This window comes from Euphorbia lathyris, chromosome 5 (assembly GCF_963576675.1).
Source record: "Euphorbia lathyris chromosome 5, ddEupLath1.1, whole genome shotgun sequence".
Classification (NCBI taxonomy): domain Eukaryota; kingdom Viridiplantae; phylum Streptophyta; class Magnoliopsida; order Malpighiales; family Euphorbiaceae; genus Euphorbia; species Euphorbia lathyris.
The window spans coordinates 84926937-84988108 of record NC_088914.1 but is presented as its reverse complement, the minus strand read 5'-3'; the positions used below and the strand labels follow the sequence as shown (position 1 = coordinate 84988108).

The following is a 61172-nucleotide window of genomic DNA, read 5'->3' as shown; positions in this document are numbered from 1 at the left end:
TAACATGAATCACATGTGTAGATTAAAAATCATTACTGAAAAGAAAGTTTGATGAATTATTTCTTAAATTAATCAAACTTGTGAATGTTATAAACAAACAATACTCTTTTCTATCCACATTAAAGATAAAATTACATCATTATCCCTATTGTGGATAAAATTACTCTTAACCGTAAACATTATTATTATGTCTAGTAAATGGCATTAATTAATTAATGATAATTAGTCTAGTAAACAAAGCAATAATGTGGTAATAGTGTTTTATTGATGTTCATTTGATTCACTTGTCCAACACTTAACCAACTAACACACTAACACCAAACAAATTTCCCTTTTATTTAGTTTTCTTTATACTTTTTAAAGACTGTCCTTCCCCTTTAAGAAACAGAAATCCATTCCCCAATCATTTCAAAATTGGACCAAAATAAATTAAAATTTAAAATAAAGTTGGGTGGTCTAATTTATTAAATTTGTCACCTTATTAAATACCCCCTTTCCCTACCCTCCATACCCTATTCTTTCAAATTCAAAAAATTCTGCCTCCAACTTTACCCTTCAAATCTTCCATTTTCTTCAAGTTTCTTATGCTGTGAAAGTATGTGAAAATGAGCACAGCTAGATTTATCAAGTGTGTCACTGTTGGTGATGGTGCTGTTGGCAAAACTTGCATGCTCATTTCCTACACCAGCAATACTTTTCCTAACGTATACTCTCTTTTTTTGGGTTCTTATCAATTGCGGAGCCAGAAATTCAGTACAAAACCAAAACAACAACGTTGTTTTGGTCTTGGACTAGGATCTTCCCCAATAGATGGATGGGGACTTGGAACCACTCATTTTATCTGGGTGGTTCCTAGCATCTTGTACCAGTTGCTTCCGCTATTAAATATAATCTATGTTTTTAGAAAATTGTGTTTTTGGCATTTTATTTCTTTTTATCCACCAAAATATTTAACATGAGAGAAATAAGAATTTATGTAGTTGATTTTGATAATGTTGTTTGCTTTTAAGAATTGGAAAAATTGATGGTTTTTAATTGTAATTTTTTTTTTTGGACAGGATTATGTTCCTACAGTGTTTGATAATTTCAGTGCTAATGTTGTGGTAGATGGCAGCACTGTCAACCTTGGCTTATGGGATACTGCAGGTAAATTTGTCTTCCTTTTTCAAATAAAAAAATTGTACAATTTTAACCTGAAAATTTCTTTTTTACTCTTGATGATTATGTTCCTGCATCCGATACATTAAAAAAAATGGTTAATTCCCTTAGTTTCGCGGATTTGTAGATGAATATTTTTTTCATATATAATTCTGTTGTGTGGCAAACGCAATCTTGTGGTTTTGATTTACTTTGTCAGAATTTGACCAATAATAACTTTGAAATGGCAATTTTCAAGAGTTAGATAACATTTTAAGTAACTTTAATATTTTAGATTTTAGGTCATTTAGGTATTTTTTATAAGAGAGAAAGTTAATGTTTAAAGGATAAAACTCTAAAAATGATGATTTTGAAAAATTAAAAACATGATTATATAGTAAATATGATACTAAATAACTTTAATTCTTGAAAATTTTCATTTTGAGGTCGTTGTCGGCCAAATTTGACAAAGTAAGAAAATGCATTGCAACCACAGGGTTGTGTTTGCAAAAAAAAAAAAAACACAGATACCAATCTATAAATACGCAAAACCATGAGACATTAATACGTAATTAACCCAAAAATATATGCATACCATTTTATAGAAAATGACACATTTGGTAAAAAGCTTTTTGGATAAAATTAGAGGTTTTGACCAGTCAAACCTTTAATAGTATTGTTTGGTGAAAGAAATGTTTGAAATAGCTTATTGAGTCTAAAAAGCTAATTTTGAACAAAACGGTTTTATAAACTTTTTTAATTAGCTTATTGCTCAATCTGTTTTGAATGGAATTTTTATTCCTAACTATTCCCCTTTATATCCAAATAAAGATTTTACCATGCATTTATTTGTCATTTTATTTTACGCAAACAGCTATTGGCAATCCGCTAAGTTTTCCAAACAAATTTACATAGGTAATCAACTATCAGCTAGCCAATCATCGATGTTAAGAAATAAATATTTATGACAAAAAAAAAAAGAATTAAATATTTATAAATATTATCAATCAAATTGAATGTATTATTCAGGGAATATTGTAGAATTCTCTTACCAATAATATGGATTGAATTTCAGGGCAAGAGGATTATAACAGATTAAGGCCTCTAAGTTACAGAGGTGCAGATGTGTTCTTGTTGGCCTTTTCCCTCATCAGCAAAGCTAGCTATGAAAATATTTCCAAGAAGGTTTGTCCCTTTTTTTTTCTCTTAATAGCAATTCGAGTCTCGTACCATAATCATATCATGTTATGTATATATATACAGGATTGGTGCTGACAATGCAAAGGTCATAGGCAAAATAAGTAATAAGGATCCTTTAATAATAAAAAAGTTGTACATAACAAAATAGGTCTTTTAATGTTTTTATATGAGATTTCGGAAAAAAATATGTCTTATATATATAAAGGTTAAAAAAATTTTGGACCCCTCCAGTTCTGGGTCCTAGGCCGGCACACATTGGGCCTATGCCCAAAGCCGGCCCTACATATATACCACGCAATTATAAATGAACCTAAAATGATGTCAAAGGAGCCACATCAGTCGGATTATCCCTGTAAATTATATTATTGTGTCAGAAATTAGCGCTCGTATTTCTCAATAATATTTGATTTTTAACTACAAATTTTGATTTTGATTTTCAATTTTTTTTTTTCACCAGTGGGTTCTAGAGCTGAGACATTATGCCCCAACAGTGCCAATTGTGCTGGTTGGAACCAAACTTGGTAAATATCAATTCTCCCCTTTTCTAGCTACTCAATATTATTTTAACAAATTATTCAAAAAAAAAAAAAAAAAAAAAACTAAAATTTGGAATTTTCTCAAATTAGTTTCCAAACTTAAAAAAAAGTTTTCCATATATTAGATATTTAATTATCAAATTAACTGCAGATTTACGAGACGATAAGCAGTATTTGACCGACCATCCTAATGCTATACCAATCACAACAACACAGGTATATGAATCATAAATAAATAAAGAAAATATTTACCAAATTCTTAATTAGCTAATTAATTAATTTTTTGAAAATATTTTTGGGCAGGGGGAGGAATTGAAGAAAATGATTGGTGCTGCTGTTTATCTCGAATGCAGTTCAAAAACTCAGCAGGTTCAATTTTGATGTATTTGATTTTTTAATTTGATATATTAAGTTTTCGATGAATTAAACTCCGGAAATTAGTATTTAATTATGAATATTAAATTCGGTTAAAACGGATGTGGTATAATTTGTGCAGAATGTGAAGACGGTGTTTGATGCTGCAATTAAGGTTGTTTTGCAGCCTCCGAAACTAAAGAAAAGAATAAGGAAGCCGAGAGCATGTCTCTTTCTTTAAATCATCAAATTTCTACATATTTTTATCCAAATTAATATTTGGTCTCTTGTAATTCAATGTTTTTTTTTTCAATTTGATTCGTATATATTTTTGTATTGAATATTCAAGTTTTAATATTGATTTCTTTGATTATTATGTGATAGATATTTGAGAATTGAAATTGAAATAGCAATTAATTTGAGAGCTTTTGTATATTTAATAATTGGCAAGGAGTCAAGAGAAAGGAGATCTGGAGACTGTTTGTTGGGCCCACGAGTTCACCAATAACTCCACCATTAGTATGATATTGTCCACTTTGGGCTAAGTCCGCACGGATTTACTTTTGGGCTCCTTCTCAAAAGGCCTCATAATAATGTAGTTGGTGAACTTCTTTATAAACTATGCAACTCCCTTGTATCTTTTCAATGTGGAACTTGGGATGTATACCCAACACTGTTTATTAGTGGTGCAATCCATCTATTTATTTATAGAGGTTGAGTAATGTAGGGGTGAACAGAACCGAACCGAAAATCTAAAGACTGAAAACATCAGAGCAAACCGAACCGAATTATATTTTGGTTTGCTTCCGTCCTAATTTTTAAGCTAGTTTCGTTTTCAGTTCGGTTTGGTCCAAAACCAAACAAACCAGAACCGAAATACAATATATACTACTTTTAGTTTTAGATTTTAAATTAATTAACTAAGTATATATAGGAAAAAAAACTAATAGTATTATTATTGTCCTTATATAATTGTTTAGTTAGTGAAGGCACAAGTAGTAGTAGGTCTCTAATACTTTATTTGGTCCAAACATTAACCAAACTGGATCAGATCGAAATAATTTGGTTTGATTTGATCTTAAAAAATACAGATAATTTGGTTCGTTTTTTGAACCAAACTTAGTCATATTCATCCATAGAGTAATGCGTTTAAAGCGTAACGTGTCCTTGTACATGTGGTCAAGTGAGCCTCATCTATGTTTGGCTTGCCTTATTGGATGGTAATGAAGGTGCACTTTTTTGGCACCATAGTTCTGCAGGTCCATCTTCCTCATCACTTGATAATTCATTAATAGTATAATTGACTTTTTATACACGTGGTTAAGTTTTAATCACGTGTACGGTTAAAATTAAAATGGATCTTATTAATTTCCTAGTATATAAAACTATCGGTTTCCCGTATTTTTAATTTAAACTTTCTAGACAATATCATAGTTATAATATTGTGCACGGTTATACAACAAAATACAAAAAAAAAAAACACTATATTTATATTCGAGATAAATAGATATACATCACCATGCACAATTATGTAATAATTATATATATATTAAATCAGAAACACGTAAATACTTCTTAATGCAAACTTATATTATTTTCGAAGAAAGAACAAGAAGGAAACACATAATAGTACCAATTTATCGAATGGAGTAGAGTGAAACTATATCTTTTCCTACACGTTACCAGAATTTGAACTCAAATCTTTGCACAAACTAACCTTTATCCAAATTACCCTAAAAGGGTCGACCATTAGACAAATTTAGTGCACAATTGCACCGCTAATTCGATTGGTGGAGACTCAAGTTCGAAGATGGACATGCCTCTCAAGAGAGGCTCACCCTGAACAATGAGGAAAACAATAAAGAGAGCCCTTCGAGCGCTCCTCGTGCCCCACAGACTTAAGGTGCGACATGTTACATGAACTATTTGCAAGTATGAATGAGACGAGATAAACAATATGTTCCTTACATGCGAGAGATATGTAAAAAATATTAAGGTCGGATATTAGTAGCATGTAACTTGAATGACTAAATTGAGATTACCTATTAATAAGGGCTAAATTTTAACAGAGTTGAGAATCGAACTTCAAACCTAACAAACAGATATTCAACTTCTTACCACGTGAACCAACCTTTTGGGTTTTTGTTGTGTTAATCTTAAGTTAGTATTAAAATGAGTCAACCCTAATTCAACCCAAAAAAAATCATGTCATCCTCTAAAAAACCCGTGTCATAATCGTGTTAACCTAATTGAGTTAGTGTTGATTTCTTGTCGTGTTTCGAGGACATATATAATTTTACTATGTATGTATATTAGTTATGATTTTTAAAATATAAGAGAATATAGTACCATTTTTCAATATTTTATATTATTTTTGGAATAATATAACACTAATCATCCAAAAGTCTGTTTAAAAAAAAACAATCATTCAAAAGTTTGATAATATCATATTAGGACATGTAATGTGTTTATAACAATCTGAAAAAGTTCAAGTTGTATTTGTAAGTAATATTTATAATTTTATTATTTTTATTAAAAAAGTGACATGTATAAACATGACAAAATATATCATAGCAGTATGTGTCATTTTTGGATTAGCATGTCAATCCCAATCCAACTAAAAAAAATTCGTGTCAATTCAAATATGTTATATTACCTACTACCATGTTCTTTTTGACTGAAATTAAATTAAATTAGCTGAACTGAAATTAAATTAATTGAACTAAATAATACTGAACTTAACTTAATTTAACTGAACTGATACATTAAATAATTTAATTATAATAAATAATAATATAATGATAAATTATATATATAAATAATTATAATTATAATAAATAATGATAAATTATATATATAATATAAATGATATATTATATATAAATAATTATAATTATAATAAAAAATGATAAATTATATATCAGTTTTTTTCTAAATCTATTATAAATTATAAATTATAAATAATTAGACATTTGAGTGAGGTGAATGTTTGTTCTATTTGCCACAAGGATCTTGAGTCTATTATTCATGTGCTCAGGGACTGTCCTATGAGTGTTCTTATTTGGCGGGGGCTTCTTCCACCGAGTTCGTGGGGGGTGGTTCTTTGAGATGGCTAAAAAATCTTAGCTTATTGACTGCATGGTGGGTTCTGATAAAATGTTTGAGATTCGGAACTGGATGAGTCTTTTTGCCGTGACAGTTCATAAACTTTGGACTTGGAGGAACTTAGAGATATTTTGTAATGGTGATGGTGTCCCGGGTGATCGAATTGCTTCAATCCATAGAACTTTGGATGGTGTTACTGTGGCTTTGGAGGTCTGGTCGAAGTTGACTATAGGGGGAGGCAGCGAAAATTGCTTCAGTGGCAAAAACCGGATAGGGACTGGTTTAAACTCGATGTGGATGGCTCCTCTAATATTCCGACGGGTCAGATTGCTTCAGGTGGCGTAATTAGGGATAGTTCGGGGAACTGGTGTAAGGGGTTTACTCAAAATGTCGATCAGGATGATATTTTAACTGCTGAACTGTGGGGGATACATGCTAGTCTTAAGTTAGCGTTGGATTCTAATTGTCGGAGGTTGATTGCGGGGTCTGACTGTCTTCAGGCGGTTAGTTTGGTTAATTCATATACACCTCTTCATCACCCGACTTGTGCTTTAATTCGGGGTATTAAATCCCTTATGTCTCAGTTTGAGAATATTGCGGTGTGTCACATCTACAGGGAGTGTCATAAGTGTGCGAATTTTCTTGCTCGTTCTGCTATCGGTCTGGCGCCAGGTATTACGGTGTTACAGACAGCTCCTACCTTGTTATCTCATCTTCTTTATGGAGATCGTGCATGCAAACTTGTTTGAGGCTTCTAGCTTCTTGTTTTTTTTTGTTGCTGTTTGTTCTTGTTTTGTCTGTTATCTATATATCAGTAATTATATATAAGTAATTATAATTATAATAAATAATGATGAATAATATATAAATAAATAAATAATATTAAATTATAAATTATAATAAATAAATTATAAATTATAAACTATATATAAATAATAATAATTATAATCCTAAATTATAATAAATCATAACAAATTATATATAAATTGTTATAATTATAATAAATAATGATGAATTATATATAAATAATACCAAATTATAAATAATCATAAATTATATATAAATAATTATAATTATAATAAATTATACAACTTAAAGTAAATTAATTGAAGTGAACTTAACTAAAATGAATTGAACCAAACTTATATTGAAATTAAGTAAAAAAGAACAGGATTCAAGATCCTGTTTTTTGTCACTTAGAGGGTGTTTGTTTCAGCTTTTCGGAGGAGAGTTTAGCGTTTCACTCCAAACCGCAGGAAATATAGCGTTTGGTTAGGTTCATATAACCGTAGCGTTTAGCATTTTCTCTGAAAACTGCAGCGTTTCACGAAAAGCTCCTATTTGGAGCTTTTCATAACAGCTGTTTGTGGTTAATTGTTATTGACAGAATTATCCTTCTTATTTCCACAAAATATGTTTATTCTTTAACATTATTTATATTTCTACAACATAATTATCAGAAGAACAAAGTTTTATTGCGTTTAATAAAATTTTTATTTTTTATATAGAGTATTTTTTTATTAATTTGTGTATCACATTTTTTATTTTATAACAAGATAAAGTGCAAAATTACCTCCAATATTTTTTGCTAGGAGCAATTTTACTCTTAACGTCTAAAATGATGCAATTATATCCTTAATTTTGGCATCCAAAAGCAATTTTATCCATAACATTGTCAAGTTGGGTTAATTTGAGAAATAATTTATCAAACTGTCTTCTTGGTCATGAATATTGTCATCTACACTTCACATGTGCACGATTTTATCATCGTTAGTAACAGATCACAAAAATATGATTAGACATGAAGTTTTTTTAAGAAAATAAAAAAAATATATTGTCTTTTGTACGAGTTGGACAAAAAAATTTCCAATATTTCATCGAAATAAAATTGCTCTTAGCTGCTAGCATTATGAGTAAAATTGCACCATTCTAGATATTAAGAGTAAAATTATTCATATTTGTAAACATTATGGGCATTTTTTTCACATTTTTCCTTTTATAATTTAATCGTTGATTAATTTAAAACATGTCCATTTTAGACATTTTAAATCCGAACAGCAGCAACAGTTCAATATAATTTTATCAAATACTAGTAATTAAACAACTAATAACAAGCAGCTAACAGTTTACTGTAACTGCAAATAGCTATTAGCAATCAGCTATTAGCTAACAGCTGAACCAAACAAGTCCTTAATTTCAATATCAGTAATTTCAGTTTAATAAAATTCAGTTCAGTTTAGTTCAATAATTTATCATTACTTATTATAAATATTTATTATTAGAACTATTATTATTTTTATAAACTTTTTATCTTAATTATTTTTATTTTTAAAAAATTAAGTCAAATACAACACAATAGCCTAAGTCAAATCCAAACACAATACTAAAACTGTGTTTCGGGTTGTGTATACTTCGACGCCTACATACAAAACAAAACTACTTAAGCCTTGGATTTACAAGTTCCGCAACTAAAAAACGTTGGCAATAGAATTTTTTTAATTATTTTTCGCAATTTTCTCTAATTTTTCTTTTTCTTTTTCGCAATTCACTCCTTGTCTAGTTTGAACACTACTGTTGTTTATCCTCCATTATTACAGTCTTAAACCCTACAACATCAAAACCCCCAAAATCTGAGAACTAAATCGAAGTAATAAACAGCCACAGCACAGAGTACCAATCTGCCATTTCAAAGAAATGGCGGGTCCTCTGCTCCGAACCCTCTGGTCTTCTACCAGAAAGTCCCTTTCTTCATCATCATCTTCTTTCCTGTCTACTAAGCCTTATCTTTCCTCTGGTGTGGCCCCCTTTCTTCCTCGTTCCTCTGCCATCGCTCGATCCTTCTCCGCGGCACCTGCCTCCGCCGTAGAACCAAATTATTGCTTGGACCCCACCCGCCTACGGAATGTTGCGGTGATAGCTCACGTTGATCATGGGAAGACGACTCTCATGGACCGTCTTCTCAGGCAGTGCGGCGCTGACATCCCTCACGAGCGCGCCATGGATTCCATTAGCCTTGAGAGAGAGCGCGGTATCACTATAGCTTCCAAGGTATCTGAAATCATGATTTATGTTATAATCAATTTTGGAATTGGAATACTGAAGAAACGTAGGAAAAGAATTTTAGTTCAAATTATTGTTTTTATGTTATTACCCGTTACTGGCTGTTGTAATGATATCTATAATGTAAAAGAGTTATGACGTGTAACGGGTACCTGGGGGTATTTCCATACCCGTCCCATTACCCTAACGGGTAATGATTTTGATCCCATACTCGTCCCATATCCTTTTATACAGGATGCAGATAGTCCTATTAGGGTCGGGTAGTGCCGGGTACCCGTGGGTACAGTGCCCGTTGCCATCCCTAGTTGTGTTGTGATTCAGTGAAATTTAAAATTTTAATTATGTTATTAATTAGGTTTATTGTTTTATCTGTGTTAGTTTCTTGTTTGTCAGTGAATTTTGAATGTGACGCGGAGCTTATTGTATGCAGGTTACATCGATTTCATGGAAAGAAAATGAGCTAAACATGGTTGACACACCTGGACATGCTGATTTTGGCGGTGAGGTATGCTCTCCCTTGGATTCTTTTAGAATATTCACGAGCTATAGCCTATAATACCAATTATAATGCTTTATATTTCAAACAGAGATTTGAGAGATTAGATAGACATTTGTTAACTAATGCTATCTCAGCTATAGTAAGACCTTGTTGGTCCTACTATGCTTTTGTCAAGGCATTGTCTTACTTGGGAGAAATCACAATTATTTATCGATAATTTGGAAGTTCAAATCTTTGTAGATGTCGTTAATTTATTGTGGGGGTTAGAAGGTTAGCTTTACTTCAAATTTAGATTGTAGCTTCCTGCTTTGAAAATTACCTGTATGGGATTTACAGCACTACACTTAATTCAATGATCATAGGTTGAACGTGTCGTTGGGATGGTTGAAGGAGCTGTTTTAGTTGTGGATGCTGGTGAAGGTCCACTTGCACAGACAAAGTTTGTTCTTGCTAAAGCATTAAAATATGGCCTGCGTCCTCTGTTACTTCTAAACAAAGTAGATCGGCCTGCAGGTGTGATTACATTACCAACTCATTCTTCTTGTTCTTTGTTTGTGAAAAGTATATTATAATCCAATGACATGCTCTACTTTAGGGATGCAAAAGATTAAGCAAAAATAGAGAAAGATAAATGAAATGTTAAGCTTTTTTTTTTCTTTTTTTTTTGTATATGTGTACGTGCATAGTTGTTAAAGGCACACTAAGGCGCTAAGGGGTCCTGGAGCCTAGCCGCAAGGCACAAGGCTCAGGCGCATGTCTGGTGGACAGAAGGCGCATGCAATGAAAAAAAAACTAGATACAAAATGTAATTATCCATGTTTGATACCAATGTCACTAAATACTATATTAGTAGCTAAGGCACAAGTTATGATGAACTAAAACACACAATTGTAACCACACAAACAAGACAAAACCACATAAACATAGTATTAAGCATAAAAAACACCAAGTTAAGTGTTAATAACAGAGACTAAGATACTAGAACTGTAGTAGACCTCTGTTGGTCTCTTGTGTCGCACCGCAAAAGGAGCTCCTCTCCTTTACGTCTCTTACTCTTCTTCCCTCCCTTCTATTTCTACGTCTCTTCTTATTCTTTTTTTTAAATCTATATAACGGTTTAGATTTAATTCTAATAATAGGATAAGTGGTTGAGATTAATCAACCTTTTATTTTGATGAGAGAAGTAAAAAAAATAAAAAATTAATCATTAATCAAAATGCAGAAGAGGCACTCCTGAGGAGAGCCTATGAAGCCTAGGCAAGGCGCACAAGGCGAGAGCCTTTTAAACAGAGCCTCGCCTAGGACTTATGACCTTGGGTAGCGCTTGCGGTGTGCTTTTGACAACTATGCGTTTGTGGGTTCCTTGCTCTACTTAACGTTTACTATGTCTTATTTGCCATTGTTGTGCGGATTTAGCGAAAGATAAATAAATGAGAATCGAAACACAGATTTTTCGTGGTTCACCAACGTTGTGTTGGCTAGTCCACGGGCAGCGATACCCCGTTGCTTCCTGTCGTAGTGTGTTATACTGATTCAAGGCATTACGACAGCCATACTCACTGTAATTTAACTGCTACTTTCTCTTCTGCATCATATTCTCTTTCATCTATTTTCTGACTTCAGATTTGTACTTCTTTAGTTGTTGGATATTAGAAGTAGTTATTGACAGTTCTCACATTTAGGAAACACTTGGTAAAGGAAAGTACCTTTAAATGTTGCAATGTATGACCTTTTAGTTAATTGCTTTTATATGATTTCCTTGTGTCAATTGCATTTGTATAAAATATTAGAGTTTGCTGCGTTGAAATTTGTGATACTACCAATTTTATAATATTTGAAATGGTCTGTGTTTGTCTTCATTATCTATGCAGTATCTGAGGAGAGGTGTAATGAAGTTGAGAGCCTTGTTTTTGATCTATTTGCAAATCTTGGTGCTACGGGTAAGAAATTAAATTTTCCTCTGGTCTCATGTACTTCAGTGGTTTTCTAAGTGTTTTACTAGTCAAATGGGTAGAAGACTGAGGTCCATAACTTATATTGTTCTTGTTTTAGAGGAGCAGCTGGATTTTCCCGTTCTATATGCTTCTGCAAAAGAAGGGTGGGCCTCCTCCACCTTCACTAAAGATCCTCCTGCTGATGCAAGGAATATGTCCCAGTTGCTTGATGCTATCATAAGACATGTTCAGCCGCCAAAAGCAAACCTTGATGCATCTTTTCAGATGTTGGTTAGTGTTCCACGTTGTTGGTTCCAGTAGAATTGTAGTCACATTTGTCTATTTGAATATCAACTAAAGGTCTTTGCATGATCACATGCGAATATATTTCCAAGTGTTCATTGCATATTTGAACTTGGTCATGATGATTGTGTTGTCTTGATCTGTATGTGAATGCCTGTTTATTGGTCCCTTTTATTGACTAGTCTTTTCCCTTTTGTCTTTTTAGTGAGATTCTTATTCCTGGAAACTAGAATTCTATGCTACAAGAATAAAAAAATTGTTTTTAATTTGCTTTCTTGTGTTATGAATTCATGCAAGGAGAAATTTAGATTGTGGTTCTGAAATTTGAACGAAGGTTAGACATGCATAGTCCATGATACCAAAAATCTGATGTTTGATATCCTTGACCTAGATATGAAGCATTGATGGAGAGATAGCTTTCATAAATATCCGATGAAAATAATATTCTTCTTGGTGCTACGCAGTGGATTTTCTGCATTTAATGTCAAATGTCTCAGGATTGAAAAATGTAGATTTGAACAATCAACAGCTCATGTTTGGATGATTCACTGGGCATGTTGTTAGAAAAAAAATGATATATATAGGTGAGTTAAAAGTTATTAAGGTGGAAAGTACAGACAAGCATCAGAACGATTCACCGGAATTGGGAATTATTAGGAACTTCTGTAAAGTATATATAAACTAGTATCATTCTATACATGGTGATTAGAGAAGCTTACGTAATGCATAGCGCCAGTAGTTTCGTTCCACAAAAAGCACATGCACATCTGAATTGTCTTGCTCAAGTAATTGTGTTACAAATCCTGGTTCCTTCTGGAGTACTTTCTTATAATAGCTGAAGTATATTGCTGAAGTAGTGAGAAAGTATAATGTTTACAAAGATTGGTTCTTCTGAAGGACTTTCATATTGAGTAACCAAAACTAGTAGCTTGACTTGAAGTAAAACCTTACAGAAAGCTTACGAGTACAAGCATCTTTTGTGTCTTAAGTTCTCTATGGATGAAGGATTTATAGAAAGTTTCTTGATGCTGCCTGCTATGCATCTCAATTTACTGATTGAATGTTTCCTGCATGGACCCACTCCCACATATATACGAAAACAAATTCCCATTTTTTTAGTTATTTGAATTGTGTTTTTGGAGTCTGTCGTGTTGATAGTATCTGGTATTTTGTATGCATTAACAAGGTGTTCACACTGCAATTCTTATTGAAGTACAAGACATTGTCCAAGTTCAGTACTGCATTATTTTTTCTTTAGTTTTTGTACTGATGTGTTATTTCCCTGTTAATGTGGGAGAAGATTTGCAGGCACTATCCTTTCTTTTTCTGTTACCAACTTCAACATGTCTAGCTCGAATAAGGATTGCTATATTGTTTTGTCAACAGTGGCTTCATGTACCAAAATCTTCTGTTTTTATTGTTATTGCCATCTTGTCGTTCTTTCCCTCTGCTTTAATTTTTCAGTAAATTTCAGAAAGAAACTGATTTTTACCTTTTAGGTTTCCATGATGGAACGAGATTTTTATCTTGGGCGGATCTTAACTGGGCGTGTCACTTCTGGAGTCATTCGTGTTGGGGACAGGGTGCATGGCCTACGAAAAACTGATTCTGGTGTTGAGAAAATTGAAGAAGGAAAGGTAATCTCTTTTTGAAATCATTTAATCAATGCCTTGAAGGTCATTCTAAGAATATTCGCACTGAAATTGAAAGGCAACTCGTGTGAATAATTAGTGTCACAGCTTGCTGTTTGGTTCTGACTAAAACTTTTTCTGCCAACCTCAATTTCTAACAGTTGAATGATTACCTTTCCTTAGTTTTATTGATACTTCTTCATTCCACATATTTGTGATATTGCCATAAGTTTCAAATTTATGCCACTTCTGTTTTAGCTTTATGCTTAAAGGTGAAATGGGTTCATAAACTGTCTTTCTCTATAAATTGCCAATGAGAACTAATATTTTTCTGAATTTTCATTGTGATGTATTATGTTTTAGCTTGAAGAGTAATCTTTATTGAGCATTTTCTGCAACAGTTTAGCCTGCAGCTTATTTATTGTGCTGAAAGGATCAGCTTAGAATTGTTAATTTGGTTACAACATACAAACATGAAAGCATTTGCAGTGAATGCTTAATTTCAAAAATATATATGGGATGCAACCTTTTCATGGTTGACATTCACTGACCTTCTGTCACAACAAGTGCAATGGATATATTTTTTTAACTCTTTCATCTTTGTAGGTTCTCAAGTTAATGAAGAAGAAGGGTACAGGCGTGATTCTCATTGACAGTGCCGGAGCTGGTGATATAGTGTCTATGGCTGGGATGACAAGTCCATCGATAGGCCATACTGTAACAAGCGTGGATGTAAGTGACTAAGTTGCTCAAGTCAATGCAATGTTTTTGCATGTCTATGAATACTACTGTCCTTTATTTGGGTAGATATATGTGATCTCTGAAGTATGGAGTTATTTTCTTTAGTTGTGCATGCATTATTTCCTTTTTTTCAGTGTATAATTATATTCCTGATGAATTTGTGATATAAAAATAGGCTTATAACTTAGATCATGCTAATGAATCTTATCTTTATGTTTATGATGTCCAAGACAATTTACTCAACAATAATTTATCATAAACTGACTAGTAGTAGCTTTTCCAATTAATGGATCTTAACTTGTTTTGCCTATAAATCTGAAGCTGTTCAGGTTTTTTTGGGTCTGACAAATATAAGTGGACGTATCAAGAATTTCTAATGAGGATCTGAAGTAGAATCCTCTATAATGCTACCCGCACACTTGGTGCTTTATTTGAGAACTGGAAATATGAGGAATAGCCTTGCCCCTGCGGTGATAGAAATTGACATGAGTAGTGCAGAAGTTTTGACATTGATTTATAGATGAAACCTTTCTGAACCATCACGTATACTTTGCTTCAGCTTTATCTTTGTGGCTTCTTGGATCTTCTCTTTATAGTATTAATTTTTTCAAGGTTTTATTCTAATTATGGTATACATTCTAGATCATGGAAGCATTGCCGACTGTAGAGTTGGATCCTCCAACGATTTCCATGACCTTTGGTGTTAACGACTCCCCATTAGCTGGCCGAGATGGTACTCATGTAAGTCTTGAACTTTTCATTATTGTCCATGCATGAATTCACTTGTGCTTGTGTGACGGCTCATCCACATTTATGCTGTTATATGCAATGATGTTGGACGTAATCTTTTGGTATGCTATTTTGTTACATAGAGTCTATACAATTGTTCTCAGGTTTTAAGAAATTGAAGATCGTTTCCATTAGTTTAAAGAAAAGGGACGTTCTTTCAGGTTACTGGCAAAAAATAAAAATAATAAAATAGCTGTCAAACACTAAAAAATGGATCAGATTGGAGATGGCCAAGAGTTCACCTGTGACTCCAATTTCATATTTCGCCTCTCATTACAACGATACTTTCCTGCATCGGTTATTGTTTCGGCAACGTATATGACATTGTTGTGTTCTTCTGGTTACCCATAGTTGACTGGAGGGAAAATTGGTGACCGGTTAATGGCTGAAGCTGAAACTAATCTTGCCATTAATGTGATACCTGGCTTGTCAGAATCATTTGAGGTCCAAGGGAGAGGAGAACTTCAACTGGGTTAGTTCATTATAACTTCTTTCGTGGTTTCCGATGATTTGTCATGTGAAGTATAAATTTATTTAATGTTTCTATCTCCTACAACTGAATCTCTTGACATCATTCAACTGGCAGATCTGCTGAATGTAGCTTTGACTCAATAATTTCAGGTATTTTGATTGAGAACATGAGGCGAGAAGGATTTGAGTTGTCCGTGTCACCACCTAAAGTCATGTGAGTTCATTGGGATGCTTGGGCAAGCCAGGCTCATTCTTCTTTCTAGTGGTAATTTATAGGAATGTAAATATATGAATAGTTTTTTATAATCAGGTGTCTGGTATTTTTGGGATGTACATTCTGTTTGATTTAATATGAGAAATGCATAAAACCATAAAATGGTAAAGTGGGTTTATTTATGAATTTCAGGATTGGACTTTTAGATACATGATTAGCAATGTGATTCTTAATCTTAAATAATACTTGAAGAATGGTAAAGTCGAGTTGAATAATATTAGAGGCCATTATGTACTTCAAATTTTGCAATGATAATGTTATGAGAGGAGGTTTCAGCATTAGCACCGAGTGTGAAACTTCCTATACTAAATTCTCTCTAGTACCTTCAGTCTGCGTGTTTTTTGCAGCTTGAACAGTTTGCCTTTGTTGAATCAGGTATAAAATTGAGAAGGGTCAAAAGCTCGAACCAATTGAAGAAGTGACAATTGAGGTAAGAATTGCAAAATTATAAAAGCACTGATTCTTGCAATTGTGATATTTACATAGTATGATTTTATCACAGGTAAATGAAGAGCACGTGGGTTTAGTTATGGAGGCTCTTTCTCATAGACGAGGTGAAGTTGTTGATATGGGTCCTGTGCCTGGACATGTTGGCAGGACTAGATTATCTTTGACTTGTCCATCAAGGTTAGCTCATGCATTTTTTTATGCGGCATACATGTGAACTCTATATGTTTTATCTTATTTATTGCATTTTGGTAATGAGGGCGAGCCTTGGCGCAACGGTAAAACGTTGTTGCCGTGTGACCTGAGGTCACGGGTTCGAGTCTTAGGAGCGGCCTCTTGCCAATTAAATTGGCAAGGGAAGGCTTGCCCCCAATACACCCTTGTGGTGGGACCCCTCCCCGGACCCTCGCTCAGCGGGGACGCGTAATGCGACCGGGCCGCCCTATTGCATTTTGGTAATCCTAGTTCATCTTACAGATCTTTTGTGTGTATATGCCTGAAATTTACTTATTCAACTTGTTATATTCTGGAAAACAATTTCACTGTAGAAAAAAATCTGGCTCTTCTCCATGTTTGATTTGATGATTTAGGGCTTTTAATGTAATGTAACATAAAATTGTTGGGAACATTATTCTTCATGAAATATGTATTATAGTAACTTTCTTCCGTTGATATCAAATTTTCCTGTAATTTTAACTGGTCCTATTTATTATATATACACCAGGGGCCTGGTTGGTTATAGGAGTGTGTTCAGCAGTGATACCCGTGGAACTGGATTTATGCATCGTGCCTTCCTGAGTATGTGTGCTTTACTCAAGATGCTTCTGGTTTTAATTTTCTGTACTTGATAATTTTGTCCTCTAAATTTCTTACGGGTAGGGGATTAGGTCATCAACAAAAGAGAAATTTCATTACCAACTGCCTGTGGATAACCTGTTCCGCCTATCTTGGTGCAAATATAAATTCCAAAGAGACTGTTCTAAAACCCTAAACGTTAAGCTAAAGTGCCTGTAAAGACACAGATTTGTGTAGCTGTTTACCGCTACTAGACTGATTATAGGAAGAGTGATTTTGGCCAAGAGGACAGAGTTCCTTCTCTTCAGGACAGTAAGCGGTCACGATTCGGGCTAACGGCATTGGATTTGGGGTTCATTATTTAAATTGGGGTTGATGTTAAGTTAATTTGATCCATAGTATGGAGAAGGTTGAAGTTTTTGTGCAATTAAGTGGTGCATCTTCCATGATCCTCCATGTGTATGGTGAAATTCTATGAGAAATTTCTAAGCAGTCAATGTAGATGTCTTAATTAATCTACAATTTTTTTTTTTTTTAGTTTTTTCCTTCCTTTTAATTTATTTACACATTTTCTACTCTCAAATACTATCTCGCTCATACAAGTTATTATGCTGTTTGCAGACTATTCAAAACATCGGGGTCAACTTGGAAATGTTAGGAAGGGAGTATTGGTATGTTTGACCTCATATTTTTTTGTCTCCTTGTGATTGAACTATAATAAGTGATTCTTTTCTTTTCCCCATTTCAAAGGAGGGTATTATGGTTTTACTTTGGGTGTCAAAATGGGTTATGGTATCATAATCATGTCATGTGGCATATATTGGACATGATGATATAAGATAAAAATCATACAAAAATGATAATCGTGTCAAATGGGTTGTGTCAAGTGAGTTGTCTCTGTAAATCGTGTTGTCATGTCATGTCAGAAATTGACAGCCCTAGTTATACTCAAATATCACAATATATTGGTTCCAATTCAGTGAGCTTATAATTCCTTTATTATATTATGTTGTTAAAAAATTGTGGTAAGCTTCTCTTCTCTTCTTACTTTTGCTTAAACAGACGAGAAAAAGGGGATATTTTTCATGTTTGTATGAAGTTGCTTAGATGGATATTTGAGTAATTCTGCTTTTTCTGTCTTGGATCTGATTGCGCTAGCATTACTTGAACAGGTATCGATGGGCTTTGGTACAATCACATCGCATGCATTACTGAGTTTGGAAGCTCGTGGAACACTCTTTGTTTCCCCTGGAATGGAGGTTTCTTTTTCTGATTGCTAGTCTCTTGTCTAATTCATTCAATACAATCATTTCGCTTGATTTGAACTCGATTGCAAACAGGAAAATGTGCTGAGAAAGCATATTATAGTTTTTGAGCTTTAATTAGAGCTTCAAATCATTTAGCGAGTAGAATGTCACTTGGGGTGGCCTGAAGGGATTTGAAAATTTACCTTATCACGGTTTTGTACTTTATTTTGCAGTCATACGATGGCATGATTGTGGGTGAACATTCACGGGATTCGGATCTTGATGTAAGGATGGAATTTACACATTTTTTTGCAGTCTTTCTTTTTTCGAGATGACTGATACCAAAGATACTTCCTTGTTACAGATCAACCCAGTTCGAAGTAAGGAACTTACTAATGTTCGTGCTGCTAGCAAAGATGAAACTGTGAGACTAACTCCGCCTCGCCTGGTATGTTATGACCACCTATTGCATTTTCTTTTGAGGTTTTGTTTGAACTTGAAGGTTATAATTTACTATCCGAACACCACTTATATGGGGCATCTTGACAAGATTGATCTTAATAAAACTGGTTAAAATACATCCACGGCTCTTGAATGATAGCGTTACTAACATTACCATAACATTAAAGTCCAAATCAAAGAAACTCTGCTGAAGAAATTAAGGAAAAGATGACCTGGACAAGTTTGACTACATCATTGACTTTTTATGTCCATGTCACCATAAATTATGCTCAAATGCCTGTTTCCAGCTCATCATTTTGTTAATTTCGTAAAGGAATTTTCTTTGATTTGGACTTCAATTAGGGAGTGGAGGGAGCGAATCTGTGTCGCTGACACGACTTGATTTTCACGGTTTTATATGATGGTTCATGTTAGCCGACCCCGAATCATTTCGGGACTAAGGCTTTGTTGTTGTTGTTGTTGTTGTGGACTTCAATTAGGATAATGTAAAGTTTAGGGACTTCTACATGTCACGAGATGAAGTTTAGGGCCATAATGTTAGTAGCAATGTGTCCGTTAACATTTTTTCAATGAGAGAATTTTGTCCAACAGAAGAAATAGCAAGTTTTTCACTTTCAGAATATTAGCTATTCCGAATGTTAGTATGAAATGCAAACCGAATTCGATGAAAAAATGGGAATCTTGAAACACAGGCAGACTTTTATACAAGACTAATGAGAAACAACTCGAACGTTATTAACTTGATATGTTAACTTAACATTTGTATGTATACTTTTGCAGATGACTCTCGAAGAAGCTATCGGATATGTAGCTTCTGATGAACTTATTGAGGTGAGTTTCGCTCAAAACTTTTACTTCAAAACGTATGGAACACTTCCCTGATACATACATATGTTCCAGTCTTTGTTCGGAACCTTTCATTTCCGCATAGATCTCATTTCTTGGTATAGAATTTTATGCATTGATCACTTCTATCTGCTGCCTCTCCTAAACTAAAAATACATGCATTCCAAAAAGTCTGCATTTTTCGGTTTGGATGTATCTGATATCGTGTTTTACGTGCAGGTGACTCCCAAGACTATTCGGTTAAGAAAAAGATACTTGGACGTTAATAAGAGAAAAACCATGAGCAAGAGGCCAAAGGAATAAATGAAGTCTAACACAATTTTGTAACACTCTGGAATGCTGCAGGTACAAACTGTACCCATTCATAGTTATATTTAGACATCTTACTTTAGAAAAATATTCTTTGATAAACGTCGACGAACGAGCTCATAATCATTTACGAAACAATAAGGGCATATGATAAGTTATACCATTGTTATGTAACATAAATTGAACACCAAAGTGTTTTTTGCTATACATCAGTTCTTGCTGGATTTTGGATTTTCTGTAGTGATGATGAATGACAAGTTGTAGATATGAACATAATTATGAACTCATGATCATTCTTCCACTGGCTGCTAATCCTTTAGATGTATTTTTGTGGTCGTCCTTCTTCTTGAGGTTATCGATAAGTTAAGTCGTTGCGCAACTTCTTATCTTTTATTCCAAGATTGTGGAAGTTTCTCAATTTGATGTTGTTGTTTAGAGTGGAATTAGTTTGATTCGTTGACAAAAAGGTCTCGAGTTCGAGTCCAACTGCTTAGATACTTCTTCTTCTGTAGTGCTTATCTCGGTTGAATCTCTAACTTGTAATGAAATACACTAGTGAGTACTTGTATTCAGGGCGTTTTAAACATTTTTGGGGCCTGTGCTAAATGAAAAAAAATTGGGTCCTATTCATTAAAAAAATTAATACTTTCATATAATAATAATGTTTCTACAAAATGAAACACCAAAATACTTTTAACTTGATTTTTAGCATTATAAATATAATTAAATAATTAAATTAGATATTGTATAATAACAATAAAAAAATGGGTCCCTTAAGACTTTTAGAGCGTTAATTTTTTGGATAAATTACCATTCACTTATTTTTTCACATAATAATTAATAACAATAATTTATTTAAATTTGTATAATAAAAAAATTTGGTCATCTTAAATTTGGGGCCTGTGCGGGAGAGCTTATATACAATTCCTCGACTTGTATTTTAGATCTATATTATGGCATTCTTTGCGCAGTTTTTGGTCTTTTTTTCTTAATTATTTCAAATTTTCTATTGGAGTTAAAATTTGGAAAAATTATGATATTGCTTTTTATGTGAATGAATTTGAAAATTCATAATGAACATTTTTCTTTTACTATTCGTTCTTTTTATCATATAATTCAAGAATTAAATAATTATTTGCCCATGACTTTTCTTACAATCAGGCTCATCGGGTGGGTGGCTTCGAAAATGCAATTTAGTCCTTAGGAAACTTTTTCATTTACAATTTTAGCTAATTTTTATGTGTACGCTAGGAATCGAAGAAGATAGAGGCTTTTATCCTTAATTGATGTTTAGAATTATACAAATATAGTTCTAAATGGAAATGAAATAATTAATGTTCGTTTAATTGAATATATCTTTATAGCTAACTAGTTTGATAAATAAGGAATTAGCAAACGTATGCATTACTCATTCCATTCTGAATTATGCCATGTAAGACATTTTTTACTTATTAATTACAATCGATTAAAATCATAAATGACGTAATTTTCTTTCTATTCTTGCCTATTACGCTTTCATAAACTTTTCATATTATTTCTTGTAAAATCAAATTCTATATTTTTTTGGGGTTTTTTACATAAACATCACAAATAATAATAATAATATTTTGATTTTAATCAAATAGATAATTTTTATTTATATTATATTAAATAGATTTATTTTTATTTTAGAAATATCATAAAGTAAAAGGTAATTATTATCTTTTAACCCTCTTCAAATTAATTAGTTAACAAAATTCAAAATAAGATTTGACAATGACGTGTTTTTTTTTCTATAATTTCTTTTATTTTTGTTAGAAAGATGTATTATCAAGAATTTTCAGTAAAAGTTATTGAGCAAACGTAAAATTTTGAGAAAATTAGTGAAATTGAGTAAAATGATTGAGTATCAAAGATTTAAGGGTTAATACACATATTTGCCATTGTTTTTTCTCGGAAAAACAGATTTGCCCTTAAATCAAATAAACCCACAAAGCTATTCTTGAATTTTCCATAAACCTGCAATTATACCCTAATCTGACAGAGCTGCTAAACGGCGATGACATCAAACCTTCTTATCTTCAGAAAAACTTCAGAAAAGAACAATCAATCACAAACAGAAAAAAATATGCACATTCAATTTCGATTAAAAGCAAGTTAGAAGAACAGATTTGTCAAAATTCATTTTCATAAAAGCTCAATCAATCTAATAAAATGGCGTCTAAACCTCCTAATTAATCTAAAAGCAACAGCAATAGAAAACAATAAGAAACCAAATGAATTTTGATTGTCGTCATCCAAATTTTTTGGAGACAAGAAGGTTTGATGTCATCACCGTTTAATAGCTCCGTCAGATTAGGGTATAATTGCAGGTTTATGGAAAATTCAGGGATAGTTTTGTGAGTTTATTTGATTTAAGGGTAAATCTGTTTTTCCGTAAAAATATAGGAGCAAATATGTGTATTAACCCAAGATTTAACTAATGACCGAGGGATTCAATCAATAAAAAGTTGAAAAAACCTATAATGTTCCAAACCTACCAATTCTTGTTCACATCTACTAATTATTATTAATTGATTAATGTGGAATTGTAAAATGCAAGAAACTTTCAAATAATTAACCGTTACATTTCAATAAGTGGAAAATTCCAAAACGTGGAGGAACAATACTCATTGATAAATTCAAAAAAATCTCATTAAATAATGATTTGTTGCCAACAATTGACTCTTGTTTTTCTTTAATTATTGTTTAAAATTCCCACTTTGGAGAAAAGACTTCATCAATATAATTATTGTCTTTACCAAAATGTTGCAAGCTTCATATTTTTTCAAGTTTAATATTCAACCCTTCAAAACCATTTTCATTAAATTTAATAATCTATAGTTTATGTTAATAAAAACAAAATAATGTGACAAGATTTTGTTTTTCTTTTTCTTGACTTTTCAAGATATGGAATTGCTATTTTGCTTTGGGTAAATAATTATAAGGTCTTTATGTTTTTACTTAACACGCTAGTAAGTCCATCATATTATTATAAGGTCCTTAAGTTTTATCGTAATCAATTCTTTAGTCCTTCTATCTGTTTTTGTAAATGAAAGTCCAAAATTGCCCCTAATTATATACATAAAAAAAATTAAACTTTTAGTTTTAAATTTAATCTAATTAGTTTTAATGAAGTTTTTGAACTACATATACACCGAAATTAATATACTTGAAAAAATATATTATTAATTTGAGAGCCTGTGTCAAATAAACACATATGCCCCTGTGTTTTCTCGGAAAAACACATATGCCCCTGTGTCAAATAAACCCACTAAAATCTCCTTGTACTTGTCACAACCCTACAGATATACCCCACACTAACGGAATGATGATTTGGCACAAACGCCGTTCCACGTGGAACGCCACGTCATGCCACGTCAACTGCCAACAAATTAAAATGAATCCTACGTGGCAAAGTAAAAAGGGTTAATACACATATTTGCCCTCGTGTTTTCTCGGAAAAACACATATGCCCCTGTATCAAATAAACCCACTAAAATCTCCTTGTACTTGTTAATAAGTTATCATCATTTGAAATGTAGATGTCGCTTTGGAAATGGTAAAAAAGCTGAAAATTGGTGGTGGTGCTGCTGAAGAATTGGAAGAGGAAGCAGTGCAAAAATTTGCCCTAAAGCCTCTAAATCGTCCTGGATTTATAAGCATAATATTTCATCCATGTTAGTTCTCAATTCTCTATTTGCTTATAACAACTTTTTCAAATGTAGCAACTGCTGTAATATTTTCATAAATCCAAGGAGAAGAAGATAAGGTTTCGCACTCGTTTTTCATAAATCCACTGTTCACTCCACTGTAGAGTAACTATTCACTCTCCATTGCGTCGAATAAACCAGAAGAAGATAGGGTTTCGCACTCGTTTTTTTGTCAATCCATGAGAAGAAGAAGCGCTGCGATAGAGAGAGAGGAGTCGAAGGGTTCTTTTAGTTCTCCTAGGAAGTCGAAAGAACGAGAGAGAGTCGAAAGAAAGAGAGAGAGAGAGTCATTCTAATTTCTGCTACTTATATGAACTGCCATGTAGACATATTTTTAATTATTTAAATTTTTAAAAAAGGGACGTGGCATAATAACTTATTAACAAGTACAAGGAGATTTTAGTGGATTTATTTGATACAGGGGCATATGTGTTTTTCCGAGAAAACACGAGGGCAAATATGTGTATTAACCCTTTTTACTTTGCCACGTAGGATTCATTTTAATTTGTTGGCAGTTGATGTGGCATGACGTGGCTTTCCACGTGGAACGGCGTTTGTGCCAAATCATCATTCCGTTAGTGTGGGGTATATCTGTAGGGTTGTGACAAGTACAAGGAGATTTTAGTGGGTTTATTTGACACATGGGCATATGTGTTTTTCCGAGAAAACACGAGGGCAAATATGTGTATTAACCCTTCATCTAACAATAAATATTATTATAATTTTTTTTATAATTTTTTAAAATTCATATATTTTTTTCTTCATTCGTAAAATTTATTAGAATTGTAAAAACTTTTTATAATGATAGACTTACTTCTATTTTAATATTTTTTGAAATATTTTTCATTTATTTTTTTAGTCAATAGATTTTACGTTATTAAATTAAAGTTCTACAATTGTATAAAAATTAATAAATCAATTACTTTATATTGGAGTTTATATTGGAGAGATCGTGATTATGTAGGAAAAAAGAGAAAAAAATATAAAATAAGAAAAATAGATGTTTTATTATTAAAAAATAAAGTAAAGGGTAATTTGGGTATTTTAAAATTTATTTAGTATAGTTTGACCATTGACACAAGCATAAGGACTAAAGAGTTAACAAAAACAAAAACTGAGGGACTATATAATTATTTCTAAAAACATATGGACTAAGTAGTGTATTAGGTGAAAACACAGAGACTTTATAATTATTTACCCTTTTTCTTTTAGAGCATTCCAACAGAGGTTGCTCTAAACAGTGCCAAAAATTGACACATCATAGTAAAATATAATATTTTATTAATTTGTAATCCACATCACTCTTGGCAACTTTTATTTAAAAATATTCTAATAGTAAAGTAACTTTAAAAATTGTCACAATGGTCCCATAAATCATTACTTAATATATATTTTATTTAATTATAAATATTGTCAACCAATAGTGAAATGAGAGAGAAATTTATTCAAATAAATCAACTTTTTTTTTATATTAAAAAATGTTTGGCAACCTTGCTTCAAGGTTGCCAAAAATTGACAACCTTTTAACAACTTTTTTGGCACTCACCTTCACTCCAATAGTAGGCACCCTTTAAAAGTTGCCAAACTAAATGCTACATCAGCTTGGCACTCTTTTGGGCACCCTCTATTGGAGATGCTCTTAGAAGTTGTGCTTTGTAATTAATTGAGCGTCCCTTATTATTATTATGTAGGTATTAATGAATGGAAAATAACAATTTTCCAACTTCTTGCCTTTTGTTGTTATTTTGTTCCGGTGATAAATGCTTTCCACTCTGTAAAGTTTGATCAATTTCGTTGTTGTGTTTTGGGAGAGGATTGATTCGTAGCGAACAAATTCTGTCTTAAGAAAACTGTTCAATATAGGTGTCAACATCTTCGTCTTTTTTTTTTCAAATGGAAGGTTACAAGTATTTTGAAACTATGATAATTTTGTTGTAATTCAGATTATTAATAGCAATTATTTTGTTCGTTTTTATTTTTGGGATTGATATTTATCTAACAATCTTAAGACATAATTTATCTTTTCTACAAGAGCGGATGGTATTACCTTAATTTTGGATTACATTGACTACGATTTTTATGAATTGTTTGAACAGTATATAAACGAACAATAATTAATTTGTTTGAACAACCATTAATTAATATATAATAGAACATGAATTTTAGGTTTCTGTTCAAACTTTTTAATTATTGTTTTGTTAACATAATGTATTTTGTTACTAACTAAATTTGTTCAAATTTCATACAAGAAATGACTGGAATTGTTAGTGCAGTTGGGTTTCGTCCCCCGAAAGAAACAATGGTCACTTCTTAGGCTCTATGCCTAGCCTTACTAGTGACAACGGTTATTAGACAACGAAAAACCAAAGAAATTCATAAGTGTGAATATCAAGATATGGCAATATAAATTTTATTTTAGTTGACCATATTCAATCTTGCAAAATATTTAAAGGATGATCTTCATTGCTGTTGAGGCATGGAAAAACTCTGACTTCCTTTTTCAGAATCATATTTTAAACGGTTTAACTGATATATTTTATAGTGTTTATATAATGTCAAAAAAGGTAAAATTTTTTGAGAATCTCTAAATTACAAGTATAAATCAGAGGATAGAGGATTCATGTGCTAAACAATTTTGGTTGAGCAATTTCTGAATTTTACAATGATAGATTCTAAAAAGGCATAATAAACATTTGGCTTCCTAAACTAAGGTTTCAAACTTAATTATGACCTTAAACTATTAAAATTATCAATCAGATCTCCAAACTAAGCAAAAATCATCAATTGAGTCACATTCTAAACAAAAATTATCAATTGAGGCCTTATCAAAAATCATTCGGTTGAACAATTTTAGACCCTCTTCTGCAACCTCATTTTGAACCAACACAGAGATTATTACAATCTATATCAAATAGTCATAATTTTTTATTTTAGTATAGGATGATGACTTAATTGATGATTTTTGTTTAGTTTGGGGACCTGATTAATAATTTTGATAGTTTAGAATCCTAATTGACTTTGAAGCTTTAGTTTGTGTACCTAAATGAATGTAATGTCATTCTAAAAATTTTGTAAGTCAGGTGCAAGAATTATAGCTCATTATCCATGATACATGCCGAATGTATGGTAATTAGTGAATCTTTTCAAGTGGCTGCAATAATAAAAAAATTGCTAAACAAATGGAAAGATTTCAAAAATTACCATAGGCATATAAATGAAAAGGAAATGACTCTTGAGGAGTTTGTCGGACTCCGAATTAAGGAAGACAATAAAGGCATTGAGAAGAAAGTCTTAAATATGGTCGATTAATATATGGCTGAAGCAAATAAGTTGGAGGTCGGGAAAGACTTAAAGAAGCACAAACAGCCTCAATATAGACCCAACTTGGGAAATGCTACAACCACAATGAGATGGGACGCAAATTATCTAATTACAGACTGCTGAAGAGGGTCAAGTCTAATGAAGCAAACACTATGGAAGCTATTGCACAGGTGTCTGAAATCAACCTATGTGCAATAATCTAGAAGTCAACATGATTGACTCCAACCTAAGGAGTGGTGACTAGATACCAATGCCACACACCACGCTTGTTATTACAAGGAGTCATTTTCTTATTAACTCCTAAAACTCGAGAGAATATATTTATAGAAAATTCTACTACCTTTAAGAGTAAGGGGATGAAAACTGTAAATTACTTATGAGAAAGAAGTTAATCTACAGAATGTCTTGTATGTGTATTGTTGGTCCCTGATAATTAGTTCCAAAGGGGGGGGGGGGGTTAGGAACTAATATAATTTTTTCGCGATTTAATTAAGCTGACTGAAAGTAATTTTGAGAGTTTATTAACTCTGCTTTTGGTCAGCTTGGTGAGATATGTTCGAAGACAGCTTTAGTCAGATGTTGACTAAAGTTGTTTTCTTGTGAGTTGAGAATTGACACTCTTGGAGGTCAGCTTCTAACTCAGCACCACTTATTTACTCAAGGTCAGCTTAGGCAAATTATATGCTGAGTAAATTTAGCAAACAACACATACAATATAAGAGAGAGTTCAGAGATTACTCAGTATCACTTATCCTGGTTCGGCCTCTCTGCCTACGTCCAGTCCCCAGAGTCCTCCGGGCTTTTTGAATCCAATACTGAGCTCTTTAATGGTAGAGCACAAACCAATTACAAGGCAGTTGAATATGCAAGAGTACCTTCCTCTATTCGTCTACTCAACTCCTACTAAGTGCTACAACCCAGCACCTAGATTTCTTTACTACTGAAATGCTTACAACTTAGCACTCAGCTTTACTCTCTCAATATTGCTATTGATCACAGACTTGTTCCTTTTTGAACTAAAGAACACTTTAGATGATTACAACTCAATCTAGCATTTACACATAGAATAGAAACGTGGGTGTAAGATTCTTTTTGTATTTGAGTGCTTTTGAAACTTTCTCTCTTGTATTTTTCTTTTGATGCTTCAGTTCTCTGTATATGTTTAGGTTCTTTGATTGTCCTTATATAGGCTAAATCCTGTGGATTTGATCGTTTAAAATGTCTTGACCGTTGCTACCAAAACGGCTCTTTTGGGGAACATTTTCTGGAAATCTTCAGACTGCACACCATTCCCTGCTTCTGTTTTACTTCAGGCGTCAGGTTGTCTTTTAGCGTCTGTTTTGTTTGTTTGTGACAGTTGTCTGTTTCCAATAATCCAATGTCCCATGACTCTCGGAATCAGTCTTCTTAGGTATCTTCGAGGTTCCAATTATTGGTGCAGATGATTGGCAGACTTTGTCTTTTAGTAGAACGGATCCTTCATGCTGTCCTGATGAATACTCAGCTCCGTTTGTTCATGGCTCATGCTGAGTTCCTCCAAGGACAGCTCCGTTTTGTTTAAACGCTCCTGACGAGGTCTTTAGCTTTAGTCAGCTTCGTTTTGTTTCTGAACTTTAACTCCACTCAGCTTCTATTCTGTCATGCTGAGTTCTTTGCTACTTAGCTTTGTTTGTGCTGACTTTTGTCCTGTCTTTTACCTTATATATTTTTGCACTCAAGATTCAACAAACATATTAGTACAATTAAATCAAAGCATCTAAATTTAATTGCCTCTTAATCATGGATGATTTTGTCAAATCAAAATCTTATGGAAAGGTGTTTCAACAAACTACCCCATTTTGATGTTGGCAAAATACATAATTACGGAACTCAGTTTTAAGTTGCCCCATGATTGATATTTCTGAATTGACTCTCCCGTAAGGGTTGCATTCATTTTGTCTTAAGCCTTCCAAGGTCTAATTTTATTAGGTTTGTTATATTTGTGTATATTGGCTTTACTTTTGGAAAGATGTTGTCTCTTTTTGAATTGTTTGTTCAAACTTGACTGGAAGAGAAAAGAAACTGGTATTGGATTTAAATAACAGTCAATAACAAAACAATATTGGACAACAAAACATATTATCCTAAGCAGTGGATAACAGAAATAAAAACAGATAACAGGATATGGTTTGATATGGTGCCAAATTTCTAGACACAAAACTGGCTAGATTCACTTCTTCTTTATTTGAGCTGAGGGGTCAATATGAGCAATGCCTTTTCCTTTGCTCCCAGAGGCAGACGCAGTTCCTAAAGTCAGAGGTTGAGTTCCTCTTTTACTAGTCTCCCCCGTTTTTCCATCATCGGGTTGATAAAGGAAGGTTTTATTCCTGGCGGCAGAGGAGAGGTAGTTGGAATAGCGCTGAAGCCTTTTTGTGCTTTCTCCCAAACTGTCAATGACAGGAACGCTATCGTCCTGGACGCGCCTGGGGACTCGAATGGAGCTGCTTATCATGCTAAGAAGACATTCATGGGCTTTGCTGAGGCAGGCAATGGAGCTGGTGACCTGACCATAAGATTGATGAAATAGTTTCAGCAGAGCAGAGTCATAGAACATGCGTTGTGCATTGTTGATCCTCATGGCTTTCATGATGGCTTGCGAGAAGCTCATTAGCTCTGTGTTGGATATTGGATCAACGTCCATCTGGGCCCGATCAATGTTCAAGAGTCTCACTGCCTCACTCAGTTGATCAATCGTGCATTGAGAGAAAGAGGATACAAGGTCACGGGTACTTGTCAGCTCTGCTTGAATCTTAGTAAAACATTGTTGGAGCTCGGTGGTGGTGACAGATTCTGTATTGCTTGGTGGACTGGATTTAGTTAGCTCAGCATATAGCTTGGTGAAGCAATCTTGCAACTCAGCAGATGTTGCAGACTCAGTGTGGGCAGTTGCTCTGGAGGGGGTCAGTTCCGCTGCTAGCTTAACAAAATAGTTTTGAAGCTCAGAGGAAGTGACGTACCCTGGATTGACTTCAGATAATTGTTGAATTTTTCCTTCAAGAGAGTTCAGATGAGTGGCCATGGTAAGCACTACTTTAGTCAGTTTGGCCATTTGCTCTTGGTTTGGTTGCTGGGTTTGCACTGTAGTGATAATACTAACCAAATCTTTCAGGCTACGGAGTTCTTGTAGAAGTTGAGTGATACTGGTTAGGTGAGAGGGCTCTTGAGTGGACTGGCAACCTTCAGCTTGAGTAGAATGAAAGTCTTGAAGTAGAGACTGAGCTGAATCAATGACCCTATGGCCAGACTCAGTTGCATTCAGGTATGCAAACTTTGCAGCATTGGACTCAGAGGCTGGTGTAGGATGTTCTGGTGGTGGAGGTGTTGGTTCCTTGCCAGACTGAGTACCTGGACTTTTATGAAGTTGTTGAGCTGAGTTATCAACATTTTGTGATGGAGGTGGAGTTGAGGTATGAGTTGGCTCAATTGGTGCAGCTTGACTTGGATTTGTAGGGTTCTTGGCATGTTCCTCATGTTGAGTAACAGTGGCTTGCTTTTCTGCTAGATCTTCTGGTGGAGATTCAGTGGCAGTTGAGAAATACTTGAACTGAATTTTAGACAGGTCAGTTTCTGGCTCGTCAAGGGGAAAGTCGTTCATGAGATCAAGGTGTTTTTGCGCTTTCTTCTTTAATCTCCGTCGGGTCTCAGTTTTTGGTAGAGAATGGTCAATTTGAAGACCTTCACTTGACTCAGCAGCAACAGTTCCTTCCCCTACTGGTTGCTCAATATTACCTTCTTCCCTTGTTTGCTCAGCATCATCACGGGGGCATGCTTCCTCCTCAGTATTACCTTTTTGTTGCTCAACTTGTTCCACATCTTCCTTTTCTAGGTCAATCCCATGACCTTCAGGTTAAGGAGAGGTTAGTGGTACGGCTTCCACTATCTTCAAAGAGTGACTTCTTTTCTTTTTCTTTAACGGTGTTTCAGGAGTTTCTTCGTTCTCATCCTCAAGCACTTCTGGCCTCTTTCTTTTCCCAACGTGCTCATCAACCTTGTCAGTTTTGGCTTTCTGTCTTGATGAAAGCCTTATTTTCTTTGGAACAGAATGGATATCTTTGGAGCTAACTTCTGCAGCCTTCCTCTTCTTCCCTTTTTCAGGCTCAACTGTCTTAGGTGACTCAGTATGAGCCTCAACTTCTTGTGCAGGATCAGCTTCATGTTCCATTTCTACTTGCTCTTCGTTCTCATCCTCCTCGGCATCTCCAGTTCCTTCATACCCCTTCAAGGGTTGATTATACAATAGTCCATTCAGGAGGACAGCAGTGATTTCATTTCCCAACGAACTTGTCTCATTCACGGTCTCTATTTGCTTGTCTTGTATAATTTTCGTAATCAGTGAACCGAAACGTAGTTTCCTACCGCTTCGTTGAAAGGCTCCAACTAGAAACACAGGGAGATTGAACGGAGTTGAAGTCAACATGTGCCATATAAAGCACTGTTCGAAGTTAGATGCGGAGGAGGCAGAGCTGAGTTTGGGAAAGATAAAGTTAGTCAGCATGAAATGAATCATCTTTTGATCCTTACCCATACAAGTACTGGGTATTTCCCCTTTATGATCTTTGGGTTTGCAGAACCCCTTTAACTTCTCAGACGTGGCTTTAGGTATCTTCTCTTTTGTTGTTCGAAATTGGATTCCTTCGTTCGGTATCTCTAATAGTGTGGCTAGATAGGCAGGGGTGATAACGATTTTCTGACCTTTCACGTTTGTCTCCAAGTAATCTGAGTCGTCTGCATCAACCCGTAAATTTGAGTAGAACTCTCGAACTAACCTTGGGTAGGCTGTTCCTGGAAGGGAAAAAAGACCTATCCAGTTGTTTTTCGCAATCCACTCACAGAATGGTGTTTCAGTCGACACGAAGCTCGGAGAGAACCACCGGCATTTTAATACTTCCATATTGTTAACCTTCGAGTGTACTTTCAGCATTATCCTCTCCTTTTCCATTGAAGGACTAGCGTGGTCAGTGAGTGTGTTTTGCGCTTCTGGGGTTTTCTTTTTGCTTGGAGACATTTTTGACGATTTTGTGATTTTTGGAAAGGAAGAAGTTTGAGTTTTAGGGATTGCAAGAATGAGAAAGGACGAGTGGGGGTTCAACTATTTTATATAAATCAATGAGGATCCTAAATCATTACCTTGCCGTTTTTCTCCTAGGGACGTTCAATCGTCAGATACTCTGTTAATTATGACATCTTCGGCGCATGGGTTTTTGCCATTAATGTGCGTCTTCCCAATGTGTCAGAATTTACACGTGTAGGTTTACTTTATACGAATGGGTTATTGCCGAAATTCAAAGCGTCAATGATATTGAGTGCCTATCATTTGTTAAGACGATCTCTCTATCTCCTATTAACTCAGCATGAAGTGATTTGTTTATCTACTCAGCATGGGATGTTTACTTAACCTTTATGCCTAACTTAGTATAGTTGCTTACTATGTGTACGCAGGGTGGCTATTTCAACCTAAGCTTAGTAGGGAATAAATATTTCACTCAACATGGCATTCGTACAATCATTCAAAGTTCCACTCATAATTATTCAATGCAAAATTTAGTTATAGTGGATTTGACATACCAATTGCTTCCCTTAGTGTGTTGAATTGCTCTCGTGCCAAAGGTTTTGTGAAGATATCTGCAAGCTGATCGTTTGTTGGCACGTAGGTCAGCTTGATCTCATCTTTTAGTACGTGATCTCTGATGAAGTGATGCCTTATGCTAACATGCTTCATCCGGCTGTGTTGGACTAGATTTTTAGATATATCAATGGCACTTTTGTTGTCGCATTTGATCTCTATTGTCTTTGTTTTGACTCCGTAATCCTCAAGCTGTTGCTTTATCCATAGGACTTGTGCAACACAGCTTCCTGCAGCCACGTACTCAGCTTCAGTTGTAGATAGAGCTACGGATGATTGCTTCTTGCTAAACCAAGATACTAGACAGCTTCCAAGGAAGTGACATCCCCCTGAAGTACTTTTTTGTTCTAGCTTATCTCGTCCGTAGTCAGCATCAGTATATCCAATGAGTGTGAAGTCATTTGAGGTTGGATACCATAGACCTGCATCAACTGAGCTTTGCAAGTATCTAAAAATTCTTTTCACAGCGGTTAGATGAGATTCTCTGGGGTCAGCTTGATATCTAGCACAATAGCATACTGAGTATTGAATATCTGGTCTACTAGCAGTGAGGTAGAGTAATGAACCTATCATACCTCGATAGAGTTTACTATCAACTGACTTACTCTTTTCATCCTTGCATAGGACAGTATCAGTACCCATGGGGGTTGATATTGGTTTGCACTCTTCCATGCTGAACTTCTTTAACATTTCCTTGGTGTACTTAGACTGACTTATAAATATGCCATTTTTACCTTGCTTGATTTGGAGTCCAAGGAAGAAGTTGAGTTCACCCATCATGGACATTTCAAACTCTGTTTGCATCTGTTGGCTAAATTCTTTGCACAAAGATTCGTCAGTAGCACCAAAGATTATATCATCAACATATATCTGTGCAAGTAGGGTATGTTTACCCTTTTTCTTAATGAACAAGGTTGTGTCAGCTTTTCCCCTGACATAGTTCCTGGTCAGCAGGAAGTTGGTCAACCTCTCATACCAAGCTCTTGGAGCTTGCTTTAGGCCGTACAGAGCCTTTTTGAGTTTATAAACGTGATTTGGAAATTTTGAGTCTTCAAATCCAGGAGGTTGATTAACGTATACCTCTTCGTTTATAAAGCCATTAAGAAATGCACTTTTTACATCCATTTGGTATAATTTAAAATTCATGTAACTGGCATAGGCACACAGTATACGTATAGCTTCTAATCTAGCAACATGAGCAAATGTTTCTCTATAGTCTATACCCTCTTACTGACTATAGCCTTGAGCTACAAGTCGGGCTTTGTTTCTAATCACATTCCCATGTTCATCTAGCTTATTTCTAAAGACCCACTTAGTTCCTATGGGCTTCTGATTCCTAGGTTTAGGTACTAAATCCCATACCTCATTTCTGGTGAATTGATCAAGCTCTTCTTGCATGGCATTGATCCAATACTCATCTTGCTAAGCATCAGCGAAATTCTTTGGCTCATGTATTGATACGAACGCAACATTGCTGAGGTATTTTCTAAGTTGATCCCTGGTCATCAGTTTGTTGTTAGCGGCATCAAGAATGGCTTGTTCTGTATGGCCTCTTGGGATCTTTATTTCCTTTGGCAGTGCTGAGTCGTTTGGAAGAGGTGTTTCTACAATCTCTACAGGAATAGATTGGTCAGCAAATGATATTTCAATTTCTTGCTTACCTTGAGTCAGCTCCTGTATGTTAGCCATTGTGGCTTCTGGTTGATCAGCGGAAGCTGAGCCTGGTTCTTCTTCTTCAGGCTGAGTTGACTTACCTGTAGGGTCAGTTTCATCGAACTCAACATGTACAGACTCTTCTACAACTTGAGTTCTTCTATTAAATACTCTATATGCTTTACTGTTTGTTGAGTACCCTAAAAAGATCGCCTCATTAGCTTTAGCATCAAATTTAGCAAGGTTGTCTTTTATATTGAGTATAAAACACTTACAACCAAAGGCACGAAACTATCCAAGGTTGGGCTTTCGACCTTTCCAAAGTTCATATGGGGTTTTCTTAAGTATAGGTCTGACTAGAGCCCTATTCAGTATATAACATGCTGTGTGAACAGCTTCACCCCAGAAGTACTTTGGAAGCCTATTTTCACTCAGCATTATCCTAGCTATTTCAACAATGGTTCTATTTTTCCTTTCAACAACCCCATTTTGTTGAGGTGTTCTTGGAGCAGAGAAGTTGTGGTCAATACCACAGGTTTCACAGAATTCATCAAACTGTTGATTTTTGAATTCTCCACCATTGTCGCTTCTAATGTGAGCTACTTTTAGGTCTTTGTCATTTTCAAGCTTTCTGATCAATGTTGTGAACATCTCAAAGGTTTCATCCTTGCTACTAAGCAAGATGATCCAAGTATACCGAGAGAAATCATCTACAATAACCAAAGAAAATTTCTTACCTCCCAAGCTGAGTGGCTGGATAGGTCCGAAAAGATCTAAGTGTAGTAATTCCAATGGCCTTTTGGTTGAGACGACATTTTTACTATGAAATGACTTTTTAGTTTGTTTTCCTTGCTGACAGGCTTTACATAGCTAATCTTTTTCAAACTTTAATTTGGGTAATCCCTCAACTAATTGCTTTCTAGCTAATTTGGCAAGAAGATCCATGCTGACATGCCCAAGTCTTCTATGCCATAGCCAGGAGTTGTCCTCTTTAGATACTAAGCATATATTTTTAAAAAACTGTTTTTCCAAGTTCAACATATATACATTTTCTACACGAGGGGCAGTTAAAATCAATTCATTTGTATTTCCCTCGAGTATTTGACACTTAGTATCATCAAATACAACCCTTCTGCCGCTTTTGCAAAGCTGAGCTACACTCAACAGGTTGTATTTTAGACCTTTAACTAAGGAGACATACTCAATGGTTGGGTTACCTCCGATAGTACCTGAGCCGACTATCTTACCCTTCTTGTTGTCTCCAAAGCTTACACTTCCACCTCGTTTAAGCTCTAGTGTGATGAACTGAGTTTCATCACCTGTCATATGCCTTGAGCATGCGCTGTCTATATACCATAGTTTTGATTTCTCCACGCATGTCAAACTGACCTGCAGTTCAAACTATTCATTTTTAGGTACCCAATTTCTTTTGGGTCCTTTCTTGTTAGTGTAAACAGGTGCAAAATCATGTTTCAACTTATGACGGCATACTTTTATGGTGTGGCCTGGTTTACCACAGAAGTCACAAAAAGGTACCCTTTGTGGGTTGAACTGAGTATAGTCAGCATTGTTGTGTTGGGCATGCCAACATATTTTTGTGGTATGCCCTTTTCTTCCGCAGAAGTCACATTGGACAGTCCGCTTGTTATGCCAACACACATCCTTTGTGTGTCCGCGTTTTCCACAACATTCACATTGAGTGACTTGCTTATGCTGACTATTATTTGCATACTCAGCATGAGCTTTATTTCTATTTAAGCCTTTCCCTTGACTTTGTAATTGTGTGATATCCTTTCTAAGTTTCTTTGACTCAGATTGGACCTCCGTGACAAACTTATGTAAGATTTGCATATTGGTATGCAAGTCAGAGTTGTCCTGGAGAAGATATCGGAGATCACTCGGCTTGACCTCTTCAATCTCATTACAGCGCCTGCTGAGTGCCTTAATCTTTTTGTTGCACTTCTTAGTTAGTGTATATAAGTCACTCAGGGCATTCACCATTTCATTTCTAAGCAAAAGTAAAGATGTTACCTCATTTTTGTGGTTCTCTTGGTCAGTTCCATCAGAAAGGTCAGCATGCTCAGACTGGGATTGGTCAGCTCCATCATCTGCCATAAAACATATGTTGGCTATTTCATTTTGTTCAGCTTCAGATGATGTTGACTCGTCACTGTCACTCCATGTGGCTACCATAGCCTTTTTGCTTCCCTTCTTCTCTTTCTTGAGATTGGGACAGCTTGACTTGATGTGCCCGGTTTGATGACACTCAAAACACGTGACAGATTTCGAGCTGTCCTTCTTGTATTTGTCGCTTGACTCAGCTTTGTACTTATCATTCCTTCTAAATGATCTTTTGCCATTTCTATCATTTCTTCTGAACAGCTTTTTCATCTTTCTGGTGAACATGGCCAATTCCTCATCATCGGTTGACTCAGCTTCAGTTGAGTCTGCTTTCATGACAAGGGATTTTTGTTTCTTATCCTCTGATTTTTCTTTTTCTTTGGCTTCAAAGTTTTTCATAGAGATTTCATGGGTCAGCAAGGATCCTATCAGCTCATCATATTTGTAGGTAGTCAAGTCTTGAGCTTCCTCTACGGCTGTTTTCTTTGCTTGCCAGCTCTTGGGCAGACTTCTCAGAATCTTCTTCACTTGTTCTTCTTCAGTGAAGTTCTTTCCAAGCCTTTTTAGCTCATTTATAATGTTTGTGAACCTTGCGTTCATTTCTGAGATGTCTTCATTTTCCTTCATCTCAAACAACTCGTAGAGTCTCATGTGTTGATTGACTTTAGACTCCTTAACTTTGCTTGTGCCTTTATAGGTTACTTCAAGCTTCTTCCAAATCTCCTGTGCTGACTCACAACCTGAAATCTTATTGTATTCTGCAGCATCTAATGCACAGTGAAGCATGTTTATAGCCGAAGCATTATTTTGTAATTTTCTGAGGTCATCCTCTGTCCACTCAGCCTCACTCTTAACAATTTTCTCATTGTTAATAGTTTTGTATGGCACATGTGGACCTTGAACAATTGCAAGCCATGCACTCATGTTTGTGGCTTGAATAAAGTTCTTCATCCTATTCTTCCAGAATGTGTAATTCGATCCAAAGAATAGGGGTGGTCTAGTGATTGATAATCCTTCAGGGAGTATCTGTGTTGTTTGGTTTCCAGGAAGGAAACGAGTGCTATTCTCACCCATTTTTAGGGATCAGCTCAAGATTGTTAAATCTCTGAGTAGTGAGCTTTTGCGCTCTGATACCACTTGTTGGTCCCTGATAATTAGTTCCAAGGGGGGGGGTTAAGAACTAATATAATTTTTTCGCGATTTAATTAAGCTGACTGAAAGTAATTTTGAGAGTTTATTAACTCTGCTTTTGGTTAGCTTGGTGAGATATGTTCGAAGACATCTTTAGTCAGATGTTGACTAAAGTTGTTTTCTTGTGAGTTGAGAATTGACACTCTTGGAGGTCAGCTTCTAACTCAGCACCACTTATTTACTCAAGGTCAGCTTAGGCAAATTATATGATGAGTAAATTTAGCAAACAACACATACAATATAAGAGAGAGTTCAGAGATTACTCAGTATCACTTATCCTGGTTCGGCCTCTCTGCCTACGTCCAGTCCCTAGAGTCCTCCGGGCTTTTTGAATCCAATACTGAGCTCTTTAATGGTAGAGCACAAACCAATTACAAGGCAGTTGAATATGCAAGAGTACCTTCCTCTATTCGTCTACTCAACTACTACTAAGTGCTACAACCCAGCACCTAGATTTCTTTACTACTGAAATGCTTACAACTTAGCACTCAGCTTTACTCTCTCAATATTGCTATTGATCACAGACTTGTTCCTTTTTGAACTAAAGAACACTTTAGATGATTACAACTCAATCTAGCATTTACACATAGAATAGAAACGTGGGTGTAAGATTCTTTTTGTATTTGAGTGCTTTTGAAACTTTCTCTCTTGTATTTTTCTTTTGATGCTTCAGTTCTCTGTATATGTTTAGGTTCTTTGATTGTCCTTATATAGGCTAAATCCTATGGATTTGATCGTTTAAAATGTCTTGACCGTTGCTACCAAAACGGCTCTTTTGGGGAACATTTTCTGGAAATCTTCAGACTGCACACCATTCCCTGCTTCTGTTTTACTTCAGGCGTCAGGTTGTCTTTTAGCGTCTATTTTGTTTGTTTGTGACAGTTGTCTGTTTCCAATAATCCAACGTCCCATGACTCTCGGAATCAGTCTTCTTAGGTATCTTCGAGGTTCCAATTATTGGTGCAGATGATTGGCAGACTTTGTCTTTTAGTAGAACGGATCCTTCATGCTGTCCTGATGAATACTCAGCTCCGTTTGTTCATGGCTCATGCTGAGTTCCTCCAAGGACAGCTCCGTTTTGTTTAAACGCTCCTGACGAGGTCTTTAGCTTTAGTCAGCTTCGTTTTGTTTCTGAACTTTAACTCCAGTCAGCTTCTATTCTGTCATGCTGAGTTCTTTGCTACTTAGCTTTGTTTGTGCTGACTTTTGTCCTGTCTTTTACCTTATATATTTTTGCACTCAAGATTCAACAAACATATTAGTACAATTAAATCAAAGCATCTAAATTTAATTGCCTCTTAATCATGGATGATTTTGTCAAATCAAAATCTTGTGGAAAGGTGTTTCAACATGTATGACATTCAGAAGAACTTGGTTTCAGGAAGTCTTTTTAATGCTCACGACTTTAAGATATTTTTAAGGCTTAATAGGCATCCAGCCCCCTAAACTTGTAACTTTTTTTTCATCTGGCCCCCTCAACTTAGGGACAACCTCTCAACCCCCTCAACTCTCCAAAAACATCACATACAGCCCCTTACACCCCTATGTTCGGTCAAAATATTGACCCGTATAGAAAACGCGCTTGACTGATGACCACACCAATGTCACGTGTCATTTTTCATTAAATTTTTCCATTCTGGCATAAGAATTCTGATCGAAATCCATCTATGAGAGTTGAGGGGGTTGAGAGGTTGTCCCTAAGTTGAGGGGGCCAGGTGAAAAAAAGTTACAAGTTTTCTTTTCTTTTGTCTAAGAGTGGAATGTATGTGGGAAAAAGTTATGTATTCGATGAGTTGTGAAAAATTCATGTAATTTCTTGCAAGTCTAATAAAATGATTATTAACGTTTCTTCTGTTTATATCACGAGTCATACAATTCATGACATGATAAACTTGGACATGTTAATTGTAATGCTTTGTGTATATTAATTAATCTAGAACATATCCTTTCATTCCAAATTGATTATAAACATAAGTGTGAAATTTGTTTTGAGACTAAATTATAATGTCTTCGTTTCATACAGTGAAAAAAAGAAGAAGAACAACTTGATATAATACATGATGATATTTATGACTTAAATTTTATTCAAACTAGAGGAGGTAATAAATTTTATTACTTTCATTGATAGTAATACAAAATATACCAAAAGCTAGACTAAGGACTAGTCTAACAGGTGGCCTCTCCATCCTAACTTCTCACCATAAACTATATAATTAATACCTTTAAGTGAAAAATAAGCACTAATTAAATACAAAATATAATAATAAAACACTATACAGTAAAACCTCTATAAATTAGTAATGTTGGGACCATGAAATTTTATTAATTTAGAGAGTTATTAATTAATCGATAAGTTAATAATTATTAATTTATAGAGTGATTTGAATTTTTTTAAAAATAAATTTTAAATTACTAATTTAGATAAAGTTTTTGTCTAAAATCAATGAACAAATAAAATTAACGTGCATTATATAAGTTAATTGAACTTGGAAGTTCATTGTATTTATGTTAAAAATATTCAATGTATCGTAGTTAATGAATTACTATAAAAAAATTTATATAGAGTGTTGTTTCAAATCATACCAAAAATAGGCTTCTCATGAATCTGTCACAACGAATTAGAGGAAACAACCACCGAAGACATTCATGAACTTGAGGGAATGATTGGTCAACTTGGTTACCGCAATCCAATAGATTTCAATCAAATATTGGATTATCCAGATGAAAACAATGAATGCTTACAAGTCCGAAGTTTAGAAGAAATTGTGTCGAGCGTTATGCAAAATTCAATTGAGGATGAAGCTGAAGATGATTCGGTACTTTTGAAATCAGTCACAAGAAAGGAAACAATTACAGCATCATCCACTTTTTACAATTTTTTATTACAATTTGACAAGGATACATCGGAACTTTTGAATGCACTGAGAATAGTTAGAGATGAAATTCAACTAGATTTAAATTTCAAGAAAAAACAAAATACTGCAGATTCATATTTTGCTAAATTATCCTAAGTACGTATATCTATATATATTTCGCATATATATTTCAGAAATTATTAATTTATAGAGGTAATAATACAATGTATTTATAAAGGATTGTTCCAGAAAATTATTATCTTATTAATTTATTAAAATTGATCATTGTTTGAACTGGCCCAAGTCGGGACCAGAAGAAATTATTATTTTAAAGAGTTTATTAATTTATCGAGTATCAATTTATAGAGGTTTTACTGTATAATAAATAATAATAATAAAAAAATTTTATTTTAATTTATTGCAATTTTTTATGTAATTTGTCTTCATAAATGACATGTGATGGCTGACGTGGAAAAGGGTAAAACGGGAAAAATGAATTTTTTTTATTTTTTTTAGAAGAAGAAGAAGAAGAAGAAAATTAATTTTTTCCGTTTTACCCTTTGCCACGTCAGAAGAAGAAGAAGAAGAAGAAGAAGAAAATTAATTTTTTCCATTTTACCCTTTGCCACGTCAGCCAATTTAACGGTGTTAAGCCATTTTCCGTTTTTCTAGTAACGGCGTATAACACGGTCCTTTTTTTTGGTAAAAACAAACCACATGGGTTTTTTATGAAATACATGAAACCACATGAGTTGTTTTTGAAATTTACCCTTATAAAAAGGTGCCTTCTATGGTTACTTTGTTTTTGACAAAGTACCATTACTTGGTGTGTTTTCACTATTGGATGATGGAGTATAAAATTAATCCAATGGTAAAAACACACAAAGTAAGGTTTACTTTGTAAAAAACAAAGTAAGCATAGCCTTTACCTTATAAAAATTATTACTTAACTAATCCAACAAAAATTTAATATATTAAACAATAAATTTAAAAATATTTAATAATAGGAATTATTTAAATTAAAATATTAATTAGGTTTCACAAATTGAAAGTTATGTCAATTTGCAAAATAATTACATGTTATTTAAAAGTGAGATTGAAATTCTGACAATGTAATATTATTAACCTGTAATTACAAAACAATTATAAGATGAAAATGCTCTAATAGTTAAAAGTATACTTACCAATGAATTATATATATATATATATATATATAATATTTATTATCAATCGTTTATTACTAATAAAAATGCTCTAATATTTATTAATAATTTTTTAAAAAGAAAATTATAAGTCGTTTTTATCTAATTTCATCCATTTTTAAAATTTTACTATTGTTAAAAGATTTTTATTTGATAACACATTTTTATAGAAATATGAAAAATTTATGAGAGAATATCTGGTGAAAATAAAGAGAAGATTACGCGACTTTACAAATTTATCTATTTTAATTGTATTATAATTAATAAGACGAGATTGAATATTGTGTTAGAATTAATCATTAAAGAGAAGATTATACAGTAGTAATATACTATATGACCATAAAAAAAAGGTATAGAACTAATTTCTAGAGGAAATACAAATAAAATGAATAATAATATTTTTTTAATTGAATTGGATATTTACAACTATGTATAAAGAAGAAAACACAATCGTATGTAGGATACACATGGAGAGGAACATACACACTCGTTTTAAACGAGAGATTCAGGTGCAATGACATCCTCCGACCACTAACGTGTTAAAATGAATACTGATGGTTGTAGCAAAGGTAATCCGGGCCAATAGGGGGTGGAGGAGTTATTAGAAATCAACAAGGAAATTGGATTCAGGTTTGCGCTCAGCATCAGTATTTGTTCAGCTGTTCAGGAGTTGTGAAGAGTGATTATAATTTAACAGTTTTTTAGATCAACAATAAAGATGATAACTCGAGTACATGTAACAACCTTATTTGTTCTCAACTCATTAATAGAAACTGGGATGTCCGAATTCTTCATGTCTTAGAAAAAGTAACAGAATAACGGATAATCTAGCTAACTATGCATTGGTTTTGCCGAGAAACATCCACATGTTTTAAAATTATCCTTTAGTAACTAGGGATGGCAACGGGTAGGGTACCCGCGGGTAGTGCCAATCTCAAACCCTTACCCTTTTATTTTTTAATTACCCGTACCCGTCCCATTACCCTAATGAGTATACTTTTTGCATCCCATGCCCGTCCCATTTAATTCACAGGTACCCGCGGATACCCTTACCCGTTAAGAATCAATAAATAAAACAAAAAATATTACAAATTTAACAAAGTACAAATTTAATAAATCATAGATCTAAAGATGGAATAAATTAAACCTTAATAAATAAGAATAACGTAACTTAGTTCTATCACTCAATGGTTGAACAAAAAAAGGTTAGGGGTTCAAATCTCACATTTTACATACAAGAAACAATAATATTTTTTCATATATAAAAGATTTATGACGGGTAACGGGTAACGGATACCCTGTGGGGTATTCCCATACCCTTCCCATTACCCTAATGGGTAATGATTTTGATCTCATACTCGTCCCATACCTTTTATACAGGGTACGAGTAGTCCCATTAGGGTCGGGTAGTGCCGGATACCCGTTGCCATCCCTACTAGTAACTGTCGTGAGTTCTTGACAAGACATTAGTGAGATTTTCTAACCCAGAGAGGTGACCTCTCTATTTTGTTGGATTTGTGTTGTTTTGTTTGTCTTTTGAACCACTTGTCACGGGGCCAGGTCGGAGCCAAGCCAAAGCCTCGTGTGGCGTCGAGATTTTCTTGAGTATCGACCAGCCAATTCCTTCCGAAGGGGTATATCCCCTTTAAATATCAAACATCCCGCCAATTCGTTCGTATTTCGTTCCGGATGAGATTCCCATGGTTAAACCTTGCTTCCTCAAGGACCCGCACTATGGGCCATCTCGTGGGTCCAAAGTGGCCACAGAGGTTCCACCACGTCTCTCTTCTCAAAGATCGGATGTCCGACTCTTATAGTCCGTATAAAAAAACAAATTAATAATAAAAAAAACGTAATTAATGTGAGCAATTATAACGGATGGAATATTTAATATATTAAATTAAAAATTAGGCCATCAATTTACAAAAATTAAAAAGGTGTGAAAATTAAAATATTATTTAGGGAAAGGGAAGATCAAAGGATTTTATTAAAAAGCTTTTACCTTTGAACATCTTATTTCTCTCCCTCTCTCTCTTCTGCAAATCAATCTAAGCTTTCTCTCTCCTCTCTCTAAGCATAATTGCAAATCACGAGCGGCGCCCACCCTCTCTCTCTCTCTCTCTAGATGAAAGTAAACAATGTCAACATTTTTGAATTCAAATAAAAAGCTAACACCATTTCCTTGTAGATAGATACATAGATACGCGTAGATCCATCTCACATAGCATATATATATATATATATATAAAGAAATCGAGTCCATTCCCGTTTCTTCTTGATCTGCGTATTCAATAAGACAATAATCCACATTTCTCATCGTCTTTCAGCTGTAATCGAAATTCAAAATCGCTTGATCTCCATTTCAATAATCCAGAGAAGAAGAGAGGGAAATTTGGCTTAAATGGGGGCTTACAGAGCAGACGATGATTACGATTACTTATTCAAGGTGGTTTTAATAGGCGATTCTGGGGTTGGGAAATCCAATCTATTGTCGAGATTCACGAGAAACGAATTCAGCCTTGAATCCAAATCAACAATCGGTGTTGAATTCGCCACTCGCAGCATCCACGTTGATGATAAGGTGGTTAAGGCTCAGATTTGGGATACTGCTGGACAAGAAAGGTATATTTCATTTCATAACTTACATTCCAATTTCCAGATTCAAATGTTTCCATATGAGGTTTTGATAATTTGATTACGTTTAGCAAATTCTCAGAGCAAAATGCATTAGTTTTATTATTGCTTACCATTTTAGATCTGCACTTTCAAGTTCTAAGAGCTGTAGAATTATTACTCCTGTGATGTTTTGATTTCTTCTTCCCTTCAGAAATTTTCGAATTGTCTGTTAAATGTTTGACACTATTCCTCACAGAAAGCTGGGAAAAAGTTTTAAAGACAAAATCTGTGCCGAATTATCTTTCATATGCTGCTGATTGCAAATAGCAAATTTGAATCTGAAAAGCTGATAGTAAAATCCTGGTAGTAAACTTTGTTTCCTCTGAATATTTCTGTTAGAATTGATAGAGAATGTTCATGTCTTCCATGTGCTGTGTCTGACACCGTGTTTAATTCTATTTAAAGGGTTCATGCGAGTCTCAACTCTCACCTACCGAAAATATCAGGATTATAGTGTCCTTGTTGCCTATTAAAGAAATTTAATTGGGAAGGAACGGTTGATCCTTGACCCTATACAGTAGGTCTATACATTATTGTTCACGTGATAATTTTAATCCCCACCCTAAGATTCTAATGAAGCCTGTATCTAACGTTTGGTCGGTCAGTATCCATGAGAACGCTGGTCAGTATCCATGAGAACGCTGCGTCTATATTTGAGACAGAAATTGCCTTCATTTAGGAATTTTTGCTATTTAATATTACATGTTATTCACAGGTATGCTATATTATTGCTTGAAAACTTTGATTTTAAATGGTTAGACGTTTCGGAAACCAAAACTCTAGAAAACTTATACGGATCGCTTCAGGTCATGTTTTTGTAATTAAAAAAAATGAAAACTAGTTTTTTAAAATTTGGAAACTCGATGTAATGTGTTTTCAGAAGTTCATCAATGCTAATCACATGTTTAGTATATCCTCATATATTATAGATCATCTTCTACAAGCTTTCAAAATGTAAAAAATTTTAAATTTTTTTTTCTCACTACTATACAACTTGTATGTGATTTTTTGTAATGTATATTTTGTAATGTATATATAAAAAAAATCAAATATACATTCTTTTATTTTAAAAAAAAAATTATAGATACTCTTACATTTTTGTTATTTACATGTTTTGCCCACTTTTCTGTTTCCTTTACTTTTTTACAAAAATAGGTCTTTGGTGTCCATTTCGTTTTAGTTTCCTATCCATTTCCATGTAACATAGCAGCTATGTTATTCATCGTATTTCTCCTGATTTTGATTCTTGTGTCTCAAGTGACTCAACATAGGGGCTGAATCCTTTGTGTTTGAAGACAATCAAAGATGTTTTTTTGGGTGGCAATTCAGGTTACTGTGTCAAAATCATGTTATGTTTTCAATATGTTCCATATAATATAATGCAAGTAAAAATGATAACCATGTCAATCTTGTCGTGTTAGTCGGGTTGTCACATATAAATTGTGTTATCATATAAGAAATTGCCACCAAAACTTTTGCCTATGGGGAAAATTTTACACGGCACCAATTTTTTCGGTCTTTTGGCTGCAGTTTCCTTGTGAGGTCACAGTAATTTGCACTTTGTTGCTTTTTTTTTTTTGTGTGGAATAAATCTCTAAGGTTGCATAATACCAAGCTAGTTTAACAGTATTTGCCGGAAGTGAATGAACTAATGCTGTTACCATGTTAATATCCTTGAAAGTAACTCGGAGTTGGTTGTGTTGTGATGCTGTGCAAAAGACAACCAGAAGATAACTTTTACTTCATTTTGATTGATAAAGATTGAATAATCAAGATTGTTTCCGGTTTTAGACTGGTTCCAGTTCTTGCAACATTGTTTTGCAAGGCTTTTAATCTCTCAACCCTGTTTTGTTAGCCTTCTTACCCAAATTTGAAATCTCATTGTGGTTTCACATCTTCTCCTTTGTGTAGGGGAGTTAATATAAATGATTCGAATCGACATACTTGTGATGCAATGTGTAGTTTTTGAAGATAAAACTAATCTTTTGATCTATTTTGAACAGAACTGGCCTCTTTTCCTTGATTTACAGTCTTTATTCTTCAGATTTATCGGACAGAAACGTTCATATAGGAAACGAATTTTAATTCTTTGCAGCGTATGAATTTCCTCAGGTATCGTGCAATCACCAGTGCGTACTACAGAGGAGCTGTTGGTGCCTTGGTTGTTTACGACGTTACTCGACATGTCACATTCGAGAACGTGGAGAGATGGTTGAAGGAACTTCGGGATCACACTGATTCCAACATTGTCATTATGCTTGTCGGAAACAAGGCAGATTTGCGTCATTTGCGGGCAGTTACAACTGAGGATTCAACAACATTTGCTGAGAGAGAGAACACCTTTTTCATGGAAACCTCTGCTCTAGAGTCCCTAAACGTCGAAAATGCTTTCACCGAAGTACTTACTCAGATCTATCGTGTTGTCAGCCGGAAGGCGCTTGACATTGGGGATGACCCGACATCCTTGCCAAAGGGACAGACCATTAATGTCGGTAAAGACGACGTATCTGCTGTCAAAAAAGTCGGATGCTGCTCAGCATAGATTTTCTTCTTTCAATGATCTGCATTTTGGTGGTTTGAAGCTGCCTTAGTTTCTCTCGAAAATGTCGGAAAACAAAAACAAAAAACCGCAAGGAATGCTCGATCATAAGAAGATAGTGAAATTGTTTAAGTTGAGGCTTAGTTGAGGGTTCAGATCGGAGAGATCATCAGATATGATGATCTGATATTTGTTCTTCTGTTTTATTGTTATTCTTTTGTATGCTTATTTTGTTGGATTGTTGTTGTAATCATTAGCCAGATTCAACCCTCTAGGTTAGATGGGATTTGAGAATTATGTTAAGATAATGAAGTTTTTACTTGATTGATTAATTTATTGATTAGATTGCTTTTGTTTATATGTTCCTACCAGCAAATTGCATCTACCAACAACTAGGGGTGTACATTGTTCGGTAAAAACCGAATTATGGAACCGAACCAACTCAATTCGATTTTCCAGTTTGTGTATTTTAGATTTTCGGTTCAGATCATTGTAATTTTGGATATGTTTTGATGTTTCGGTTTGGTATAAACCTAATTGAATCGTATGACTCGTATAAATGCATATATATGCACAAATGTTTGATTACATTTGAGGTTTCCATATGAGGTTGCAAATTCTCAGAGCAAAATGCATTAGTTCTATTATTGCTTACCATTTTAGATCTGTACTTTAAAGTGCTAAGAGCTGTAGAATTATTACTCTTCTGTTTATGTTTTGGTTTCTTCTTCTCTTTAGAAATTTTCGATTTGTCTGTTAAATGATTGATATTATTCCTCACAGAAAGCTGGGAAAAAGTTTTAAAGACAAAATCTGTACCGAATTATCTTTCATATGCTGTAGTTATAGGATTGCAAATAGCAAATTTGAATCTGAAAAGTTGATAGTTTAAACCTGGTAGTTAGCTTTGTTTCCTCTGGATATTTCTGTTAGAATTGATAGAGAATGTTCATGTCTTCCATGTTCTGTGTCTGACACCGTCTTTAATTCTATTTAAAGGGTTCATGCGACTCTCAACTCTCACCTACCAAAATATCAGGATTATAGTGCCCTTGTTGCAACGATAAACGTAGTTATCGTGTGATAGAGAGGTCATAGGTTCGAGTCTTAGAACATGGCAGGGGAAAGCTTACCCAGTACACCCTTGTGGTGGGACCCCTTCCCGGACGTTAGCGGGGATGCGTAGTGCAGCGCACCGTCTATACATTAGTGTTCACATGAACCCGACTATATATTAGATATTAGTTTTCACATGAACTTCGACCGACTAAATGTGAGCCTTATGATAATTTTAATCTCCACCTTAAGATTCTAACAGAGCCTATATCTAACGTTTGGTCGGTCAGTATCCATGTGAACGCGGGTCAGTATCCATGTGAACGGTAAGTCTACATTTGAGACAGAAATTGCCTTCATTTAGGAATTTTTGCTATTCAATATTACATGTTATTCATAGGTATGCTATATTGCTTGGAAACTGTGATTTTAAAGGGTTAGACGTTTCGGAAACCAAAACTCTAGAAAACTTATATGAAACACTTTGGGGTCATGTTTTTGAAATTTAAAAGAAATTGAAACTAGTTTTTTGAAATTTGGAAACTCGATGTGATGTGTTTTTAGAAGTTCATCAATGCTAATCACATGTTTAGTATATCCCTCATATGTAAATTTTTTTTTTCTCTCTACTATGTGACTTGTATGTGATTTTTTGTAATGTATATATAAAATCAAATATACATTCTTATAATTTTTAAATTTTTTATAGATGGACTCTTACATTTTTATTGTTTACATGCCCACATTTCCGTTTCCTGTACGTTTTTACAAAAATAGGTCTTTGGTGTCAGTTTCGTTTTAGTTTCCTATCCAGTTCCATGTAACATAGCCGCTACGTTATCCCTCGTATTTCTCCTGATTTTGATTCATGTGTCTCGAGCGACTCAAGATAGGGGCTGAATCCTTTGTGTTTGAAGGCATTCAGAGGTGTTTTTTTGGGTTACTGTGTCAAAATCGTGTTATGTTTTCAATATGTTCCATATGATATAATGCAAGAAAAAATGAGTCATGTTAGTCGGGTTGTCAACGTAAATGTTCCATATGATATAATGTAGGGGAGTTAATATAAATGATTCGAATCGACATACTTGTGATGCAATTTGTGTAGTTTTTGAAGATAAAACTAATCTTCTGATCGATCTATTTTCAGACGGAAATGACCTCTTTTCTTTGATTTACAGTCTTTATTCTTCAGTTTTATCGGACAGAAACGTTCATAGGAAACGAATTTTAATTCTTTGTAGCGTATGAATTTCCTCAGGTATCGTGCAATCACCAGTGCGTACTACAGAGGAGCTGTTGGTGCCTTGGTTGTTTACGACGTTACTCGACATGTCACCTTCGAGAACGTGGAGAGATGGTTGAAGGAACTTCGGGATCACACCGATTCCAACATTGTCATTATGCTTGTCGGAAACAAGGCAGATTTGCGTCATTTGCGGGCAGTTACAACTGAAGTTTCAACAACATTTGCTAAGAAAGAGAACACCTTTTTCATGGAAACCTCTGCTCTAGAGTCCCTAAACGTCGAAAATGCTTTCACTGAAGTACTAACTCAGATCTATCGTGTTGTCAGCCGGAAGGCTCTTGACATTGGGGATGACCCGACATCTTTGCCAAAGGGACAGACCATTAATGTCGGTAAAGACGATGTATCTGCTGTCAAAAAAGTCGGATGCTGCTCAGCATAGATTTTCTTCTTTCAATGATCTGCATTTTGGTGGTTTGAAGTTGCCTTAGTTTCTCTCGAAAATTTCGGAAAAAAAGAAAAAAAACCTGCAAGGAATGCTCGATCATAAGAAGATAGCGAAATTGTTTAAGTTGAGGCTTAGTTGAGGGTTCAGATCGGAGAGATCATCAAATATGGTGATCTGATATTTGTTCTTCTGTTTTCTTGTTATTCTTTTGTGTGCTTATTTTGTTAGATTGTTGTTGTAATCATTAGCCAGATTCAACCCTCTAAGTTAGATGAGATTTGTGAATTATGTTAAGATAATGATGTTTTTACTTGATTGATTAATTTATTTATTAGATTGCTTTGGTTTGGTTTAAATGTTCATACTATTAACTTGCATCTACCAACAACTCGAGGGTATACATTATTCCGTAAAAACCAAATAATGGAACGGAATTGACTAAATTCGATTTTTCGGTTTGGGGTTTTTAGCTTTTCGGTTTGACGGTGAGCTCCCTTCAATCCAAACGATGAAGCACAGGCTGCTGCTTTTGATAAATGAGGGTTTCGCTACCTCCCTTGCTGGCATCAGACCGCCTCCTGATCCAGATTATGTGGTTGTGCGTTGGGTGGCTCCGCCGATAAACTGGCAGAAAGTTAATACGGATGGAGCCTCCGGAAATTCTGGTAATGCCGAGGCAGGGGGCATATTTAGGAACTACAGAGGATTTGCGCTAGGATGCTTCGCCTTTCCTATACAAAATGCTCCGGCGCACATTGCTGAACTCAAGGCAATCATTTTTGCAGTAAAAGCTGCGTGGGATAGGAACTGGCGGAATCTTTGGATTGAATCAGACTCCGCTTACGCTGTGCAGCTGCTGAATAATGGCCAAGAGGAGGTCCCTTGGAGAATAAAACGAGATTGGATATCTTGTCTTCATCAACTGTCAGCTATGAACTGGAAAGCCACTCATATTTTCAGGGAAGGGAATCAAGTTGCTGACAAACTTGCGAGCCATGGGCAATCTGCCACCTCGAGTTGTTGGTGGAATTCGGCTCCTCAATTCTGCCAGGATTCGGTGTTTAATGATATTTGCAATGTTCCGCATATTCGTGTGATGTAATCCTTTGTATTTTCCTTTTTTCACTTCTCCCCCCTTTCTGCTGTACTTTCTTCTTTTCTTTAATAATATTAGGGATGTTGGTTGTGCTGGGGGTGCCAACCTAGTTGGGATGTCCAGCCTCCTTCGAGTCCCAACCTTCATTCAAAAAAAGCTTTTCGGTCCATATCATTATAATTTTGGGTATATTTTAATATTTCAGTTTGGTATAAACCTAATCGAACCCTATTACTCGTATAAGTGAATATATATGATCACTTTCGGTTTTAGAAGTTTGCTTTTGAGATAATAATCCAAAAGATGTACATTAAGAATTTAGAGATTTTGAAAATATAGTGATTTTTTTGTTTTTATTTTTAGGGTAAATAAATATAGGATTCTTGTGGATTTATCTAATACATTAGTCCATTCTCATATTTTATTAGATTACACAAAATTATAATTGTAAGTTCCTCAATTTTCTTTTTTGTTAGCAATTGTCAAATCAGATTACATAAAATTTAAAATACCAACTCTATATTTTACTAATAAAACCTCTAATTTTTCTTTTTTTTTTCTAATGGATTTGTTAATTTTTATATAATTATAGAAATATAATTTACTACCATCGTATGCATTAAATTTTTTTTTCTTAAATTATCAATATAAGAGTAGAACTATTTTTTTTTTTGAACTCAAATTTCATTAAAGAGTAGAACTATTTAAAATTGTAAAAGTGGGGTTTTTTTTTATCTCTGATAAATTTCATGGGATGATATGAGTAAAAGATATAATTTTTTGAGAAAATTATCAAACATTCGTAATAATATTGAATGTTAATTTATTATATTAAAAATAAAGAAAAATAATAATAAAAATTTAAGAGAATAAATAATACATATGAAGTATAAACTTTTTTGTGTATATATTTTATTATATAATATTTATTGCTTATAATATTAAACTTAATATTCTATCAAAATAATAGGGTAATTAATTTATTAGTCTCTATATTTTGACAAAACATACTGTTTAGTCCTTGTATTTTCAAAAACACATGGTAAGATTTCTAACCTTTTTCTCAGTGAACTGTTTAGTCATTCCGTCTGTTTGTTAGATTTTTTTACCGTTTATGACTTCGGAATTACCCTTTACCATTTACCTTCAAACTTCAGAAGAGGAAATCCAATTTAGAAGAAGAAGCTATTTGTATGGAGAAAAAGAAAAAGAACAGACCCAATGCTTACGAATTTGAACGATTAAGAAGAAAATCAAGAAGAAGAACACTTAAAGTTGATTTCAGATGCATTAGAGTTTAAAGGAAGGAAAAATAAAGGAAAAGAAGAACGCAAATCCAATTTGACTAACAAAATCTTCATGAGAGTCTAACGATAGAGACTAAACAGTTTACCGAAAAAAACGTTAGGGACTTTACCGTGTGTTTTTGAAAATATAGGGACTAAACAGCGTGTTTTGTCAAAATATAGGGACTAATAAATTAATTACCCAAAATAATATTAAATCGTAATATAAAAATTTTGGTGTATATATTTTATTATATAATATTAACTGTTTAAAATATTAAACTTAATATTCTATCAAAATAATATTAAATCATAATAATTTATTCCCTCTTTTCTTGTAAAATAAGCAATGTTAGCAGGCTCGGACCGGTCGAATCGGGAACCGACCAGAAAATCGATCCGAACCACTCCGGTTATTTGAATATTCAAATAACCGGAGATATCCGGAGTCAAACCGGAACCCGGCGGTCCGCCCGGGAACCGGTGTGACCCCGGTTATTTATTTATTTTAAAAAAAAATTAATTTATCTTTTTTTTAGTCTAAAAAATTAATAAAAAGAAAAAAAAAATTAATAAAATAGAAAATAGAAGAAGAAAGACCAGAACCCTACGAATCCCATCCATTTCCCAGCCCCTCTTTCTTCCCCATTGCCGCCACCCTCATTTTTCCGCTGCCTACTTTGCTTCCGGCGCCGCTCAAAGCCTCCGACCTTGCTTCCGCCGCCTGAATAGCTACTACACCCATTACAGCAGACAGAGCGGCCCTATTTCTTTCTTCCAACAGTAACCGCGTATTCGATTCCTTGTATTCTATTCTCTAAAAGCTCCTTCTACCCCTTCTCTGATGCTGTGGATGGTCTAAACTCTGGTTTCCATTTGCTAACAGTGAGATAATGTCCCATAATTACCAAAGGGCCCCTGCAATGACTGAATTTGTGCTAAAAAAGAGAGAGAGAGTTCAATTTCACATAAATGCTTCCTATTTGATTAGACTGGGGCAAGGGCTCGATCTTCTATCCCCCTTTAATTTAGATATGGCCTATCAGGTGTCCCTGCTAACAGCTTTCCCATTCTTTGATAGTACTTTTTTTTGTTGCAAATTTGATACTTAGTTTAATGTGCTGAATTGAAATAGGTTTTTTATAATTATTTTATATAGATAAATATAATTTTAATATATATTTATTTATTACATCATCCGGTCCGACCAATCCGAGCCATCCGATCCGACCAAGTGACCCGTGACCCAGTTACAAATCCGGTTCGATGTCCGGTCCGGTTCTGATAACATTGAAAATAAGTAATTTCTTTCCTAATTGCAAATTTGATGGATTACCATTGGACCTCTTTAAGAGCTCTGTTGGTTCGTCCAAACCCGCCTCTCATAAGTTGCAAAATTATTTATTCTTTATCCAAGCCTGGTCCAAAAAACATGGATCTAGACAGATGGATATCTGAACTCATAGATAGGTCTAGTTTGTAGTAGAATGTAAAGCACGGTTCAAAACTAAGACTTTCATATATTAACATTTTCAGTGAAGTCTCAATTTCGAAGTTCATGTATAGTGGAAATAGTTGTTAGGGTAGCTTATCTTTTAAAAATATTCATTCCTCACTCGAATTCTGAAAATCTATTGTAAAGACAAAAGAAAACCTAAATCAAGTTATTAATTTCTTAATCTAACTTATCAAACTTGCGATCTTTTCTATTAAATCAAGAAAAATTGAACTTGAAAGTATATTTCTATTGAATCTAACATTAGTAGAAAAAACCTCATTAATAACGTCATAATCCTAACGGACATAGTAGTCAACCATTATTAATAAAGAATTAGTAATGAGTTTTACAAAAAAAGCTGTTACAACCAAATCGGTTTACGTTAAGTAAAAAAAACCTTTTGTAACAAACGAGATCCTCAATTCACATTTGGACACGTGTATTGTGACATCATTTAATAAGTAAAATAATGGGACCTCTTATAATATGCGTGGATCCATGTTACACATGTCAAAATATGTATGGAAGGTCATCCATTTGACATGGAGAACCGGGTGTTTCTAATAATTTCCCGTAACAAACACATAAAAGTGAACTATAAATATCTTTTGTTTTTGTAACAGTGAGTAAATTACAAAGGATCCTATAAATTACTTAGCTCTAACATCACTAACTCAAACTGCTTTATCATTAACCAGGATCCTCCAACCAAGCTTCGCAAGAAGAGCAATATTCATTTCAAACATCTACCGAATTCCCAGTCAAATCATTATCCACGGGCCATAATCTGTCAAATCATCGACATCCACTTCCACATTCTTACCCTTTTAGTTATCGGGCCATGAAGTTTCTTAACATAATCCGGAGTAAAAGAGAGTTTAGGGCGTATGTAATTACCATTTGAGAATCCAACCTTCGCTAGACCTAGAGCAATAAGATCATGTGGAATTCGGACATCAGGGATGATTAAATCATCTGAAGCGACATCAAGGTAAGACTTGGGTGGCGGGATGGTGTGGGATCTGATTATCCGGTGGCTGCGGAGACAGGGAAGAGGACAACGACATAGGAAATCAGAGGTCAGACGCCAAATTGCCTTCTGTTGTTGTTTGCTGTTGCGGTTTACTATTGAAAAATGCTGCTTTTTCAAAATTGGTATATTATTTATAAATATTTTAATAACACAATAAATATTTTTATGCCTTTTACATTACAAACTTATACCTAACAGACTTAAATATTAACGTTTTGATAAATTATTTATAACTATATTAAAACGAAATAAATATTTTAGATATAAGTGATATTTGGAAGATTTAATGTGAGAATTAAATAATAAAATCACGTCACACTACATATAATTTGTTTAAACTTTTTATTGACTAAAAATAAAAGGAAGAATTACTAAACTAGCACCTTTTAAGGGGTTAGTTTACATTTCTAGCTCCTTTCAAATAAATGACCAAAACTAACATATTTCAACATAGAACATCCAAGTTTGCCCTCATCATTAACACTCCGCTCTCTAACACTTTGATCTCTCTAACCTAACACCCTACTATCTCTCTCTCTCTCTAACTTACTGGCGATTCATTGCGCGAATCCGACGATTTCTGCCAGCGAATCTCTCTAACTTCGAGTGGACATGGCGAGAACACGAAGCTTAGACAACGAATCGAATTCAGAAGGAATGACAAAAAAGAGGGTAAATAACTTGATTTTACATTTGCGAATCTCTCTTGTATTGTATGTACATTTGCTGGGTTTGAGAATGAATCTTTCGTTTTGCTTACTCCTTCTGGTGTTAGGGTTTATCTGGGTTTGCAATTGTCGATCTCAATGTGATATCGACAAACCCTCCATTCACACCGATTCCAACATTGTCATTATGCTTGTCGGAAACAAGGCAGATTTGCATCATTTGCGGGCAGTTACAACTGAGGATTCAACAACATTTGCTGAGAAAGAGAACACCTTTTTCATGGAAACCTCTGCTCTAGAGTCCCTAAAAGTCGAAAATGCTTTCACCGAAGTACTAACTCAGATCTATCGTGTTGTCACTCGGAAGGCTCTTGACATTGGGGATGACCTGACATCTTTGCCAAAGGGACATACCATTAATGTCGGTAAAGACGACGTATGTGCTGTGAAAAAAGTCAGATGCTGCTCAGCATAGATTTTCTTCTTTCAATGATCTGCATTTTGGTGGATTGAAGTTGCCTTAGTTTCTCTCGAAAATGTTGGAAAAAAAGAAAAAACCCGCAAGGAATGCTCGATCATAAGAAGATAGCGAAATTGTTTAAGTTGAGGCTTAGTTGAGGGTTCAGATAGGAGAGATCATCAGATATGATGATCTGATATTTGTTCTTCTGTTTTATTGTTATTCTTTTGTATGCTTATTTTATTGGATTGCTGTTGTAATCATTAGCCAGATTCAACCCTCTAGGTTAGATGGGATTTGGGAATTATGTTAAGATAATGATGTTTTTACTTGATTGATTAATTTATTTATTAGATTGCTTTGGTTTGGTTTAAATGTTCATACTATCAACTTGCATCTACCAACAACTTGGGGGTAAACATTATTCCATAAAAACCAAATAATGGAACGGAATTGACTAAATTTTTTATAGATAGACTCTTACATTTTTGTTGTTTACATGCCCACATTTCCGTTTCCTATACTTTTTTACAAAACTAGGTCTTTGGTGTCGGTTTCGCTTTAGTTTCTTATCCATTTCCATGTAACATAGCCGCTACATTATCCCTCGTATTTCTCCTGATTTTGATTCGTGTGTCTCGAGCGACTCAAGCTAGGGGCTGAATCCTTTGTGTTTGAAGGCATTCAGAGGTGGTTTTTTGGGTTACTATGTCAAAATCGTGTTATGTTTTCAATATGTTCCATATGATATAATGCAAGAAAAAATGATAACCATGTTAATACTGTCATGTTAGTCGGGTTGTCAACGTAAATTGTGTTATCATATAAGAAATTGCCACCAAAACTTTTTCCTATGGGGAAAATTTTTACACGGCACCGACTTTTCGGTCTTTTGGCTGCACTTTCCTTGTGAGGTCACAGTAATTTGCACTTGCCTTTTTTTATGCGGAATAAATCTCTAAGGTTGCATAGTACCAAGATAGTTTACCAGCATTTGCCGAAAGTGAATGAACTAATGCTGTTACCATGTTAATATCCTTGAATGTAACTCGGATTTGGTTGTGATGATGTGCAGAAAACAACCAGAAGATAACATTTACTTCATTTTGATTGATAAAGATTGAATAATCAAGATTGTTTCCGGTTTTAGACTGGTTCCAGTTCTTGCAACATTGGTTTGCAAGGCTTTTAATCTCTTAACCCTGTTTCGTTAACCTTCTTACGTAGATTTCAAATCTCCCTGTTTCATTCGTTAGCCTTCTTAGGCGGATTTCAAATCTCATTGTGGGTTTGCATCTTTTACTTTGTGTAGGTGAGTTAATATTAATGATTCGAATCGACATACTTGTCATGCAATTTGTGTAGTTTTAGAAGATAAAACTAATGTTCTGATCTATCTATTTTGAGACGGAAATGACCTATTTTCTTTGATTTACAGTCTTTATTCTTCAGTTTTATCGGACAGAAAGGTTCATATAGGAAACGAATTTTAATTCTTTGTAGCGTATGAATTTCCTCAGGTATCATGGAATCACCAGTGCCTACTACAGAGGAGTTGTTGGTGCATTGGTTGTTTATCACGTTACTCGACATGTCACCTTCGAGAACATGGAGAGATGGTTGAAGGGACTTTGAGATCACACAAACTCCATCATTGTCATTATTCTTGACGGAAACAATGCAGATTTGTGTCATTTGCGGGCAGTTACAACTGAGGATTCAACAACATTTGCTGAGAAAGAGAACACCTTTTTCATGGAAACCTCTGCTCTAGAGCCCCTAAACGTCGAAAATGCTTTCACCGAACTACTAATTCAGATCTATCATGTTGTCAACCGGAAGGCTCTTGACATTGGGGATGACCCGACATCTTTGCCAAAGGGACTGACCATTAAAGTCGGTAAAGATGATGCATCTGCTGTCAAAAAATTCGGATGCTGCTCAGCATAGATTTTCTTCTTTCAATGATCTGCATTTTGGTGGTTTGAAGCTGCCTTAGTTTCTCTCGAAGATGTCGGAAAAAAGAAAAAACTGCAAGGAATGCTCGGTCATAAGAAGATAGCGGAATTGTTTAAGTTGAGGCTTAATGGATGGTTCAGATCTGAGAGATCATCAGATATGATGATCTGATATTTGTTCTTCTGTTTTCTTGTTTTTCTTTTGTATGCTTATTTTGTTGGATTGTTGTTGTAATCATTAGCCGGATTCAACCCTCTAGGTTAGATGGGATTTGGGAATTATGTTAAGATAATGATGTTTTTACTTGATTGATTAATTTATTTATTAGATTGCTTTGGTTTGGTTTAAATGTTCATACTATCAACTTGCATCTACCAACAACTTGAGGGTATACATTATTCCGTAAAAACCAAATAATGGAATGGAATTGACTAAATTTTTTACAGATAGACTCTTACATTTTTGTTCTTTACATGCCCACATTTCTGTTTCCTCTACTTTCTTACAAAAATAGGTCTTTGGTGTCGATTTTGTTTTAGTTTCCTATCCATTTCCATGTAACATAGCTGCTACATTATCCCTCATATTTCTCCTGATTTTGATTCGTGTGTCTCGAGCGACTCGAGATAGGGGCTGAATCCTTTCTGTTTGAAGGCATTCACAGGTGGTTTTTTGGGTTACTATGTCAAAATCGTGTTATGTTTTCAATATGTTCCATATGATATAATGCAAGAAAAAATGATAACCATGTCAATCTTGTCATGTTAGTCGGGTTGTCAACGTAAATTGTGTTATCATATAAGAAATTTCCACCAAAACCTTTTACTATGGGGAAAAAATTTACACTGCACCGACTTTTCGGTCTTTTGGCTGCACTTTCTTGTGAGGTCACAGTAATTTGCACTTGCCTTTTTTTTATGCGGAATAAATCTCTAAGGTTGCATAGTACCAAGATAGTTTACCAGTATTTGTCGGAAGTGAATGAACTAATGCTGTTACCTTGTTAATATCCTTGAATGTAACTCGGATTTGGTTGTGATGCTGTGCAGAAAACAATCAGAATATAACATTTACTTCATTTTGATTGATAAAGATTGAATAATCAAGATTGTTTACAGTTTTAGACTGGTTCCAGTTCTTGTAACATTGGTTTGCAAGGCTTTTAATCTCTCAACCATGTTTCGTTAGCCTTCTTACGTAGATTTCAAATCTCTCTGTTTCGTTTGTTAGCCTTCTTAGGCAAATTTCAAATCTCATTGTGGGTTTGCATCTTTTCCTTTGTGTAGGGGAGTTAACATAAATGATTCGAATCGACATACTTGTGATGCAATTTGTGTAGTTTTTGAAGATAAAACTAATCTTCTGATCTATCTATTTTGAGATGGGAATGACCTATTTTCTTTGATTTACAGTCTTTATTCTTCATTTTTATCGGATAGAAAGGTTCATATAGGAAATGAATTTTAATTCTTTGTAGTGTATAAATTTTCTCAGGTATCGTGCAATCACCAGTGCGTACTACAGAGGAGCTGTTGGTGCCTTGGTTGTTTACGACGTTACTCGACATGTCACCTTCGAGAACGTGGAGAGATAGTTGAAGGAAATTCGGGATCACACCGATTCCAACATTGTCATTATGCTTGTCGGAAACAAGGCAGATTTGTGTCAATTGCGGGCAGTTACAACTGAGGATTCAACAACATTTGCTGAGAAAGAGAACACCTTTTTCATGGAAACATATGCTCTAGAGTCCCTAAACGTCGAAAATGCTTTCACCGAAGTACTAACTCAGATCTATCCTGTTGTTAGCCGGAAGGCTCTTGACATTGGGGATGACACGACATCTTTGCCAAAGGGACTGACCATTAATGTCGGTAAAGATGACGTATCTGCTGTCAAAAAGTCGGATGCTGCTCAGCATAAATTTTCTTCTTTCAATGATCTGCATTTTGGTGGTTTGAAGCTGCCTTAGTTTCTCTTGAAGATGTCAGAAAAAAGAAAAAAACCCGCAAGGAATGCTTGATCATAAGAAGATAGCGGAATTGTTTAAGTTGAGGCTTAATTGAGGGTTCAGATCGGAGAGATCATCAAATATGATGATCTGATATTTGTTCTTCTATTTTCTTGTTATTCTTTTGTATGCTTATTTTGTTGGATTGTTGTTGTAATCATTAGCCGGATTCAACCCTCTAGGTTAGATGGGATTTGGGAATTCTGTTAAGATAATGATGTTTTTACTTGATTGATTAATTTATTTATTAGATTGCTTTGGTTTGGTTTAAATGTTCATACTATCAACTTGCATCTACCAACAACTTAGGGGTATACATTATTCCGTAAAAACCAAATAATGGAACGGAATTGACTAATTTTTTTTATATATAGACTCTTACATTTTTGTTGTTTACATGCCCACATTTCCGTTTCCTGTACTTTTTTACAAAAATAGGTCTTTGGTGTCAGTTTCGTTTTAGTTTCCTATCCATTTCCATGTAACATAGCTGCTACGTTATCCCACGTATTTCTCTTGATATTGATTCGTGTGTCTCGAGCGATTCAAGATATGGGCTGAATCCTTTGTGTTTGAGGGCATTCAAAGGTGGTTTTTTGGGTTACTGTGTCAAAATCGTGTTATGTTTTCAATATGTTCCATATAATATAATGCAAGAAAAAATGATAACCATGTCAATCTTGTCATGTTAGTCGGGTTGTCAATGTAAATTGTGTTATCATATAAGAAATTGCCACCAAAACGTTTTCCTATGGGGAAAATTTTTACACAGCACCGACTTTTCAGTCTTTTGGCTGCACTTTCCTTGTGAGGTCACAGTAATTTACACTTGCCTTTTTTTAAACGGAATAAATCTCTAAGGTTGCATAGTACCAAGATAGTTTACCAGCATTTTTCGGAAGTGAATGAACTAATGTTGTTACCATGTTAATATCCTTGAATGTAACTCGGATTTGGTTGTGATGTTGTGCAGAAAACAACCAAAAGATAACATTTACTTCATTTTGATTGATAAATATTGAATAATCAAGATTGTTTCCGGTTTTAGACTAATTCCAGTTCTTACAACATTGGTCTGCAAGGCTTTTAATCTCTCAACCTTGTTTCGTTAGCCTTCTTATGCAGATTTCAAATCTCCATATTTCGTTCGTTAGCCTTCTTAGCTAGATTTCAAATCTCATTGTGGGTTTGCATCTTTTCCTTTGTGTAGGGGAGTTAATATAAATGATTCGAATCGACATACTTGTGTTGCAATTTGTGTAGTTTTTGAAGATAAAATTAATCTTCTGATCGATCTATTTTGAAATGGAAATGACC

At 34.4% G+C, this 61172-nt stretch overlaps 3 protein-coding genes across 3 annotated transcripts; all 3 read left to right on the top strand.

Annotated features, from left to right (window-relative positions):
* Window positions 1-523: 523 nt before the first annotated feature.
* On the top strand, window positions 524-3605 carry LOC136229968 (rac-like GTP-binding protein RAC2). Its single transcript, XM_066018857.1, has 7 exons — window positions 524-704; window positions 1059-1146; window positions 2213-2322; window positions 2795-2858; window positions 3025-3089; window positions 3177-3242; window positions 3370-3605. Exons 1-7 carry the CDS (start codon window positions 606-608, stop codon window positions 3466-3468), a joined length of 591 nt encoding a protein of 196 aa, XP_065874929.1. The 5' UTR covers window positions 524-605; the 3' UTR covers window positions 3469-3605.
* Window positions 3606-8786: 5181 nt separating this feature from the next.
* On the top strand, window positions 8787-20427 carry LOC136230006 (uncharacterized). The gene is made up of 19 exons (XM_066018913.1): window positions 8787-9380; window positions 9823-9897; window positions 10254-10404; window positions 11763-11831; window positions 11944-12116; window positions 13628-13765; window positions 14366-14491; window positions 15143-15241; window positions 15641-15761; window positions 15911-15974; window positions 16410-16464; window positions 16537-16661; window positions 17206-17279; window positions 17898-17947; window positions 18449-18535; window positions 18757-18807; window positions 18888-18971; window positions 19766-19816; window positions 20051-20427. Exons 1-19 carry the CDS (start codon window positions 9027-9029, stop codon window positions 20132-20134), a joined length of 2031 nt encoding a protein of 676 aa, XP_065874985.1. The 5' UTR covers window positions 8787-9026; the 3' UTR covers window positions 20135-20427.
* Window positions 20428-43888: 23461 nt separating this feature from the next.
* LOC136229298 (ras-related protein RABA1f-like) lies at window positions 43889-47449 on the top strand. Its single transcript, XM_066017988.1, has 2 exons — window positions 43889-44498; window positions 46665-47449. The coding sequence occupies exons 1-2, from the start codon at window positions 44278-44280 to the stop codon at window positions 47092-47094; spliced, it is 651 nt and encodes a 216-aa protein (XP_065874060.1). The 5' UTR covers window positions 43889-44277; the 3' UTR covers window positions 47095-47449.
* The last annotated feature ends 13723 nt before the right edge of the window (window positions 47450-61172 follow it).

What these genes read in the sequence shown, in the direction of transcription:
- LOC136229298 (XM_066017988.1), top strand. Translation starts at nt 44,278, where the DNA reads ATGGGGGCTTACAGAGCAGACGATGATTACGATTACTTATTCAAGGTG. An exon ending in GATACTGCTGGACAAGAAAG is followed by an intron (nt 44,499 to 46,664) that starts GTATATTTCATT and finishes GAATTTCCTCAG; the next exon opens with GTATCGTGCAATCACCAGTG.
- LOC136229968 (XM_066018857.1), top strand. Translation starts at nt 606, where the DNA reads ATGAGCACAGCTAGATTTATCAAGTGTGTCACTGTTGGTGATGGTGCT. An exon ending in CCAGCAATACTTTTCCTAAC is followed by an intron (nt 705 to 1,058) that starts GTATACTCTCTT and finishes TTTTTTGGACAG; the next exon opens with GATTATGTTCCTACAGTGTT. An exon ending in ATGAAAATATTTCCAAGAAG is followed by an intron (nt 2,323 to 2,794) that starts GTTTGTCCCTTT and finishes TTTTTTCACCAG; the next exon opens with TGGGTTCTAGAGCTGAGACA.
- LOC136230006 (XM_066018913.1), top strand. Translation starts at nt 9,027, where the DNA reads ATGGCGGGTCCTCTGCTCCGAACCCTCTGGTCTTCTACCAGAAAGTCC. An exon ending in CAAAGTAGATCGGCCTGCAG is followed by an intron (nt 10,405 to 11,762) that starts GTGTGATTACAT and finishes TTATCTATGCAG; the next exon opens with TATCTGAGGAGAGGTGTAAT. An exon ending in GAGAGGAGAACTTCAACTGG is followed by an intron (nt 15,762 to 15,910) that starts GTTAGTTCATTA and finishes CAATAATTTCAG; the next exon opens with GTATTTTGATTGAGAACATG.